A 72089-nucleotide genomic window follows, 5' to 3' on the forward strand; every position below is an offset into this window, starting at 1 on the left:
CACACAGCGCAAAGTAGTAGATATGAAGTGCGGTGAACAAACGCTCAAGAGCAACCCAGTCACACTGAAAAACATTGATTCACAGGGGTAGACGTAGTATTGTCGCAATATTGACCCTTCAGTGCGTGTCAGGCTTACGTTTTATTTGACCTATTTACTTAGAACCAGCTTGCCCTATCAACTAACAAGTCATCCCCAGTGCAAAAAAAAACAAACAACTAACATAGCTGCTGTTGCCCGTGGTAAAGTGAACATTTAAGCAAAAAAACTGCGTTTTTTGCATTTGATGACATTTCTAGTGAGAAGTATGGATATTATTTATTAGAATCTTTGTTCACAGAAGGTAGATAGCTTTTCCTTTATTAATATCATAAAACATTTCCCAGAAAGACGTGAGGAAGTGACGTTTCCTACCTACATCGCCGAGATTCTGGTACATATGAAAACATAATTTAAGCAAAACATCTGCAGTTGTATGACTTTTGATGACATCTCTAGCAAAAAGTATGCATAATGTATTTTAATTTTCGTTCAGGGAAGGTCATTCCTTTATTAATTTTGCAGAAGATTTCAGCATGTCTCAGAAAGACAGGAGCAGTCCGTCACTTTGCTAGACGGTTGTTAAGGACGCAGCCAGTTACGTCACCGACGTGGACGGACTTCCACGTTCTCAAAAATCAATGTTTAAGAAAAACATTGCTGTTCTATGCATTGTGCTGACATCTCTAGCAAAATGTGTGCATAATATATCTATAATCTTCGTTCAGGGAAGGTGTACAACCTTTCATTTCTTAATTTCGCCAAACATCTCGGTGCATTGAAGAAAGACTTGAGCAGTCATGTCACGTTGCTAGGTGCTTACTGAGGATGCAGCCAGTTACGTCACCGACATGCGTGGACTTCTTTATTCACTAAAATCAATATTTAGGAAAAACATTCCAGTTCTCAGCATTTTGCTGACATCTCTAGCAAAACATATGCATAATATATTTATGATCTTTGTTCAGGTAAGGTAGACAACCTTTCATTTATTAGTTTTGCCAAAGGGTTCAGTGTCACGTATTCTACCGCATATAGGCTGAGTAAAAGCAGACCACGTTCCAAGTACCCTCAACCCATTCGCCATATTCATAGAGGCAAAGGCAACATTTAAAGACAGGATCTGCTGTTATTTACATTTTGATGACATTTTAAGCAAAAGTAAGCATAATATGTACTGCATGCCTGGTGCTTGATTTTATGGCCTTAAAACTGCATGTGCGCCCATTTGATCCGTATGTTGTTTTATTTTCAGGTTTTTCTTCAATATTTGCTCGGCAACAAGTCAGGAAGAACGTACTGCTTCACACTTCAGGATTAAAAAAATACTTTTTCAAGAGTATTTCATAAAATATGCTGCGCAGGATGTTTGCTGGACTTGTTAAGGGGAAATAATTCATCTGTGTAGTGGCTCCATATATGCATAAGGAGGGACTAAATTCAGTGTTGTTTTTCTTTCAGCAGAGGTGAAATGTTGCTTGTGTGGGTCTTGAACTTTAGATAAATGATACATCAAACCTAGGAGAGATAAGTGGTAGACTAGTTTTTGAAGTTATATTCCATGAAACATAGGCAGCCTTCACTAGCTTCAAAACAACATTCATCTAAAACCAGACTCAGACATACAGTAAATCAAAATGTGACACAAAGACATCATAGTAATAAAGATACACTTTAAAGTCACTCTGGGGCATTATGTCAAAGAGACTTTTTCCACCAAGACTGTCTATTTTACTCACTGTACTCTTCCCTGAGCTTGCTTAATTGAAGAAGAGGTATTCTTTGTGGAAGGCTCAGCTGCAGCTAATCATTCACCCCTTCCATGACTCCCAGGTTCATGCATTAGGACAGATCCAGATAAAGGTACTGCTTTAAACAGTTAGAGTAGGGTACATTTTATTATTTCAATTGCTTTGATTGGTCGTATGTAACCTATCCTTAAAATCTTCTTTTCCATAGTATTCACAGTGCCTGTCAAAACTCATGTCTACTTTCTTTCAGACCTTTTTGTCTTTGCACAATCAAGCTGAGGATCAGTGTTCTACAGCCAAAGCATACAGACTGCAGACAGAGCTCTCTAGCACAGTTACATCACCACTTTAAATTACAGCGCTTTACAAAAATAATCCCACCCCAGGAATTTTTTCACATTTTGTCATGATGTCTGTGCAAATTCTCAGTTATCCGAGTCATTGCAACAGCAAGCAGGCTTAAATCAGAGGCAACCGAACTTTCACTCAGTTCTTTCCTTATCCAGGAGTCTTTGGATAGGCGTCGAAACGTTTTCAGAAACAACTGAGCGAATGTCCGGTTGCCTCCAATGTAAGCATGTTTGCGTCTGTCATGTTTCAACAACAATCTTAAATGTACTTATGTGGGATTTTATGTCATAGATAAAAACAAAACAGCACTCAACTGTGGATTGGAAAGAAAATTATTTTAAAATGTTATCAAATAAAAATTCTGAAAATTGTGATCTGCATTCATATTCATCCTCATTTATTGAACTACCAAATACAATACATTTTAATTAACTGCGCTCAAAAAGTACTTAACAAGTTAGAAAATATTGCATTGCACAGCTGCATACCTACCAAAACATGCCCATTCACCTATACTAACAGGCTGGACAAGGTGAGCATTAGTTTGAATAGCAGTTAAGAGGCCCACAGCAACTCTAGAAGAACTGAGAAGTTCTTCCTCACAATTCTGGTGAGGTAATCTTTTGAAAGGTAATTTTTTAGTTCTGCATTCTACAAATTTTTTATCCATGTCTTACAAGAGGAAAGTCATTGTTAAAAAAGTCAATCAGAAATCCAATTTTAGTCAGCCATGCAGGGGAAATAGCAAACATATGGAAGAAGGTGCTCTGCTCATATATGATACCAATGTTAAACTATTTGGCCCCAATGTAAAAGCAATATATGAAGAAAATCTAACCCTATGAACACACCATCCATGTGTTGAAAAATTGGGGTGGCAACATTTTGCTGTGTGGTTGTTATTCTTCAGCAGGGACTTGGAAGCTAGCTAGTCAGTATTGATGGGAAGTGAATGAAACGCTACAAAGAGAAACTGGAAGAAAACGGGTCATATACTGGAAACGACTTGAGAGTAGGGGAAAGCTTCAACTTCCTGCATCTGAAACTGAAAATTTGTGGCACAATCTGTAAATTCCTGTTTACACTTGTTAACTAGCCAAACTGACTGAGCTTGAAATTTTTGCAAGGAACAGTGAGCAGAAGATTTCTAGATGGGCAGCTTTTAACCTGGCCAGCCAGAATGATAATGTATAATACTCTACGGTCTGCACATTATCAATCTGGGACTGCTCCTATTGAATCTGCTTGGGGAAAAGGGCAGAACTCTCCAAGCTAATTGGGTGAAGCAACACACAGTGCCAGCTTACCAAAGATTGGTGTTAGCCAATCGTGGTATCAAAATAAAAAGTAAGCAGCACTGTCATGCGAAACCACAAGAAGGTAAGCTACTCAAGGCACTTCTAGCAGTTCTTTCAAAGATGAAATTGTGGATTCTTACAATACAGATGTGATAGCAGCAACTACGTGTGCGTCAGACCCGGCTGCAGAAACAAATTACTGGGGGGTGGGGTGGGGGGGGGGGGGCATTCCATTTTTTTTAGGGGGGAACACTTTTTCAAAATGTATATGCTTCAGGCTGAACTGTGGCTCTGTGACTACTCCTACAGTGCTGAGAAAGAATTTCTCAATAAAATCCCAAAATCTAAAAAAATTAACAAACAAAAAGCAATAGTGTAGTCAGTGTTGCAAAACTGGGCAGGTTTTCACCCAATTAGGGCTTCTTTTGAACATATTAAGTTGGAACAAAAATAAAAATAAACTTTTGGGAAGCTTTGCACAACATTTGTTGGGCTTTTAGAAAGAATGACTTACAAAATACATCAAAATAGTTGTGAAGGTCTGGCAGAAAACAAACGATTTTAATAAAATCCCATCTCCTTGAACTCATTTTACTGGTCAATTTATTTTTGAAATGAGTCAAATCTGTCGAATCTGACATCATCAATGAATAATATTTATAATGAATAATATTGATTGTTATAATAAAACAAGAAAAGAATAATGGTTAATTAAGTGTCACTATGAAACGCCCCAAGAGGGGTCAACTTAAAAATATTTCATGGCTGTGCGAAAGAGAAATGTTTGATTTAGCTCTGTAAGATAAATTAAGTTTATATTAAGGTAAATTTATTACTCATGGTGGGAAGCTATTGATAAAAGTTTTTTTTTTCTTTCCGGTTGATATACCATGAATGTTAAAGTGATCTTGTGTGTTATTTGGTTACCTGATTGTACATTTTGTGCAGATTTTTTTTTTTTTTTTGCTTCAGCTCAGTTGTGTGCTAAAGGCATGTTCTAATGTGTTTAATAGTTCTGTGCTTTTAACATGAGAGAGTTTGAGATTTGGGCTTTTATTCTTTTAAATTGGGCAGGTTTTATGCTGGGTTTGGCTGTAAACTAACATTGAGATGTGGTAACCTGTAGTGTTGTGTCTTGAAAGTCGGGCGTAAGCTACACACTGATAAACATGAGCACTGAAGCAGCTGAACAGTGAAGTAAAAATTCATACTAGCAGAGGTTCTGTAATCACAGCAGCTAGGAGAACAAGGATCAGAACAAAGCAGAGTTCCCTTCTGCCTGCAAGTAACCCAGGTTTCTTCAGTTTGGCAGTTTTACTGCTTGGTTCTGCTCCTTGTGCTCCTAGCTGTCTAGCTAACCCTCCTAGCGTGAATGTTTACTCCAGTGTTGAATTCAATGCTGATGGTTCAAACTTAAATTAATAGTGCTGCTTCCAGCTCGCCCTTGTTTGCTTTGTTGTCTCTTCTTGTAATTGTTTGGTAATAAAACCGAATATCAATCTCGCACTACAGACACCAAAAGTGACCACAGCCGCGCCGCCGCGTCTCTGAAGGCTATAAATATCTGACCCAGTGTCCCGCCCCTCTCCAGCTGTAATTGGCTAGCATGTTGCCTTCAGTCATTGATTTGATTGGTTGAATTGTATGATTGATACATCAAAGATAGTACCAATAGAACGATGGCAACTTCAAAGTAAAAAAAAAAAAAAAAAGACGGCTTCCAGTCCAGGGCGGGCACGGCTGGCTCAGCGGGCGGGCACGGCACCCCAATGCCTGCCCATTCCGCCAGGTCTGGCGTGCGTCCTCCTCTGCTGCCATGTTTACCCCACATACCAGGTATTTTGAGTCGGACATGAACTGATTTCCAAAGACACTAAAAGATCTTCCAGTGAGATAGGATTCAAAGCACCCTAAAGCCTTACCTGATAGACCGGCTACATCGTAAAGCCTACTATTCAAAACACTGTGACTGACAGTATCAAAGGCAGATGTAATATCCAGGAGAACCATTTCTGTTGATGCACCAGAGTCTGCAGACATTAAATGTCACTATAAACTGGTAAGTAAGGCAATTTCTGTAAATTGCCTTACTTACCAGTTACGCCAAAAATAAACTTCACTGTTATATTGAATTAATTTATCCGCTGTCCAGCAGAAAGTATATTTCTATTCTTATACATGAAATTTATAGGATATAAATCTATATTCTTATAGATGAAATAATTCTCTAATAATTCATCCCCATATGCCATCAGTGCCTTTCTTCTAAACTAAAAGTGTTTCTACCAAGCAGACAAAGCTTGGGATAAATTCAAAGAATAAACACCTTTTGAATGATAATCACTTCAGTTGACTTTTGTAGCACCCCATGATCTCTCTGATGGATAAAGTACCGAATCAGAAAGATGACAGATGTTATTTAAATGAACACATTGCTCCACAAAAATGTCCCTGCTGTCTCAAAGTCCACCACATGATTTGATGCTAAGAGAGTACAGAGCACAGTGTTTTCAATCAGTTGACACAAGGGGAGCCCTGCTGTCAGCTGACAAAATGAGGAAGGTGGTAGAAAGTCAAGTGTCAGAACTGAATTATTAACTAACATTGATTTAACTGACATCTTTGTTAGGTGAACACAGACAATGAATAAAAACGTTAAATTTCAAACTTTAAATGAAAGTAAAGAAATGTCACAACACAAAAATTAACAAAATAATTAAAGTGATAAAGTGACTTCAACACTGCAGAGCCACACAGAGAAATGTTTGTATGCAGCCCAGGTCAGTCAAAACATCAAATGTTCATTTTGGAAAATGAAAATTTTGACAAACAAGAATATATTGTGGAGGTAATTACATAAGTTGTGATAGCCCAAATCTCTATGAAAATAATGTAAAAAAATATGTGTGTAATGTTCCAAATTGAGGAGGAAAAGTGAGTGATAGGTACAGGAGACTATGTCTTAGGGTGTTTCCACACCTGAAGTCTTTACTGGCCCACTTCATTTGTGTAGATGTGAACCGGGAGGAGACCTAGGGGGAGACCCAGGACACGCTGGAGGGACTATGTCTCTCGGCTGGCCTGGGAACGCCTTGGAATTCCCCCGGAGGAGCTGGCCCAAGTGACTGGGGAGAGGGACATCTGGGCCTCCCTACTGAAGCTGATCCCACGCAGCTACGAGGCGTACATTGCAACCTTGATCCAAATGCTTTCTCATAGCCAGATATACGTTGTACTGTGAGATCCTTTTGAGCAGATTTTACAATTTAAAGCAGTTAATGGCAGTTTCACTACTACCAACAAGTAAATATTTACACTAAGTAGACATGAGTCTGATAGTGTCATAGTGTTTTGATTTTCTGATTTGAGTGTGACTGGGACAGAAAACAGAGGCAAGTGTATAGTTTAAATGATTTATAATGAGATACATTTCAATTCAATGATATTTAATTTTATTTATATAGCATTAATTCACAACACGTCATGTCAAGGAACTTTACAAAGTCAAATTCAATCAATACTTACAGGTAAACTATAATACGACAGAAACCATCATCATTGCCCCTGAGAACCAAATAATGGAAATTATGAAATTTCTGGGTGTATTGGTCTCCTCCTGTCAAAACAAGTCTCAGAAACTTTGGCATATTTTTTGATATTGCCATGTCGCTACAGTGTCATTCTCGCAGATTAATCAAAAACTGCTTCTTTCAGCTAAGAAATATTTCTAAAGTTTGACCTTTGGTGTCAAAGGCTGAATTGGAGATGATTATTCATGCTTTTATTTCATCTCATCTTGACTATTGTAACAGCCTTTTTATGAGTTTGAATAAGAAAGGTCTGGAGTTAGTGCAAAATATGGCTGTAAGACTTTTATTTAACACAAGAAAAAGCACATTACCCAAGTTTTAATCTCTTTACATTGGCTACCAGTACATTTTAAAGTTCATTTTAAAATTTTAGTATTTACTTTTGGAGCCCTGAGTGGCCAAGCTCCATCTTATATTACCAACCTTTAACAACCATATTCTCCTTCTCGTAGTGTGAGATCCTCCAGCCAAAGGCTGTTAATTGTTCCACAAACTAATCTCAGGACCAGAGGGGATCGGTGTTTTTAAAGCCATGGCCCCCAGAGTGTGCAATGCGTTGCCTTTATCTTTACGCTGTCTTGACTCTATTCATTCTTTTAAGAAGCAGTTGAAGACCCACTTGTTTTGACTGGCTTTTAACTAGTTTTTAACTAGTTTTATGCTATGATGTTGCATTTATGTTGTTTTTATCTTTTTGTATTTTTATTTTGTGTTGTTTTATGGCTGTTTTTTATTGTGAAGCACTTTGTGGTTTTTATCATGTGAAAGGTGCTATATAAACAAAGTTTACTTACTTAGTTACACCTTCCTTCTGTCTCCCGTTTTCTCTTAATACTCCCCCTAATCAAAGATGATGAGACACACCTGTGGAAATCACCTGCCAGTTGCACCCTGCAGGAAATATTTGAGAGACACAGCAACAAACACTACACTGGTCTGCATGCAGCTCTGTGTGCCTCACAGGTAGTTATGCCAAAATTATTTTGTTAAGGTGCATTTCAATTATTAACAGGGGGCACAATCGTTCACAAGTTTTTCCATGTTAAATAACCACATGGAGATTTCTCCAACTAAACTGTCTCAAAAAACATTTTAGAACAAAAAAAAATGAACTTGTGTTTTACTTGCATGTTGTACTGTTATGCTAGTATCATTACAAAGACAGTCCGGTTTTTCAAAATAAGCACCACCTCTGATTTATTCTGAAATGTTACTGATGTTAACCTAGTTGTACTGTTTTTCTTTAAACATGTATACATATTTAGAGCTCTAGATAAAGCATGAGTGATGAGTTGTTGTGCTAGTAGTAATTCGGGTCATTCAAAAAGAAAAAGGATGAAGCACAATACAGAGAAAAAGCAAATCAGATTTTCTAAGCATTGAAAGCTGTGGTAAAAAAAAATTGACTAAGCTAGAACTGATTTAGCAAATTCTTTCAAAAATGTTTTTGTACTCTGTAAATTACATTCTGCTGGCAGGTATAATTAAGACCAGATTCCATCTCTGTGAGAATAATAAATATGGTTCACACTTTGACATGTCCAGTCTGGGTCAATTACCTTGTTTCAACCTTTTCAATTACACGCTCATCAGGTTCTAAGCAAAGAATATATAAAGACTTTGATAATGTAAGCCAATTTTCCCCATTGCTACAGCCCTAATTGAGTCTCATCAAGCAGCTGATTGGATCCTGATAGGAATCCCTGTCAACTGATAGCTTGCAAATGTAATTTCTTTTTTAATCAAATTAAAGCAATCGGCAGTGTTAAAGAGATTTATTTCTACAAAGTCCTTTTATTGATCTTGCTGAACATGGGCCTTTATTCGTCACATTGTGGACCTTAAATCAAATTAATATGGTACAACAGCATCATGTGTAATTACTAAGGCTTGGATTTAATTCAATTGTCTATGGGTTTTCTTTCAATTTTTGAGTGCCTGTGTCCCTAAATATCCTTTTAAAGGAAATACTGTATGCTTGGGTTCTTATTAGGTCTAAATTAGATAAATAGTTGCTCAAATTAAGAACAAATGCAAAATGTAACTGTGTGATTATTTATTCAAGGACTATCTAATGAAACTATAGGCTGCTGCTTCCATTGGAATATAAATGGCAACCTAATGCTGATGATCTAATGCATTTGATTAAATCGCCATCATTAGTATATGCACTTCTGTAAAAACAAAAGTTTTTCAGTTCGTCGGTGTGGGGCACTGAGATGTGTGCTCACACAATGCCAAGAAGGAAACATGTCAGCAATGATCTCACAAGCATTTGTGGCTCCCCATTAATCTAAGGAGGGTCATGGGTCTAGTTTAAAAGTTATTTGAAGTGTCTCAAGCTACAGTTGAAAAGTAAATGTTCAGAAAAGGGATACCAATTTTCCTAAGACTGGACATTGGAACAACATTATCCTTAGGTCAGTGACGGACTGGACGGTCTGGCATTTGGGCAGATGCCACAAGGGCCGCGGGCCCTCGTGGGCCGTTTGGGCTGGCCAATCACGAGGCGGCATGATCGGCGGGTGTGCGCGGCCCCTTTCACCCTGTTCATTGTAGGCCTACATTATCTCTCGGCCCACTAATAAGCCAAATGCAGGGTTTCCCGCAGCGCTGTCTTGGCGAGGCGGCCGCCTCGCCAAACTCACGCTACCGCCTCGCCAACTTTCCCAAAAAAAAAAAAAGAACACACAAAAAAAAAGACAAACTCGATATTCTTGCATGTTTATTTGACGTTAACACGCGTTTTTTGTTGTTGCTGCTTTCGCGCTGCATATACTGAATGGCAGGGAAAAAAACACATGGATACGCCCCCCCTCCCCTCGGTCTGCGCAAAACTTGTCGTCGTCTCCCCCCAACTCCCCGCTCGTGCACGCGCGTGCGTGCGCGTCCCCATGTGGGCCGCTGGTTGGTGAAAATGCCAGGGTCGTTTTTTAATCCCAGTCCGTCACTAACTTTGGTCAGACAGTGCAATGCTAGGGGAAGCTTAAAAAGACTGCATGTAAAATTCACCAGACCTTATTTAGCATTGTACAACTTAGAGTTCATGACCATAATATTGGGGGATAAAACATACAATGATGCGTGGAAAGTGGGTTTTGATCCCACTACAAAAGCATTAATGCTCAAACATTTTCCCATTTTGTCACATTCCTGTTATGATTTCATGCAATAGACAAACATAAGGAGGTGCATAAATTTAATGTAGAAGCAAAATTCTACATTTCCATTCAGCCTCCCTGAGGTTATACTGTATAGACTTTGGTTTGAGTTTCTATCAGCTTTGAACTTCAACAGACGGAGGTCTTTACTCTTTAGCAAAATAGCTCAGTCTCAGTCTGGATGGAGAGCATTTTTTGATATCAGTTTTCTAGTCTGCCACAAATTCTTAGTTGGATTTATCTATGGATTTTCACTGGGTATAACACATAAGTATGTTTTTATCTAAACTTTTCCAGTGTAGCCCTGGCAGTATTTTTACGATTGTTGTTCTGCTGTAAAGCAGGGTGATGTGCAGTGTTTGAATAAACCTAATAATAATTATACTGGCCCTCGGCTTATTCTGAAAGAGCTGTGGATCTCTGCTGCCCCTTCACAGTTACTGTAGGCATCTTATCTGGCAGTGGTAGGCTAGAGGTTGGATAAGCAGGGTTGTACTCTGAGAAGGGTGCAAGTAACCGGTTTGAAGCCCACAGACTGGCTCTGTAGGTCCCGTAGGTCCCTGAGCAAGACCCTCAGCCCAGGATTTTTCCTCAGGTGCTGTAAAATGCTTCCCACTGCTACGTAAGGGATGGGTTAAATGCAGCAGACTATTTGGAATGTACAATTGCAATGACAAAGAAAGATTTCATCTTCTTATCTGCTTTTCTGATGAATGCACACCCTAGAAAGCCAATCGGTTTAGGTGTAAGTCATGGTCTTGGTAAGTTTGGTAAAATTCTGCAGTCATTTTTTTTTTTTTGACAAGCAACTGCCTTATTTGTCTATAAGTTTAATAATGGAAAAAAGGTCAGCAGTGCGGTAAAAAAAACAACAACAGGGCTTCATGAATTGCCTTCTTAAGAAGCCTAACACCGACATCATTACAGAAATGTGGAATGATGAGAATGGAATACCAGGCAGCTAACACCCAAAAAGACAAGCCATCCAATAAATTCTGTCCTAATAGTAACAAGTCATTTAACTTATCTGTCTTTAAAACTGAAAGTTGATTAGCAGGTTGACTTCCCATGCTTAACAATGCCCTGCAAAATAGGAAAAATAAAAACTTTTCTCCCAATGTATTTCTGTAGATAGATGTTTCAAATGCCCATGGCGTACAAACTGTACATCAGAAACTCATCACATGCGTACAATCAGGGAATTAAGCAGAACTCAGTACGAGTGCCAGTTCAAAAGATGTATGACATAGCTTACAGTGCTTCATATTAAGCTAAAAATTTATTTTGGCACAGTACATGCTTATTGCAGTTATTAAAATGTGCTCTTACACTGTCTTCTGTTCAGAAAGTTATAAATTATAGATCGCTATGGTTTGACACATAGTGCAGAAATATTAGAAAGCTTTGTTATACTGAAATTGTATTGAACGTTAAATATCAGCCAGGGGGCATAGTTAGTTCCTTCTCACTTCCCTTTTCAAAATACTAAAGCTAATGACATTGTAATAATTACTGTAACACGTAATATTTAGCCAATTATAATTGGTTGAAAACAAACAAGGGATGAAGAACTTTTTGAAAATATTACATCCTGACTGCTTTCATAAGTTTTAACAGGGTAAATAGTAAGAAGGTGCTACTAATAAAGCATTTCATAACTTATCTTAAATCACATGTAGAAAAACAGGAACCTTTTAAATATGCCAGAATGGAAATTGTTAAAGAACATAAGAAAGTAAAGACATCAACAATGAGGTTAGAAGAGAAATTAATGGTGTCCATAGATCTCAAAGGTAATTTTCAAGCTATTTAAAGTCTATTATTGTTCAGTGCATGAGACGATCATCAATCTTTCAACAGTGGACATCTCAGTCAATTAATGGTTAGATGATGCAATCCATTCAAAAAGCTATTACTTATGAGAGATCAGGTCATAGAGGCAACAGGTCTAGGAGGGAATTCCTGACATCCTTCGTCTCAGCGACCTTCTCAAGCAAATTTCAGCAAAGCTTGAAGCACTCCCAGCCCAGATGGGGATATAAAGTCCCTCAAGTGTGTGATATTAAAAAAAAAAATGCTGGTACATTACAAAATCGCCAATGCCAGATCAGCTGTCTACATTCCTAGTCAGTGTGACCTCTGATCCCTGACCAGATTACTGATCCCAAATAGATTGATTACTGATCCCAATAGTCGCCATGGGCGACTGTGGCTTGATGGGTTGAGTAGTCATCTGGCAATCAGAAGGTTGTGGGTTCGATTCCAGCTTCCCCATGCATGTTGGTGTACCCCTGGGCAAGGCACCTGCCCTAACACACCCCAAATTGCCTACTGAGCTGCATCTCAGTGTATGGGGAGTGTTGGCCTAGTGGTTAGAGAAGGATGCAAGTACCCGGTTCAATCCCCAGCACCTGCACTCTGGGTCCCTGAGCAAGACCCTTAACCCCAGAATGTTCCCGGGTGCCGCACATGGCAGCCCACTGCTCCCCAAGGGTGATGGGTTAAAAGCAGAGAACAAATTTTGTTGTAATGTATGTTTCAATGACAATAAATATGATATTACTATATTACTATTACTATAGTCTTAAACTTTATATGTATGGTCCCTGACCATATCTCTGCACAGGGAGAACACGGTGAAAATGCTGTCTAATTATCACCAAGGTCAAAGACATTGTGTCATAAAATCTATGTTATAAATAGAAATGTTGGGGTCACTGGATACTGTAAGAGTGGGGTACCATGTTAATCAAACAGATCTATGTCACAGTGGGGCAGAGAATAGCGCTGTTGCCATGCAGCAAGTAGGTCCTGGGTTCGAGTCCTACCCTTGCCATGTGTCTTTCTGCATGGAGTTTGCATGTTCTCCCTGTGCATGCGTGAGTTCTCTCCCGGTACTACAGCTTCCTCCCACGATAGACTGGCGACCTGTCCAGGGTGTACCCTGCCTCTCGCCCATTGACAGCTTTAGATAGGCACCAGCGCCCCTCATGACCCCACAAGCGATAGGTGTGTTAGACAATGGATGGATGAATAGATTGACTATCCATCAGGGAGACTGTGGCTTGATGGGTTGAGTAGTCGTCTGGCAATCAGAAGGTTGTGTGTTTGAGTGCAGCTTTCCCTTGCTATGTGTTGATGTGCCCCTGGGCAAGGCAGTTAACTCCGAGTTGCCTACCGAGCTGTGTATCGGTGTATGAATGTGCGCACGTTAGAGAGAGCCATTGGGTCAATGTGGCTCTAGTGTACAGTGCTTTGGGTGGTCAGCATGACTGGAAAAGCTCTATATAACTTCAGTCCATTTACCATTGAACAAAAAGAGTTATGTGAAGAACTAAAGCTATGTTTTTAGATGGAATATGGTATGATGTCACACACCATCTCTCTGTGCTGTTTTTCAGTCTCGTTTCCAAAGCTGGGCCGGCAGTGCGTGCATGTACGTCCATGTTAACAGCTGCCACTCGGGACCAATTATTACCACAAAAAAACAAGGACAAGGAAAAGACAAAATGAGGATTAACATTAGCCTCGGATTACCAAGGTGGAGAGCACTTCGAGAGCAAAAGCAGCTTCAGTTTGACTCAGAGCTAGATTTTCTCCTCCTGGATAGGTGAGTAACAGCATGAAGTCACATGTTTGTTTTCGTTAGTGTTACAGTCTTGTTAGAGTTGTGTTGCGGTGTTTATTCGATTCAATGTAATGCAACAGTTGTGGAACTTGGGTTAATTGTTGGACTTTGATAACCAATAGGCTGAGCGTTATCCACCGTGATCCTTGCGTACTTTCAGGGCATTCTTTTTTTGACAAACATGCTACATCTCTGCTTTACTTCTTTTTTTGTCTCGGTCCACTGTTTATATCTGGACGCACTGTATATACCTCATCTACCTTTTCCTCCTTTTGGCACTTTCTTTTGATTATTGAGCCGATGTGACATGTGAATTTCTCCACTGTGAGATCAATAAAGTCTATCTTATCTTATCTTACATTGAAACAGATAACTGGTGCTTAGATTTAGAGAGGTGTGGCTTGTCACACATCTTGTTTTGGTCCACAGAGTGCTCAAGAGCCCACCTAGTTTAGAAATTTTGCTTATTGCTCCCTTAAACAGACTTGTCTAAACATCATGATATACAGAGAACACCTGCTTTCTTACCTAAAAGAAGCAGTTCTACCCTGTTTTTGTTAAATATGTTCCACAACAATAAATGATCATGCAAATAGAATGAAAGAAGAAACATGTTTTTTAAAATATTCAGCAATGACTGTTTTAGCTGTAACACTATCCTGGGGGATAGATCATTTACCATTACCGTTTCTAACATAGAAAGGATTCCTGGATTAAAGTGTGCCTTCTGTGCTGCTTTTGTGTCTCTGGTCTGTCTTCTGAAACCCCTAGTTGGTTATGGCAGATGGAAATTCACACTGAGCCTGGTTCAGTTGGTTCTTTCTGTTAAAGGGGAGTTTTCCTCTCCACTGTCGTTACATGCGTGCTAGGTATGAGGGATTTCGTCAAAGCGAATGACAATGCAGACAGCAGTACACTTCGGCTACACACTCTTTCAGGAGGAGTGAATGCTGCTTTTCAAGACTCAACACAATGTGCTGGGATTCCATAGATAGGAAACATTTTTACCAATCTGTCTGTGTGATTTGATTGAATCTGACTTTGTAAAGTGCCTTTAGATGACATCTGTAGTGAATTGGCGCTAATTGAATCGAGCTATGGGCTTGCGCCAGAGTTTACTTTCAATTGGACATGCCCAGAGGCATCTTCACCGGAGACTCAAACACCCTAGCTCACTGAATGCAGAGAAGCACCAGGGAAAAAAGAGCTTTGCTTTTTGGATCAGCTCATTCTTCACCACTGCAGGCTGGAGCCTGTATAACAACAGACGTGACCCAAATCTATCCCTCTATCTCCAGCTCCATCCTACTATCACACATGACCTATACAAAAAGATACTTGAACTTCTTTGCAGAAACGGATCCCCATCCTGAAGGGAACAGTCTATCTTTTTTGTTGAGAACCATGGCCTCAGATTTGGAGAAGCTGACCCTCATCACAACTGCTTCACAATCAACTGAGTGTGAAGTGGTCCTTAGCATCCAATACATCCAAAAGCTCCCTATTTCTCACAAAGTAAAACAAATAAGCCAAAAAGCTAAAGGCTTACCAGAAAAAGTATATTTTTTTAGAAAGGATATGACTGTACCAGTTAGGTTTGCTAACAAGACCTTTGTCTTCAACCATTAACTTGTATATATGTGTGTATATGTGTGTATATATATGTGTGTGTATATATATATATATATATGTGTGTATATATATATATATATATATATATATATATATATATATATATATATATATATATATATATATATATATATATATATACACACACCAAAGTTTTAAAGAGTCAAATGGGATGTTAAAAGTTACTCATCAATAGGTGAATATGACCCCCAAAAAGGCAACAAATCTGCAATATAAATGCTGAAAACATGACAATCAAGGTGTTATGATGGCTCTCGGAAAGTTTAGACTTCAATCTGGTCGAAATGCTGTGGTGGAATCTAAAAGAACTGTGCACAAACACATAACCACAAACTACAATGAAAAGATCAACATGGCCATAAACAGGCTGATAAAATCAAACAAAAAACAACTCCTCAAAGTTCTTTCAACCAAATGTGGTTTTAAGCAACAGAATTATGCAATGTATTTTTTTATTATTATTTTACATTATTACAAGTGGTTATGTTGAAAAGATCAAAAAAGGCATAGCTTTAAACAGTTTTAAGAACCTGTCAAAAATGGGTGAAAATAACTAATCTACATTTTAACCAAACTGTTAGATTTGACTGAACTAAATGTTAGGCCCAAGCTGTGCAACAAATAAAAGATTCTATTAAGGGTGTCCAAAACCCAAAATAAGTCTTGGTATGGATTTAAAGTTGCGGTTTTTGGGCACTGTAAGCCTGTCAGCGGTTTCTGTTGTAATGAGGCCCTGTGCGGCTCAGAACGGCATATTCATTCTCTCAGTGGTCCTCTCTGCTCGGCCCTTTCATCTCATTTGCTAATCCTTCCTTTGCAGATTCCCAAGGTAAGGTAAAGTGATGGAACACTGTAGTGGTCGCAGTTCACCGGTTCGTGTTAGGGAACACTTCTGATATGGGCTATTGTAACTTTGTCTCACGAGGGAAAGCTGACTTCAGAGTTTTCTTGCCTACTGCATGTTAAAAAGAAGATGGCAATCCAATTACATTTTTTTCCCCTCCCAAGTACTTTTTGGAAGTTTTTCTTTTGACAGGAAGCAACTAATCTCGTTATATGTGCGGGACAGGGGGAACATATTGCCATACAGCTAAAGTTAACCCTGTATAAGTCATTCTAATAATTAACAAAGTTGCAGATGATGTGAATTGTTCAACATTAAAAATGAAAATTCATCAGAAGCTTAAACTACTGTTAAATAATAGTAGCGTACTAAAAGATTATACTCACAAAACACTTGAAAATATTCCACCCTAAACCTGCAAACATTGTTTGTTTTTTATAGACAAATATTTTATATTGTACACATTAAAGGCTAAAGTTCCACAGTACATCATTAAAATGTTTTGCTTAGAATTTTCATTCCCCACCCCCATTGGTTTAAACAACAATCTTTTGGGATTTTATATGGTGTAGTAAAAAAAAATATTCCACAGTGACACCACGAACATGAAAAATTACAAAAATAAATAAATAAACACTACAAGGCTGAACTGCTCCTGCTTCTTCACATTGGACATTCTGCTGCTGTGGCAGTGATGTTGTTTAAAATGAGGCCAATACACTGAGCTGGCTCATTTAGGTGAACAATGGGAGCAAGTTCCTATCTGAGATTTGCTCTTCTTTTTACTAGTCATTTTTAGTTTGTATTTAGTAGAATAATAGTCACAGTGTAATTTGATATTTCAATGAATACCATATTATAGTTTGTGTGAATTTTAAAGCTAATGAGGCTGATGTTTTTAATGTTACAAATAAATTGTTCATCTGGACACATCAGGCCATTTTTTTTTGGAAAATTAAAGGCTGCTGTAAACTGAAAAGCCTTTTGAAACAAACCTTACCAACTTCAAAGAGAAGAAAGTTCACAATTTTGCTCTCAGAGGGCATATTATACATTTTTGTTTGGGTTATTAAGTTGAGAACGTAAGGGAAATCAAAGAGTAGAAAATAGCCAGGGCAAAATTTTATTTTCAACAACTTTACATACAAACTGAACAGCTAAAAACGTACAATATAGTATTAAACAAGCAAAACAGTTTCAAAAATTGTGCTAAAAATAATAAGTAAAGTACTGGGACACTGATGACACAGGAGGTGAGAGGGACACAAGGAAAATATTTCAAGTTGATTTGTTGGTTTCAGTAAGCGTTGTGCTAGACAAGCAAAATTGGTTGGATTCCAACATGGACTTTTTTTCATCCAGTCAGAAGGACAATCTCTCTGGGCAATGCAGTTCAGACGAAGATTAACACAACAAAAGTACAGATTGTGTGTGCATATTTTCCTGAGAAAGAATGTGCTTAAATAATGAGCCAGGGATATTTATGGATTGTGGGATGCTAATGGTTTTCCAAACATCTGTTCGTGTTAGTTGTGGCTTCATAACGATGACCACACAGATGTCTCCACAACTGAAAATTGCTTTAATTTATATCATTTAGACAAAAAAAAAAACACAGCCTACCTTCGACCTTCTCCTGGTGTAAAGTTAGAAACACAATTATAAAGTCATATCCGTCTCATCAAAATAAAAGTATTTCAAGTTCCTTCAGAAATGCATAATTCTCTTTTCCTCTCTACGTTGTGGCTTGCTATATGTTGCAATTTTGGTGTGCATTGAAACCGAAAACTAGATAACTTGATAGCAAAGTTTTCAAATATAGTTTTAGAACATGACTAATAAACTAAACAATCCTCCAATTCAGAGTGTGTTGAATAAAACTTTCTAAAGTTCTGTATAATGATGTAATCAAAATTTTTAAAAAGATTAATAGGTGTAAAAGGAATAATAAGTAATAATGACTCCTAGTGGCTAAAATCAGAACAACACATACACGTTGCCTGTCACAGTGACCAGCCACTTACTTAACAGTCCAAAGTTGGTATGAACTCAACTGAATTTTTACTTCCACCGGATAGGTAAATGATGTTGTATTTTGTTGTATTTCTGGTCACTTCTCTTACTGGCTTCCATGTTTGCAGCATAGGTGCTGTCAATGTTAGATGTTTCTATCACTTTCTACAGTATGTATTTTTGCATTTAATAATTTTATATTTACTTTGTTCTTTTATGTCAGAGCCTCATGGGACCCACTAGAACATGGGGAAAAGTAAAAGTGAAGTACAAGAATATTCTACAAAATCGTAGCCTTTAATTGTTATACTTTATTTTAAAAAGCCACTTGTTATGGCAACAGATCCAATATCGGTGTCATTCCTTAGACACTGGAAGTAAAGGACGCGTGCAAACTGGGAATTTTAACAAAAAATGATTTATCTCTAAAAAGATGAAGTTTTTTCTTTTCCAAGTTATCCACAGTTTACATGGTCAAAAACTGTATTGCTCCGTGTCTAGACAATCCATCCATAGTTTTTTCTAATACAATATTCGTCTCGACAAGGAAGCAAGACTTTCAAAGTAAAACAAAACTTCACAGTAAAATGGCCTGAACAAATCTTCTTACTGAATATGATAAAAATAAAAAGCAATCCATTGTACAAATAATTTAAATATTTTCTATTTATGGCTCTAACACCACTTTTTCCTCTTTAAAAGCCACTGTTAAATGATGTGCTTGTCTGTTTATAACTGCCACCAAGAATAATCTCTCTACAATTACACTGTCGCACTGCTCTGAAGGATCCTGTCTATTGCGAAACACGTGATTAATCCGAAAAGCTCTGAAATTATTCTTACAACTTTCGCAAAAGGTTGCAGTCATAAAAATGAACAAGACATGGCTGTGACAGACTAATCCTGTTTACATGAAATAAGCCTGCTCTCGTGCAGGCTTAAGCTTGCACACATGTTGCTATGACAACAAGTGCAGGATGTCTTTTGAAGAACCAACCAATTCAGATCATGCCAAATTGTCAACAATCAAATCCAGCTAACTGAGTTAGCGACGTACAGCACTTTCTTCCTCTCCTCTTTAATGAGTAACTTTCACCTTAGATGTCTCACCTGTTTCCCTGATTTCAGCCAATTGAGCATATTTGCGAGAATGAATGAAGCAGAGACCACAAGCCATGTGCGCATATACAGCACAATGCAGATTTTTTTATCTTAAAATGAAGCGTAGAAGAAGATTTCTTCTAAATAAATACATTTTCCTGTTAATAATGTAAGATTCCGTTTTTCCAAAAAAAGTAAAAAACAAAGCAACTGGACTTGTTTTTCGTAGTTGAAGACGTTTCGCTTCCTCTCCAGGAAGCTTTCTAAATTCAAAAAGTCTGGAGTAATGTGGAGTAACAAGCTTTATACTACTGCCAAACAAAGGCCTTGTAATGGCTTAGATAACATGCAAATTCAACCGAAACAGGTCCACCCCTTAGTAATGGGCGGTCATTAAAGCCATTAAGCTTTTTTACAACTTGGAGTTGCCTATGTGCCTTGCCTAGACGCACATCGACATGTGACGGTAAAAACTGAAATCAAACGTACAGCCTTCTGATTGGAAGGCTATTCTACCCACTAAGTTATAAAAACTATTATTTCTGGTAAGGAATAAATTTGGACACCCCGACATTTTTACATTCTGAATGGCTAAATTTGCACAGTGGAGTACCAATTCAGTTGTAAATGATTATAGCATCATCACTCATCATGACGAATACCATACCATAACAATTTTATTTATAAAGCAATCTAAACACCCACAGGACCAACGTGCTTTACACAATCATACAACACAAATGAGTAATCATAAAACAATAACCAAAATGGTAAATGAAAGTAGTAATACAATTAAAGAAAGTAAAACATGATAAAAACAAAGTCAACATATCAGATTGTATCAAAAGCCAAGGAAAAGAAATGGGTCTTAAGAAGAGTTTTAAAATCAGAAAGGGAAGAGGCATGTCTAATGCCGAAGGAAATGTCATTTCACAGCTTGGGAGCTGCTACAGAAAAAGCTCAGTCCCATCTTTGCTTGCGCTTCGGCAACCTCAGTAACAACTGGTCAGCTGATCTAAGGGAACGGAAGGATGTGTAGGGAAGTAGCAGCTCAGACAGGTAAGGTGGGGCAAGGCCATTCAGAGCTGTGAAAGCAAATAAAAGGACTTCAAAATGAATTCTTAAATGTACTGACAGCCAAAATATGAATGTCACACTAATGCAGGCAGCTGGAACATGTCTCTCATTTTATTGCCATACATATATATTAAATTACACATGTACTACACATGCTGACATTACATTGTGCAGTGTACAGCATGAAGTCAAATGTTTGTTTTTGTTGGTGTTACAGTCCTGTTAACAAATTAAAAGTGGTGTTTGCATGCAGAAAGTACAAATTTAAATGACGTTTAAAAGAAATACTAACAACAAAGCATCTTTCCTGGCTTTTGCCATATTGGAATCTAACCTTTTGGTGGATTTTTTTGGGTTTATTTTGGAATAGATGGAATTTTATTTTGGAATCCCAACTTCTCAGCCTGCGTTAACTGGAAGGCTTTTTACTCCCATTGGCAGCTCCTATTTTCGATTTCCAAGGCAAATGGAATGCAAAATAAGAAAACAAGATCAGCCAGAGAGTGTTGGATTAGACTAAGGTTGAACAGAATATAGATTGTTGTTTCTCCTCTTCAGTTAATAAAAAACATATTTTAGCAACATGCTTAAAACATCAACACTTACATTAAATGGTGGAGACAAAGAGTACCACAACTCTTTCAATTAATTGACTGGGAATTCATGGGGAATTTTAGAAGTGAAATAGGTTTGACTATTGTAAGCAGTTTGATATTATTGTGAATTTTCTGAAATGCACAGATTTAAAACTGTTACTTCAAATACATCGATAAAGCCACAATTACATTTGTATAAATGTCCCTTACCAAGGAACAGAGACACTACATGCTTTTTGCAGCTATCAACAACTCTCCTGCACATTTCTGGCAAGATATTCTACCACCCTTCTTATCAAAACTGTTATAGCTCATTTAAATATGTTGGTTTCATGCCTTTAACATAGTCCATAAATGTTTTAATATAGGTTAAAGTTGGGGCTGCTCAAGGTGCTAAATGTTATCTCACATTATCTATTAAAACCCTGCCATACAGCCTACCTATTGTCTGTGTCTTTTTTTTAGCTGGCTGGCTGGTCCACCTGCTGCTCTGCTCCACTCAACTAATTAGTGGAGCAGCTTCACCTGCACTGACTAATAACCTGAAAGTCATTCCACCTGTATCTCTGCCTATTTATACCTGCCTCTCACAGCCAGTCAGTGCTAGATTGTCCTCAAGCCTTGCATGAGTTTTGTTCCAGCGTCAGTGGTGCATCACCTGTTTCTGACAAGGCGTCTAGTTTTTCTAGTATCCTGCTTGCCTTACCTTCGCTGGATACCTCATCAGTAGTAGTAGTAGTAGTAGTGCTTCACCTTTAGGCTTTATGCCTGTTCAGCCCATACTGGCTGTCATCACCACTGTGAGCAGCTTGTTTGAAGCTCTTCTTATCTGCTCATTGTGGACTCTTTCCTGTCATCACAACTATTTTGTTTATTTAGGGTTCATTTACAATAAACCTTTTAAGCACAACACATGTCTGGTCAAATCATCGGGTTACCTGTCTGGTGCATGACAAACCAGCTTTGATGCATTTTGCAATGGTTGAATCATTGTCATCTGAAAACACCTAATTGTGTCCAAGTTTCAACCATCTGACACAAGATTCCACTCTTTTATGAGAGACAGTTGATCAGGATGCTTAGTAGCCACAAATGTTCAAGTAACCATACCCTAGTAGACGATCACAGTCTCAACTTGTAACTGTAATTGTACTCCAAAACCAATCAATGAGGAAAACCGGGATACCCAGGGGTTTGATTAGTTAGTGTTGGGTTCCTGAGATCCTGCAGTTTTGTTTGTTTTTCTGTTTTTATACTGTTTGTTTGTCAGTCTGTTAGATTTGGTTTCTGTCAGTCATTTTCTCTTAATTATGATTTATGTAGTTCTGTTAGATCCCTACTTATATCCTGCCTGTTCTTGTTAGTGAGTTCTTTTGGTAATATAGGTTAATTCACCATGTTTTCCTGTTAGGTTTTACTCACCTTCTGTCTCTGCCATACTATTGCTCTCTCTCACTCAGCTTAATAACCTCTACACATTTCACCTGCAGTAATTGTTCCACCCATATTCCCCTCTGTGTACCCCTCTATTTATTCAGTCAGCTCAACCACTCTCATTGTTAGGTCCTCCATTATACAACCCTGGCCAGTTCTCTGTTCAGTCGCACTCCCAGTCCCTGTATCTTCTGCCTGTCTGTAAGTTTTATTGTTTTTTTTCCACTAAATCATGGCCTTCTCAACATGAGACTCCCAGATGCTTGCAATTTGGTCCATGTAAACAAAATCTGATATTGAGGTGTTCTAGAATACTCACACGCAGACCAAAAAAAGCATGTTTCAGCTGCATCATAAAAACCCTACAAGTTATATAATGTTCTTGCAAAGGATGAGTGTACAGTATTCAAACTTCTGAGGTGTACTGCAAGTCGTTTTGATAATGCATCAGTACTCAAATGTACAGAAGTCACAACCAATCAGAAGAAAAAAAGCTGTCAATAACTGGGACAACTAAAATATTACAGAATCTAACCAAGAATACAAATTCTATGTCTGTGGGAAGCACGCCAACTATAGACCCCATTTTACAGGCTAAAGGACAGATAGGATATGGTGCCAAAATCTTTCTTTTTTGTGCATTTCATCACTCGTCAGACTTGTTTTGTAGAAAAAAAATGGATTTATTCAATAACATGGAAGTGGTCATATTGTTAGGGCTCATCAGTTTAAGTTTAAGGGTGCGTCTGTCTCTGTGAGAAAGGCTTTTAGTGAAGAACAGACGGCACATCGGAGTCTGTCCCGGCCTTATGGCTCTCTGTGACACGTCATTAGTCTGCCTAATTAGATAATAATGACTCTACTTTCCATTACAGGCTGGTGTAGTACACATGGCACAGACATCTCCAGGCCACCTAATCCATGCCAAGACATCTCAGTTTGACTGACAAAGTAATTCAGTGACTACTTGTGCTCTCACATCACTTTCTTTTTATGTCATTGTAATTACTCACAAAATAGGACATCTTTTTTGTCTTATTTAATCTTTTTGTATTCTTAACTGCTGTAAGGATCAAGCTGAAATGCTGTTTTGACAGGACAAGAGCAATAGTGGTGATTTAGAACAATCCTGGACAGTACAAATATACATGTTACACTGTACAGCCTGTGTTGAAAGAAAAACATGACAATAGAATGCATAGTTTTCAAAACAGTTGAGACAATGCAGTGAGGTGTTTCCCCCTTACATATTTCTTTTGATTTTGCCTTTGTCAAATAAATGTTTGTATCCAATCTAAGATCCAAGTAAATCTAAGTAAATACAAAAAAAAACTGTTTTAAATGATGAATTATCAATCCATCCATAACCTATATGTGCTTTTATTTGCAGGGTCACAGGGGAGCTGTCACAAGGTGAAACGTATGTTACAACTTGGGCAGGTCATCAGTCCATCATAGGAACACACAGGACAAACCATTACATATCCACACACACCTAGGGACAATTTAGATAAACCTGTTAACATAACTGTCACATTTTTTATTGTGGGACAAAGTCAGCGTACCCAGAGAAGAAGTGAGAACATGCAAACTACATGCAAAAAAGACCCCATACCAGGATTCAAATCCTTATTGCTGCGAGGCCAAATTGCTACCAACTGTATTATTTGACTTATGTCCAGGAAAAGCTATCCAAAAACAAAAATTGGCACTATGGGAAAAATGTTTGTGCAATCCTGTACCTGATAGTTGGCGGTACCGACTTTGGCAATAACAACTGCCATCAAGATTTGCGATAACTTGCAGAGCCTAATACACTACTGTGGTCCACTCTTCTTTGCTGAATAGTTTTAATTTAACCTGAAAGGAGAGTTTTTAAGCATCAATAGACTATTTAATGTTATTCCATAGCATACGTATCAGATTTAAGTTTTACCTTTAAAGTAGCATTGCACCAGTGGATCAAGTTTTGAAGTTAAATATTATTTATTTTCTTTCTCATGTGTGCCCGTACGAATGCCCAATGTGTAGTTATCTTTTATTTACCACAGCTGGCTCTCTGGGCAAGCACATGCGTGTGACACTTTTTACAGGCTCTAGTTTAAACTGTTTGAACTTTTGTTCAATTGTTACTTTGTCTCTGCAGCCACTGAGGTCTTAGAGAACACCAACTGTTTTAGAAGATGGACCACAAAATACCAGCAACAAGCGCATCTCAGACCCCATCACGGACTCCACACAAGAGTAAAAAAAATCTATAATGCCACTAAAAGCGCAAAATTGGAGTCTGATCGGCAAAGTAACTAAATCAGAGTAAATAACTGGGGAGTTTTCAAGCAATGATGGGACCTCCGTTCTGCTCTGGGAATGAAAAGGGACCAGCAGTTGGGCCTCTTTTTGCTAAAAAAGTAAGATGCTATGACAGAGATCTTTTACTTCAGACAAAATTGCTGAAACATATTATGTGTAATGCTAAATCATTAACATGCAAAGGTACTGTAGATGGTAGCCATTGTATAGTTAGTTACATGGTGCCGTGTCAAATGAGTTATCCCCAATATAATTTGTATGTGCTGTGTCAGGAGCACATATTCAGCAGGAATATCGAATCCAGTGAACTCCACCTCATTTCCATCCAACTAGATGTAGAGCTGTTCTGACTAGCCATTGGGAGCACCCAGAGTTTTCCCTGTGGCCCGTTCAGCTTTCACAAAGGTTTGGGTCGCTCTTGATGATAATGCATGGCATTCATTCGCTGGCTCGCTCTTCTTTTTTCTGTTATTGGTGACTTGAGCCATGATTCCCTTTCTACTTCAGTCTCATAGACTGTGCAACTGCCTACAGAAGAAGACTGACTCCCTCACCTAAATGGAGAATGAATCGTGCTTTAACGATGAAGTCACCAATAACACAGAAAAAAGATGAGAAATTGCTTTTTTGAAAATTAATAAATTAGTGGAGCAGGGGCCTGAAAAGTCACTGGGAACAGCAGTGTTTCTGTGGCAGAGATCATCAGCCTCCTCGGAGAATGAAAGGAGGGGGTGTTTCTGTTCTTTCCCTCTCGCAACTGCAATCTGCGGGAATTTCAGCCCCTTCCTATGTTGACCAACTAAAAGGGTAGCCACGTATGTTTTTCCCCTAAATAAAATTACTATTGACTCAATGTGAAACATTTATTTTCAAAATAAAATATTATTTCCATATAATATTATTTAACAAAATTATATTTTTAACTTTCTTAACTCAGAAGACATTTCGTCTGTAAAAAAAAAACCTGTGAAGTCCTAACGGTTAGCTTTTCTTTCTCTTCTCCCATGCACATGCACAACACTGGTGTAATTTCAACATGCCGCCAGATACGTCCACAAAAAATCCTGGAACTTCTGCAATGCACCTCTACCTATAGCACTCCAAACAATTAATGTTATTCCATTCTTTATTCAGTTAAAAGTGTCCTTCAGGAATTTCAGTTGAAGACCAGAATTCATGGTTCCCTTGTCTAAATTGTCCAGGTCCTGAAGAAGGAAATCAATCCCCAACCATCATTCTAGACCCAACATTGTTGACTGTTCACATGAAGTTCTTTTTCTGAACCGCATTAGTTAAACTCCTGATCTTCACCTTCTAAACAATTTCTCAAAAGCCGTAGGGAGCATCTATATGTCTTTGGCAAATGTGAGACAGCCTTTATGTTCTTGGAACTCTCCCATGAATGCCATTTTTGCCCAGTTTCTTTCTTGTTTGAAGATAAACTCCTTAACTGAGGGAACTGAGGCCTGCAATACTTTAGATGTCATTCTGGGTTCTTGTGTGATCTCACTGATAAATTGCTAACATGCCCATGGAATATTGTATGTAGGTCAGAAACTCCTGGAAAGGTTTGCCACTGTTCTGTTTTCTCCATTTGTGGATAATGGGTCTCACTGAATTTTGTTAAGAGTCTGAGAAATATAAACTATTTTCTAGTCTTTTTGGTTAGTTTCTTTGGATTCATGTATGACATGTTGCCTTTTTTTATTTTTTGTCTACTTCACTTTGTCACACAGGTTGGATTTCCTGATTGTACAGGCCTGGCAGTAAACATGGCTGGGTGGAAAAGAACTCACCTTATCAATAACTCTTGTTAATTACAGTTAATTCATGAGATAATGAATGGGAGAAATATATGTTTTGCACCTAGTATCTGGTTGATCTGTATAGCTTTTCATGAAATCTTCATTTGAAAACTGCTTTTTGTGTTTACTCAGGTGCTTTCTCTGAAATCAAAAGAAATGCTTGATGATCTGAAACATCTAGGTGTGGCAAAAACTGTTTTGACAGCAATTTAGTATTTCAGTGAAAATAACACATTTCAGAATATGCTTTATCAAACACAGTCATAAAAAGAGAATGAAGTTCAAGCTTAGTTTAACTTGCTGTATCCTTAATCACACACACAAAAAAAAACTTCAGGGGCTTCTCGTTTCCTGAGCACATCTTGCCCATGTGAAGTGTAATCATCATTTTATGAACTGATTAACAATGGAAGGAAAAAGAGATTAACACCCTTATAATGAACAAAAACATACAGATTAACAAGGGATAAAAGGAAGGCCAGAAAACACAAGTAACACCACTGGGAAAAATAATCCTATCATCAGATAAACTGGTCATGAAGAAAGTTACCACCTGGGAGAGCGGTAGCAACATTTCTCCCCCCTCGTTAAAAACAGTGCCTTTAGCAAAGTATTCATAACACTTGAACATTGTCACATTTTTTCACAATACAACCATAAACTTTAGTGTAAATTATTGTGATTGTTATATGATTGGTGATATCAAGCTAGTAGTAATAGTCATGAAGTGGAAGGACTATGAAATATTGTTTTAAAGCTTTTATAGAAATGAAAATCTCAAACGTATGTAGTAGATTTGTATTCAGCAACGGTCATTAAAGGGAAAATATGCAACTAATTTTGCTTTTAACTAGCAAACAGTCTCCAAGAAAAGAAAAACAAGTAATAACTGAGAGAAAATAAGTCTATATTGGCACAGTGAGCCTCATATTTAACAGTGAGCATTGACACTTCCTTCTTTTTCTACTTCTACTGTCTATGTTTGGCTTCTGGATAGATGAGTCTGATAATCGCCCTCTCTCTACAGCGCTGAGTCCGACATGTGGTTTTTGAATGTACAGTCTGAGCAGTGAGATTGCATCAGAATCGAGTCGTACAGTGTAACAACAGATATGGAGAGCTGTGAACTTTTAAACCCTGCGGTTTTGTTGTACAGTTTGAGCTGTATCTGAGTATAATGATTGAAAATATCGCACAGGGTATGCCCACCATTATAGAAATATAGGGACCTACATTTAAACCAAGAGCAACTCAAAGCACAAACAATAGTAAAAATCATGTCTTTTGATGCTTAGACCTAGGCTGAGATGTTGTGGGACAAAGCATAAATATCTGGTGATGGTAGAAGTGAATAATGTAATCTGTAGATATGATTTTGTTGCTGGACAACATGGGTGAAGGGTTTTCATTGATACAACTGAATACTAAGGAATGTTTGTGCTTTGAATTGAATGACCTAAAAATGGTTGGTTGAAAGGGATCAAATTGGCCGACAGTAAAAGGAAGATATGATGCATGTAATGAGGGACAGTCTTCCTGGTTGAGATTGTTGTACAAACTGTACAAACTAATTATTACACGGGAAAAAGAAGGAACAATATACAAGACATATCTAAGACATGTCATGACTGGGATGTGTAATTTGGCAGGACACGGGAATACTTATGCCAGCCAATTCAGGGACAGCTGAAATCAGAATCACAGGAGAGACAGACAAGCAAAAAATTAAAATAGATTAAACTGGCATTTTGTCAGAATACAGTGGAAATTAACTGAACTTGTATGTTTTCAAGAAAACTCATTAATCCTTAGAGAGCAGTGAGTAATCTGAGGATGAAGATCAGGAGGAAGGGAGAGGCTGCAATCATGAAGAGAAGGATAGGGCAGATTGTTTGGATACATTCATCAAACCGAATCAGCCAAATCCCAAAGTCATTGAGACAAACAGAACTTTGCATTTTCAGTGGTATAAACATCATCCATGGCTTTAGAACAATGACCAAGTAAAAGACATTCTTTGCTTGTCTTGTGTTAAAACATGCAAATTCAAAAAACTACTCTGTCTAAAAAAGCAGAGCAAGCATCAGTCAAAGCCATCAACATGCAGTTACTGTTTATGCACAACAAGGGAAACAAGTCAATGCTCTGCTTTCCAGTGCTGTTGCAAAACAGCAAGAAGAGGCACAGTACTGCTTGCAAAATGTAGCGGGCTCAGTGATGTACCTAGCCAGCAAAGGACTAGCATTTAGAGGACATGATTTGAAAGATGCCAACTTGATACAGTTATTAAAATTTAAATCTAAGAGTGATGCTCCTCTCTCTCAATGGCTTTCACAGTATCAGGACTACACTTCTCCAAAGGTTGTGGGAGAAATGGCTAAATATATCCAGTCTTTATGTGCTTTGCAGTTTTCTATAATCATTGATGGGACAGAACACATCTCAGGTACAGAGCCGGAATCAGTCTGTTTTCGGTTTGTAGACCATGACCTACTACCTTAGAAAGTTTTTGTCGGCTTGTATCAGGTTCCTGGAACTACAGGTGCAGAAATTCTGAAAGCAGCCCTTGATGTACTGCAACAACTCAATATACCATATCATTCCATACCATTTTTATTTATAAAACGCTTAAAAATAGCCAATGGATGACCATTACATGGTCAGACCTACGATGGAGCTGCAAACATGTCTGGAAAATATTCAGGAGTTCAAGCAGAGCTGAAGAAAATGTAACCATTGGGACTGTTTGTTCACTGTGAAACCCACTGCCTCAACCTCTTCACTGAAGCTGCTTGCCAGGCCAGTCCGGTCATATGTGGTGCTTCGTAATGGGTCCATGAGTTAGGCACTCCAAGCAAGCAGTCAGGAAAATTTAAGTCATTATTTGCTGCTACTGCATCAAGTGCAACAAGATCAAATGTCTCTTAGACTGTTATGTGCTACCTGATTGACAGTCCGTGATAAAGCTATTACTGCTGTTCTAAGTCAGTATGATTCTGTTCTGTCAAGCTTGGAGCATATGGCATCAAGTAATGTTTAATGCGCGACCTGGGCATAAAATCTATATTCTACTACTGCTTAGTTTTGTTACTTTTTTGTCTTGCCAGATGCAGTTTTGTTTTAATAAAGTGAATTGAACAATTATGATTTCATCTTGATATATCCTTTTTTTTTACAGCAAATCTGGCCGGGCACATACAGGAAACTTTAAGCTTCTTTATATTGCATTTCTGAAATAGCAAGATAGGACACTTGAAAAAAGAAAAATAGAAAGTGACCACTTCAGTCTCGGAGTGCGACATTGGTATTAGCTAACATACTTAAATGGCTGGGGTGAATAGCAGGGACAAAAAAATCCTGACTGAGACATTCTATGTACTTTGGAAAACTTACTAGCTGTAAATGTCTTCCCCCTCAACCCCATTTCCTGTCAGCCTGCTGTCAAATAAAGGTCACTAGTGTAAAAAAAAACTATCAAATTAATTTGAATATTGCTGTAAAAGAAATATTGATATGAAAGAATTACTTTTCATTGGATATATTCATCTCTAAGCTCAAATCACAATTATATTTACCTCTCAGCTTATGTGAGGAAATGATGACGAATCAAATGCTTTTATAGCTCTGTATAGGGAAGAGCTTGAGGGGAAGAAATGCATGGTTATTTAGTAGCCTACCTGCTTTTAGGTAATAAAAAGGAAGCTACCAGAAGGATTAAATGCTTTTTTCCCCTCCAGGAGAAGCAAGACCACTGTGAAGAAAGGACATATATGTGACAGCTGCTGGTAATGGTTCACCCTGGAGACTGGTCCACTGGAGCAGGTTATAAATATGCTCTTATGTCACTGGAGATGTAATGCACTGCTCTTAGATTGAGAATATTAAAAGGTGTCAGCCACCTATGGGAAACTGTGTTTTTTACAAGCAGGTGAAATCTGAAATACTAGATTTACTAGAGCTGAGGAAGGACTGGTTATTAGTGTTAGTGAAAATGTGTCTAATTAAGCCTAAGGTTCTCTCAGTCCAGGATGAAAATCCTAAGGTTCCAGATCTACTTCCACTGTCTGTGTGTTTACACCTAAAGTGTAACTACTCTTGTTCTCCAAATGTTTGTGTTTATGAATTCAAAAGTTCTGTGTGTTTCCGATTAACTTAGATTGAATTGAATTTCCTTTTAAATTAATGTCATGGTGCAGCTTTGCCTGCTGCACCGTGGACATTTCAGGGCACTCTCAGCCTCCCATACTGCTCCAGATCCCATGCTCCACTAATCATCTACACCTGTCAGCCACTAATGAAGCCAGGACTCTTTCCACCTGTCATCACTACTTTTTAAACCTCCCTCAGTTAGCTCTTCCCTGTCAGATCGTACTGTTTACCTCTGCTAACGTCTGTTACTGCTGCCCACCTCATCCAGTTCTCGTCCAACCCGAAGTCCCTTCATCTCTGCCTGCCTGCAGTGGTTTTGGTTCTGATCTCACTCCAGTATTGCAAGTATTCACCTAGTCGTGCTGCTTAATACTGCTGGGCTAGTTCTGGTTCCAAGTCTCCACTGTGCCGTGCTGTTGTCAAGTTCTGGTTCTCGAGTCTCAATTCTGCCGTGTTGCTGGTCCTGCTGCCTCCATGCTCTGGCTCCGTCCAGCTTGCCAGCCCCAGCCACTAACAGCCTCCTGCTTCTGTCTGGTCTGAACTCTGGTCTTCATCTTCTACTATTCATCATCTTCAATAAACTCACAAAACAGAACTCTGTGCGTGGTTGTGTTCGGGTTCATCACAAAATCAAGGGAAAAATACTGTTATCCTGAGTTCAGAGACTGCATGCTAGGTAAAAGGAACTAAGAGCTTAGCATGATAAAAGGAAATGGGAATTTGGAGAGCAGTAATGTATGACCTTAGAAAGTCAGTGTGGTTAAAACTGAAGTCATGACTTTAAGGTAGACTTTCAGAATTGTTGATCTACATATCTATTTAATTTTCAAAGTGCCATTTGTTGGGGACATACAGATGCAACCCTCCGAATCACAAAAAAACCCACCTTGTTCTACAATCAAAAAACAGTAAGCGAAACATCTTCTGTCATGTTGTTATATATAGATAATTCTTCATTAGATTCTTTAGGTGAAAAAGAAAAGCCATGTAATTCCCTTTGAACCTCCAGTGCAGCATTAGTTTGCTTTTATAAACATTAATTATGGAAAGGTTTCTGTAAAAAATAACACAGAAGTTTCTTAGCTATTGTTTTAATGCTGACAAACAATTTTGTCCTAATGATACATATAAAAAGTACACTATTTAGATATAGGGTCCATTCACACCAGCTTTGTTTAGCCTGCTTTAATTAGAATGATTTGTTTGCTCAGAAAGTTTGGTTCATTTGGGGAGGGGTGAAAATGCAATTTAACTATGATGAGGGCCAAAAAGCAAATTCAGGTCCACCTTAAAACCTAGCTCTCGACTCGGTTGAACTGAGCTCTGGTGCTGTTGAAATAAATATGGGAATGCCAAGCAAACCGGAGGCCATTCCAACAGCAGGAAGCAGACTATAGTGCAGGGCAATCTGGGTAAATACAACTATTGAAATAATCATATACTGTAAATACCTTGGTCAACATCAGTTCAATGAAGCTGTATGCACCACTGTTCTTGCACCGCCGCCTCATAGGCAGCCCTCTCACCCTATTGTGTAAAATATTACAATCTCTGTGGTCCTCTGCCTCTTCCTCCACTTATACTGAGCCCACTGTTTGGCACACTAATAGTTTGGTACACTTGCCAAAAGACAGCATTGCTATCACACAGCTGTAATCTGTTGCCATTCCATTTGCTTTACATTTTAGAGGAAAAGGATGTTGTACTTTGTTGCTGAACCAACCTCTTTTCTGTTTCTTGGTGAAGCGTCACCACAGCGCCACCACAGGCAAGTGGTTGAACAGCTTGGTCATTACGTTTGGTTCGTTTGACAAAGTGCAGTGTGATAGCAAATCGCACTAGCTGAAAATTTGCAACTTGGTCCCCATTCAAAGGGAATCTACAGGATGTCAGGACCCAGTCAGCAGAGCCATGCATTTTCTGCCAGTTCTGCCCCCCTCTGCTTTCTCTGCAGGTGTCCACAGTTGACTGGTGGGCGGGGCGCACACACCTGAGGCTGGTTCAGTAGCACCTGATCGTGCTATAAGAACAGCGTACGGACAGCAGGAGGATGCCAGAGTATTAACCATTGTGGTAAGCCTAAAGGCCACAGTCTTCTGACTGAGAAAGGAATCTTGAAAGTAACATCTTACCCCTGTGTCTCCCAGGCTTCCCCTCGTGAATCCAAATCGCCTCCTTGGTGGACCGCTCCCGTGCCTTCAATTGATCTGAAGCTCCAAGCTGTGGATCTCCAAGCCCACCTGGTTCCTCCTGCTGCCCCGAATCCCTGGCGCTGTTCGGACCAACCTCTATCCCCCGTCCCGCCGGTCTTTTGGGCACCTGCTTCCAGCCTCGACGTGCTCACTGAGTCCGCTCCGTCCCCCCTCCGATCTGGCGCCACGTCCAGTGGTAGGCTTACTATCTCAGTTAGTTCCCCGCTGTTTTGACCATCACCTCCTAATCAATCTCCTTTCCCTTCCAGTGACCAGACGGGTCTCACCCCTGTCGCTCCCTCGTCATTCCCTTAGGAACCGTCGCCCCCTAAGTCCTTCTAATAAACTGTCGAAACTGATCCTAGTTGTCGAGTGTTTCTGCATGTGGGTCAACTATATCATGCCAAACATGACACAGGACTATTGGGTGTGAAAACTACCATAAATTATCAACATCATCAAACTATCTTCACTGGCAGATCTTCCCTATCTTGGTTGATTTGGTGAGACTTATTTCTTTAAGGAAAAACATATATTACAAATGGTGCTTCTGGCATAAGCCTTAACAGTTTTTACATTTCCAGAATTTTAGTGAGTTTTCTGGCCTGTCAGAGGAAATTAATCAACAAATTTTGGGTTGTACAAGCATATTTGCATGTAATTTGACTGAGCAAACTAGCAATATGTATGACATTTTCTCATGCAACAAATTAACTTTTTAAAAGCATTTATAACTGTGTTTGAGGTGTAAGAAATTATTGATTTTTGCAATGCCCCCCCCCCCAGAGGCCACCTACTGAGGAGCTGAGGAGCTTGATCACTCCCTCAGCTACAGCTGGGTGAAGCGCAGCTAGAACGAACATAACAAGCATTTCACAACTAAGCCATATTTTGATAAATCCTGCAGATATTTCAGCTTTGCACAGCCACATTCATGCTTATAATACCGAAACTTTACCAACTTTAGTGCCTTCTTCATTCGGAGCAAGGAGCTGCAACCATGTGAGAGGGTCATGTGACAGGGGTGCTATTTGCTTGCCAACGAACTTCCCTCTAATGCAAATTTAGTGTACTGCATGTGACTACCTCTGAAAGCAAAATTGAGACTGCCGCAATGTTTAGATATGGTAAAACGTCTCTGTGCAGTAATTTTTGCATCAACAATTTTTCATTATCGACTTTATCGATGATGTCGACTAATCATTGCTGCCCTAGAGAACAAAATGTGCAAAAGATTCAAGGCAAACTCGCTGTGCAGTTCCCATTCTTTAAATGATGCTGGAACATAGCTTCCCCAGATGTAATGACTGTTCATATCCCATCAGTTGGATCTGTAAATATTTATTAACATGCCCTAATTACCATTTCAAAGCAAGTTATAATGGTTACAGTACCCTGGGAACAACTGAAGCCCTGTGTCTAAATCAAAGCAATTTAAGGGTCCGAGTTCTCACGATGACTGTCAATTCAGCCAAATAACTAAATCTAGGATAAATGTTGCTCTATCTGCCAGGTAGTGTAAGAAGTCCACCTGGCAAACAGAAAAAGGAAAGGACTCAACATGGAATCAAATAATCAATCATAACAACAGATAAGAGGGGCAGTGATTACTACACCAATGATTCAAACAATACAAAGTGCTAAATCATAGCAAATAACCCATACTGATGGGAAGTCATCCCACACAAGGCCAAAATATTCCTGTCAGTATTTCACAATTTAAATGCAAATTAGGTAACATGATTCTCACAGGCAAAAATCCCCTTTCCAAGACGATTAGTTTAATTGAACAGCTTAGATAGCAGGAGGACTGTTTGTGGTACCAAATAGGTTCTGGGAACTGTGGAAAACAGCAGCAGGTTCACAATGAGCACGTATTGTAGGTATACTTTAATCCAGATGTTACTGTTACATTTTTGGGGTAATTATTTTCTTAAGATACAGTAAGTATTCAGCTGAATGTTAAGATTATATAAGCAATATACAACTTAATTTGTAACAATAATAGAATGTGAAAATACTATTTGTCCCAATGTATAATTGGGACAAATAGTTATATAATATAGATGTATAATTTGTTAAATTATACATCTGTTCATGTCTCCATTTTTATACACACTTAATTATGTTGAGGGTTTGTGGGTTACTGCAGTCTATTCAAGCTTAAGTTAATTGTAACAAATGGCATGGACTTTCTTCAACTTAAAACTGCTGCAGTTCAAAGATACGTGTTTCTTTATCTCTCAAGAATACATAACCCAGTTGGTTTTTTGTGCTCTTCGTAGTATCTTCTATAAGCTTGAAATTGAAAAGGGGAGGCAGCTAAGAATTCACCCAAAACTACAGAAGCTCAAAACCCCAAAAAATAATTGCCAGCAAAGCCAGCATGAAAAATGGGCAAACTTTGAGGCCCCATCCACTCAAAGATGAACACGTTAAAATTTCATAATTCATGATTAAGAACAAAATCTGCATTTACATGAGAGAAGGCAGCACCACTGAAAACACTGCAGTAGGCATGATGGGCCTATTGGTGGCGCTGTGACACTGCCAAGAAACGTTCAAAAAACAACAGGCATGCACAAGCTACTCGTGAAGTAAACATAGCAACATGCCGGGTGATCAGCCACCAACTCATGTTCCATGTGATCTTCATGTGGGTTGGCAGGGGACACACCTTGTAGAATGGACTTGTTCTAAAGGAAGAATCGAAATATGCTACTTTCAGCCCCAACAAAGCCAATATTTGCCTTAGCATGAACGCAACACCAAACGGCATTATATTTTAGAGGTGAGCGGATCGATCCTAGGATCGATACTATCAATGCCAACGCTGGTATTGATATTGAACAATACTCGTTTAACAAGATCGATACTTTTTAGTCACTTTGCTCCTCCCCTCCCTCCGCTCTCGTCATTGTCTTGCATCGTCATGTGGCTCAGTGGCGCCAGCCAATCAGCATGCAGACTCAGCCCGGCCCCGCCCACTCAGCCCACTCTCTCGCCACCTGACACACAAACAACCGTGCTGCTGCTCCTCAGACTCTGAGAGAGAGAGAGGAAAAGAAGCGCTGTTTGGCCCTTAGCAATGGGGAGTCGTGGGGAGGACCTGTTTCGGTTTAATTTGCATGTTATCTAAGCCATAACAAGGCCTTTTTGGGCAATAATATAAAGCTTGGAACTCCACGCTACTCCAGACATTTGAGTTGAGAAAGCTTTCTGGATGGGAACTGAAACGTCTTCAAACTTTGGAAAAAAGTCCCGTTGTTTTGTTTTTTAACTTTCTTTTGGAATGATTATGACCTGGATGACTGAGAATTTTCACCAGCATAAGTTAGTAAACAAAATTCTGTCTGGTATAATTGTTGTGCCATTATGCATGTTTTTAGGTTATTTAATATTTATTAAATAACCCTCAGTCTGTTTGCAATGGTCCAGTGAGCCCAGACAGCTGATATTAGGACAATAGTTGAAAGGATGATTAGAGCACTGCCATTCTTTTAACAGCAAACTCTGCACTCTAGCTGTGTTTCCATCCAATTCGCATGCGAATTTTGAGCCAACATTTAAAATATTGCAAAAAAGAAAATGCGCATCAGATGTTTCCTTTTACTGATTTGTAGCAAATTAACCAGGAGACGCACAGCGTAACGTCGTCACACGTTGATGTTGGCATTTAGATGTAAAAATTTCTGATAACATTCTTGTTTTAAATTTATATTAACTTACAGGTTTTAATGTTTGAAACAGGTAAAAAGCCAACAGGGGGTAAATACTTTTGCAAGGCATGGTATCTGTAGAAGTTGTGAGTAGAAGTGTTGGATTCTGAAAAAGGCCAGCTCTGCACCTGTTTTGTAATTCTTCTTGACTCTCACCAAACAGGTCTCTGTTTTTTGAGCTTCTTGTTGGAGTTCAGCCAGGAGAAATATAAATGTAAGACTGTAAACTGAATGCTACAAGAAGTTGGAGACTGTAGCAGTCTCCTCCCCAAAGCTGCCTCACAGCAGGGTGCCTACTGAAACTCTATAAAGCCTAGCTCCCAGGGCTCATCTATCTCTTTCTGTGGACCACGGGACTCCAGCGAGGCAATAAGGGAGATGACAGTAGCTGCTTCCTTGACTTGCTAGCTATTTAAGTTAAGATGGGATGAAGCGATTTAAAACGGTTTATTTCTAATGTATTTTCACTGCGTTATTAAGGTTAGACTGTTTTAAGGTTTTAACTAACTTTATTTTCATAAGGGTTTTATAGACTGATGGAACATTAATGTTTGTGTTTTCTGGTCCGCTCATTACACCCAATATAGCTTATTTAAAAGTCCTTTTAAATAAGCTCCAGAATGTCTGCTAGCAATTAGCCGCCACTAACTAAACAGTTTGACATCACTTATAATAATCACAACAATAACAATCATCTTTATTGTCATTGAAACATACATTCCAACGAAATATGTTCTCTGCATTTAACCCATCCCCTTGGGAGCAGTGGGCTGCCAATGTGCAGTGCCATGGGAGCAGTCTGGGGTTAAGGGTCTTACCCCAGACTCAGCGTCTTAGACTGGAGTGTCATAAACAGATTTGTTCTCATGTAATCAGGGGAGAATGTAAGCTAGTAAGCACAGATTATTTGAGTGAACAATTGATGTCTTCTCTGAATTACCATAGTGGATACAAGTGACTGGTAGTTGTGGTAAAGTTATGCACAGTAGGTATGAATTCTCTGTAACATTTCTTGACAGTACATACCATTAAAGGAGTTAACAGAAGCTTCCAAGTCATCTGTTTCTTATGAAAACCTTTCATCGAGCAAGCATTTTTAGTAAGCCACAGACCACAGCTCTGACAGCTCTGACCGTGATGCATATATTCTCCTTGTAAATGGGCTTTTGAGGGCTATTAATGGCTGTTAGTGGTTCCTAACAACCTGTTCATGTTAGCTGGAGCTTCATAATAATGACCACAAGGATATTTCTCAAACTGGAGAAGTGAAGCTCTCTAAATAATGTGCTATATAGCAAAGAATAAAAAATCTGAACAAACAACTAAAGTAATGCACCAATACAGTTGTTCAAAACAAAAAGGCTTGCAGTTTGATTTATTTGGTAATTGAATATTAACAAGTCCTAACTAATTTCAAATAGTTCCTGAGCACGTTTAGTGGATGATGGTCAGTTATTTTTCTGCAAAACTCTCCTTACAATACCTCAAATTCTTTGTTTTGCTCAGCTAAACAGGCAATAAATGATTAGGTAATACTTTATTATGCAACACAGGGCTACCTGATATAAGATTTATTGCACACTGATCGATCCCAGCAGAAAGCTGTGCCATGGGTTGTCTATAACATCACTTAAAACACTAAAAAAGATCCCACAGTAACACTGCTTAGAAATTCTTGACACTGACTGAAGTCAGTGGTCGCTAGGTCACTGCTCCCATCAAAATTGTTGGAAAAAAGAACACAATAAGTACAATAAAAATAAATTATGGAATAAAAGTAACTATCACATTTGTTCTCTAAACAAAAGTCTGATTTTTGATTGTTAAATGAATGACTTCATGCTGATGTTTGATTGGTTACTTAAAGATTCTCCCCTGGGTGCAGCCCTGAGGCCGGCTGGCCATATGTGTGTTCTAGAGAATCACAGACTGGCCTGTGCTCCACGATTGCCGGCGTCCGGAATGCAGCCACAACCAATTGTTTCCCCTGTTTATCAACTATTTCACACACCCGACAGATTGGAGGAAACAATGCATCTTTAACTTTGATGCCAACTGGCATCAACCAGTGAGGTGAAAGAGAAAAAGTAGCATTAATGGACCCGCTGCAGAAACGATGACTGAGTGTCTTTTCGTAGTTGTTGAAGCACAAAATATGGATAACATTGATTAAAAAAAAACAAGCAAAAACCAAAACAGGAAAGCGTGGGGCTGTGAAGGCAATGAAAAAAATGCAACATTTGGAGAGTGAAGCAGGTAAATGTCACAAAGTAACTGAAATGTTAAGCAGCATAGTCAGCTAATAAGAATGTTAACATTAATATTAGCGTAATCCAAGTAGTTAGGGAAGCAGAGTGTTGAGGCCTATAGGGACTCCAGGGAGCCAGACAGTAGTACAGCCTCAGTATGGTAGGGACACCTGGTGATGATGAGGAAGAGAAAGGAGCTGGATGCTCCACAAACAGATGGAGGACAACATGAGAGAGGGAGGCAGAGTTACTGCCTGGCTGATGTTAGCAAATGTTATTTGTATGTGTTGCTTCATTTTAATAATAACGTGCAGTTTGTGTTGCTTAGTACAATGCAAAACTAAATAAAAAAAAGTGAAATAATGATAATAGTAGTTTAAAAAGCTTCTTTTTTAGTTATAAGGTTACACTAAATAAGCATAATGCATTGTCAAAATGTCAGTTTATTTATAATACAAACTTTAAAGTCTGTAAATCCAGTTACATTTGTAATAGTGTGTTTTATATAATTATTTGTGCAGTAAATTAATTACTGCACACTTTAAGATTATTAAGCAACAAAGTTATTTTAAGATTTGCATGATAAACATTATATAATATGCTGTTATAATCAATTGGATACATTCAACCAGTTTAAAAATCCTTTCCAACATTTGTTTATTCAGGTTGAGCTTGGACTGAGGGCAGAGGATGATGCCTTCCAGCTCAACATTATATTGTTTTAAGTGCCCCAAGTCAAGCAGCCATAGCCTAGAGAAGAGGTCTGCAACCTTTTCAATCCAAAGAGCCATTTCTGCCCAGAGTCCAGCTGAATAAAGCTTGTTTAGAGCCACAAATGTTACATGACCTTTTGAAAAACTGCAATTTATAATTTTAGAAAGCTACCACACGGGAATTTACAATAATTTTTAAATGACCACCATTACGTTTCTATTTTCAGGCTTTAAATGAAAGACAAAACATTTGCACGTGGAGAATCTATAAATTTTATTTTATGGGATATAGCTGTTTTTGAAAAAAATATGTAACAACAAAGAGCAAAATGTCATTCCTCATGAAAAATATACAGTAGATAAAAAATATTCTTGATTCTTTACATTTTATTCGATAGTTAAAATTCAATCCAATGATTACATAAAACACTCAAAACCTTCATAAACCCACATTTTTATAACTATATTTAAAAATATTAGGTAGTTCCTTAGGATACATGGTAGCTCCGTAAAAACTTCGAAGGCAAGAAGTTTTTACGCCAAACTTTTTATATTTTATATGTGACACCGAGCTTGATACACTGAGCTGCTACAAGCAGGCGTTCGCAAGGACGCACTGCATCACAGTCCCTCTCTGTTCTCACTGACAGGTGTGCAGTGGGAGCCCTCTGGAAAAGAAACGGCTCCAGGTGCTCAGCTAGCTAATCACACATTTTACCATCCGTTCCGCCTCTTCGTCCCACTGGCAGAAAGTGTGGGAATTGTAGGAATTTGCCACAAGAAATATAGGCAATAGTTTGCTCAAGTATGAAGGGTAAAACATTCGCGGAAAGTCCACCAAGCTCACAGTATGCCTGAGTATGTGGGAGCCTTTAAGCAGCCTGCACCCAGAGTACGCACTAGCAACAATAAACCTAGTAAGTTAACTCAATATAAAAATTAAGTTTATTTTGGCCTTATGTTAGAAACAGGGCAGTGTAGTCCAACTAATCTGTCCTCCCAACAGAGAGCTGTGTACATGAAAGACCTACATAGAACGATAAACTGTTGTCTGATTTGTCCGTTTCTTAGCAAAGAAACAAAGCTGACCACCCCTGAGCAGGTCCTTTGGTACTCGCTCTTGACATTCACACGGCCTCATCAATGCACAACAGATCGTATTATACCGGCAAAACCAAAGAAAAATTAAATTTGTTGTCATGGCCCTTTAAAAATCCAACAGCATGCAAATTATCGTGGACAAATCTATGTTTAGGTTGTTAATTGTCATAATTTTTCATCACCAGCTCCCACTGATTGAAGTATTATTGCAATTACTTCAATTATGAGGTGATATCTTAAGGTTCAGAGATTATGCAACACATTTTTTTTAAATTATGCATAAACATTTAAAATTCAGCAACGCTTTTTCAAAGTTGTTGAACATGATGATTCTAGTCAGCAATAGCATTTAATTTCCTGGCAAGACAATATTAATATAAGAAACCTGCAGAAGGAAGAATGAAGGAACCAGCACAAAGTGTCTCCAGAGTTCCCTGCCTGCGTTCCCTGCCTGCCTCTTGATGAGATATTAGAATTCATACTTTGTTTCAAAAGGGAGGAGAGCATGGTGACGCCTGCAGAGCATGAAGCTCTGCTCTTGCCTCACCGGTCTTCCTTCCTCCCCTCCCATTTTTGAAAACTTTTCTCTCCTGGATCCTCGGGAGATGTAATTACTGTGCAGTCAACTTGTAAGACCCATAGTCTCAGGCAATGAATCTCCCTTATCAACCATTCTTAGTTGTTATTTTTAACTACTCACATCAGAAGATTACTGTTAGGCAGGTTTTCTTTTGCAAAAAGTGTTAACTGCAATCCTACAATTAAAAGAAAAACGACAACATATTATGAGAAGTTTGATTAAAATTTGGTTATTTTATTCAGGTGAGGACCATGACATCTCACTTTATGATTGAAGATAATGTGTAAGGATGGTAGTATTGATCAGTGAGTGATCAAATACGATGAATGTCGATGCTTTCTGTGTCTGTTTTTTATTTTCCCGGGTTATGAGCACAATTTCTTTAATGATATTGCCATCCACAAAGACATGGCTTACACGATGCTTTGCGGATTTATTCGGCCCATTGCTTTCATATTGAGTTTTAAAAACCTGCTAGTCATATGACTTCCTTGAAACTGACTGTTCTGGCCTTTGTAGAGCAAATAAATCTGGTTTTACACATCTATTTTCTTTTTTTTTTTTATGTTCAGGAGGTTTTCAAGACTGGTGTGGTGAAAATGCAAATGGCTTGAGTTGTTCCAAACTTCTTGCAGACTTTCTGCCCACTAATAAAATGTCCATATATTCGAAACGGTAATACAGCATGGATCTTTGCTGTGGTCTGCTGACCTATGTTGCTGTCTCCTCCATCATCAGCTACTGTGATTATGTTCAGATATATCCAGCAATCATAATGACACAAACAAACCATTGTAACATTTTTGACATACTATAACCACATCAATGTTGGCAATGTTTTATATTTTACTTTCTGTCTTGTCTTCAGAGAGATGCATCCCTGCATTCCTCCATTTTCTAGATTTCTTGCTGAGAGCACACCTCCAGCAGAAAATATCCCACTGTGAAGTACCTGTGTGAGCTATTGAATAACTTTGGACAAAATTGCCCACACATTTCACTGAACATCACAGTAGTTTACATGGGAAAATGCTCTGACAGTTAAACTGCCATGTTCTCCTTACTATTTTTCTAGACAATTGCACAGTCTATTTCTTTATATAGCATGTCATAAAGATTACTGTTTAAATCATATCGTATATTTTTTAAAACCTTTAAACATTTTAGCTGTGTGTAGGCTTGTAGCTCTTGCCAGTTACAATATATTAATGAACTGAAGTATATAACAAAGCGTGAAAAAAAAAGTGAGCACAAGACTGAAGATTTTAAGTGAGGAAACTTAACTCAAACATTAACACAAAAATCACCCAGAAAAAAAGAATTGTTACAGTGGTGACTATTTATCTGATGAGGAGGTCTAAAAGAGGAGAAATGTTGAGGGCAGCGGTTTAGAAACTTCACAAACTGGCACACTATAGAAGAATTTCAATGTTATTTGTGGAGTGTCTAGCCTGCTTTGATTCTCCACAATTGTGAATGACAGCTTGAGACAAAAACTAAAACCTAAAACATTTTGGCAATATTCAGGAAGCTATTTCAATTCTGTGGACTTTCAGCTGCCCTCCTATTTCTCTAAACACCTGTGTAGCCACAATAATTTAAATTCAATAATAAACTAGAGATGATTTAACTGGAGTACTGTAATGTAGTCATCAAAACTTTAATCTGAAATTATGCGCTTGCTAAAAGTTGTCATTTGGTTCTGAAAAATCACTTCAAGCTAATGTTACAAATATAGTGATTGGAAAAGGAAATAAAATCTATGGCTGCATCTAAAATGTTCTTATTATAGCTCTTAGATCTTGGTCCTAGCTCCTGTTCCTTGAACTTTCATGAGGTCAACAGTAAGAACTCCAATGTGGCTAAGAAAGGAGCATTGGACTGCTTTAGCGATTTCGGACAGCCTGTAAATCATACATCACTATGCGACGGAAACGCACAAGGCTCCCTATGCTAAAGGAACTATGATAGGAAGCATACAGGCTCTTTTTCCTACCTACCTCTTACTGACTGCCATGATAAGCGCTGTCTTAATAGTGCAAACGTTGACGCACTTCTGCTTTGGCTAGAGTCCTTATTAATTTTTGGACACAGCTTATATCTGCATCTGCAGTCAAGCGTCTCTCCTTCTTTGGCACAAACACAAATAACAAGCATGTGGCTATAGCTAACTATTGGAAAAAGAAAGCCTTTTCTTACTTGATAAACTTTGTGCTTACATAGATTGCCTACAATTACCTCAGTGAGGTAATTGTAGACATAAATTACTTTTTAGTTCTCGTCCCTCAGTGTGGTTGTTTGTTGGAAGAATCGAGCCGAACATTCAATCTCTGAGTTTTCTTTGAGATTATCTATGTGTTTTCTGAGATTAGCTCTGGAGGGCATCTGTTTCCTCAAACATCAGCCCTTGAATTCCAAAGGATTTCTGATCTGAGCATATCTCTTCTTCATCCTCCATACTTTCAAGCCAACTCAAACTTCTCCATATTTACCTGGAAGAACCCCAATTCCAGGTCATCACCTGCAGCTCCTTCTAACAATGATTTCCTTTGCTCATCCACTCGCTAACAAACCCTGGCACAATTGCCTTTTGCCAATCAATCAATTCTCCGTTCTGCACAGAAATCTTCTCAAAATTTCAGATCCACACATATACTTAGAACTTTTCCTCCATAATTCCTGCCGCCTTGCTAACATCTCTCACTCTCCATTCCTTGGATGAACTGACCTTGCTGGGCACAGACCTTCATTTATTCATTAAGGGAATATCAAAAGATTATTACAATCTCTGAGTGGTTTCTGCATGTGGATAAAAAAAAATCTAACCTTGAACGTGACACTGTTAACGGTCACAGAAGATTAGCTGCAAGAAAACAGCCTACACCTTTGTGATGAAAGGATCATCTGTAGCTTCAGCTATGGATGTGACACCTATAGCAACAAGCTACTTGCACAAGTAGCTACATCAGCCACCTCTGCTGAGACCTTTTGATCCCTCCATGCTCAAACAGTTCTCTGGTTTACATTATGTAGTAAATGATGACATTTGTTGTGCTGCAGTACACAGAGATCTTGGTGAAGTTGTGCTGGATAGGATAGGATCACTAATGGAAGATATTCTATCCAGACTAGCTGCACATGACAGTGGTCCTTTGGCATTAGGACAACAGTGAAGAGTTTAATGTGTTTATTCAACTACAGGGTATTCTGAGGTGTAGGGCTGTAAGAAAAAACAAACAAAAAAACAAGGGTTGGTGGGTGTCCAATACTAGCTGCACGAGCTGGTGATCAAAATGTGTGTGTGTGTGTGTGTGTGTGTGTGTGTGTGTGTGTGTGTGTGTGTGTTGGGGGGGGGGGGGTTTAGAGGTCAGGGATCCATTTAAGAAAATAAGTCTCTCCACTGTCACTTGCCTGCTGCTGGATTTATATATCTGGTCGGTCCAGTTTAGATTCCTTCATCCACTTTTTTCCTCCAGCAAAAGGCCCATGAAATCATAATTTTGTGAATGAATTATAGAATTGTCTTTTGGTACACCATTGTCTTCTGCCTCATCACTGTTGCTGTCTGACACTCCTTTTGCATTTGTTAGTTTGAGTGACATTCACGCCCACGCAGTTTAATCTAACAGTGGTGTGACTTTGAATGACAGGTATCACAAATTAATCTGACTGGATTATACCCTGGGGTAATTATCCGATGTGGCGGATAATTACTTTTTTATTTTATTATCTATTGTCTTTTTTCCTGCAATTTTGATAGGGGCAGCACTAGTACCTCCTATTAACAAGGGGCCACTAATATTAAGTATGTCCAATTTTTAAATGATCAAACACCAACACAGTCTAATTCAACATTTCTTTAAAAGCCTTCTTTACCCTTTGTATTTCTGCTTTATGCTGGTTTTATTCAATAATCTGCAAAATCTCCAGTCACTTCTGCATTGATGAGCGTAAAATATAAAACCAAGTTGTTATCAGAAAACTTTACTGGAGCTTGAATATTAAAAAGTAAAACACAGATGGTTCTGTTGTTAAACTATTCTACTGCAGCATCTTTGAATCCTTGAAGTCAAAGCATGAGCAGCAGTACCCCAGAGGTCAGTTTTAAATTAAATTGGAAAAGTGTTCTTGTTCACTTTGGGCAGTAAGACCTAGGCACATTTAGTTTTTGGGACCATTTAAAAAAAATGTCAATCTCATCTCCTAAAGTAAATATATTGTGTTGGGGTCCAGCCATAGATGGAGAACAGCGTAGTTGACTGGAGATTAGGTCAGATTTTATTATTTGACAAAACCAATTTACAAAAGTGAAATTATTTCAAAGAAGGTTCATGAAGTACTTGACACGACTTAATGAAATTTGACAAAAAAGAATATTCATTTGTTTGTTTTGGAGTATTTTCGGTTAAAATAATCTGGTATATAATTTTATTTGAATGTACCATTGAGTGAAAACAGCATTAGAAATATGTGTAGAAGCAGAGATAGTGAAGAAATGTCTTGATAGTAAACACGGTTCAACACACCTCATTCAATGTGCATGATTTGTCTTTGTGTTAGTGAAATGTTATATATTCTGTGGTTCCTGTATTGAAAACCTCCAAAAATGATGAAAAGCAAATTCATTCTCATGTCCGTTGCTGCTGGAAGCAATTAAGGAAATCTAGAGTTTTAATAATTTTTTACTCTTTCTTTGAATGCCAGAGAATACTTTAGAATTATCCAGGGTGTTGTTTTATGTAAATAAATGCAAGTTGTGCTTCTTGAAAGTGGTTTTAATGTAATTTATTAATAAAGGGTAAAAGAAAAAACCCAGCCAAACAAAGATGCACCCTGACTTACCATCATTTTATGTTACATTGACATGAGGACAATGTTTTTTTTTTTTTTTTTAGTATTGCTCCAGAAATAAGGAACATGGAATTCAGATAAAAGACAATTGTATAATTTGAGACGTCATCAAAATATATTGAGCCTTTCTGTAGGATGGAATATGGGTAGGTGAAAGCAGAACAGAGGATTTTTAATGACATGAACGAGAGATACACACACACACACACACACACACACACACACACACACACACTTTCAGGGAGCCTTTCATACGTTCCCTGATCTTGGAGCTTACATAATATAATTAAGCATTTTAAGCTGGCTTTATTTACGCAAGCACTAAGGAAAAGAGGTGTTCTGGAAGGGAAAATCCCATCAGAAACTCCCGCCCAATGGCTCCCCACCCACCACACTCCTCCGTCTCCTTCAGCATATGTGGATTGATAACAAGCTAAAAAGTATTGCTTGCCGTGCCAGTGATTGCCGGGAGGAATTGGTTTGTTCCACAGCTCTTGTTGGCCTGCCAGCCTCACATCCTAACTGGCAGCTACAGAGGAGCTGTTGGGAGGTTGCCTCTCAGATATCATTGAGAGGGAAAACAGGACAGCAGTTAAAATGGAGGCAATAGATATACTGCAGGATCCATTCCATTTGATTATTGCTCCATGTGAATTATTTAACCAAAATTGCTGGTGTAGGCGGAGTATCTGAAATAAGTGATGGGAGATGAGGAAAAATATAACTGTGCAAATCAAAGCCTGAGTGCTGAATTTTAAACATGAAATGCATTATTCATGATTAATCACTTCTGGCAGACAGAAACACAAATTGCTAGTGATGGGAATTGACAAACTCACAACAAAAGCAGTACAGTTTAGATGTAAATACTTCTATTATGCCACCGTAGCACATGAACTAAAGGTGAAGGAATCTGACTTGACTTTTTCATTTACAGAAACTTAGTGACGTCTTTTATGTGTTCAAGATTACACAAGTTCTGTGTCGTCTCCAGACAAGAAATTACAAACTACTGATAAGACTCTGATTAACTTAAGCATATTTATTCTAGTTTCCACTTGAAAACACAGTATTTCATGGAAAAAAAAAAACATTACCAGCTGCAGAATATACAATTAAAACCTTTTCACTGACAAGATATTTGCACATTAATAATGTCTATTATCAAATGCTGAAGAAAACATAATGACTGGTGGTGTAACAATACTTCCAGCTCATGAAATGAGACAATATGTGATATTGGGTTCATAAGAATAGATGGGATATAATCAGATTTTGGTAATATTTTTGGAAAATGAGTAATCCCCTTTTTCGTTTCTACAAAGTAAACGTTTCCCAACAGACAAACTGCTTTAAAGAATCTGTGATCAGTGGAGAACTATCCATTCCAGGTTTGACTAGTCCAGAAATTTTGGCATTTTTGCTTGTCTAATTCTAAGGTGGTAATCTGACCAGCCAGACTGATAAAGTGTAGCACTCTAGTTCTGCACATTATCAATCTGGGACTTCTCCATTTTAATCTGTTTGGAGAAAGGAAGGAATTTCAGCAGAGCTCTCTGAGCTGATTGGGTCAAGCGACACCTAGTGCCCAATTACGTGTTCAACTATTTCAGAAAAAAAGAAATCAGTTGTCACAAAAAGTGGTTAAAAGCTAAAAAAAAGATTAGTTTGGTAATCTAATTATACTGTTGTAATCTAAGCATATCTCAATCAACTTGTCATAAGACATCAGGAACCTGTGTCAACTGGCGACTCATCTGTCTTTTTCCAATTTGAGTGCAAATATTTCAGTTTAGAACTGGTGATTTCATTGGCAAAGATCGTTACGAGAGAGCATTTGAAATTAGTAGGCACTCAATGGGCTTTTACAAGTTTTGATAATCCTGAGACAGACTCTTAATGTAAATGTTATGCATACATTAGATGGACGTAGACATGAAGTTCATGCAGCACATTTATTGGGAAAAGTGGCACTAACACTCAAAACCCCCAGCTGGCAAAAATCTCTGTGGTACACCAGGTGTCCCACACATCCCACAACACCCTACAACAGTGATAGGGAACCTGTTCTAAAACTTGACAGTTGTCAATTATACTTCCCCGTGTTGCACTGTAGATGTTTAAAAATTGCCTATCTGGACCTTGTGTGTCATGGTTTGAGTGTCTATTGTCAGTAATCTGAGTAACGTTTGGCAGTAGTGGAGGAGTGAATGAGCCCTTAGGGTAAAAGAAATCTATTTGCAGAGGTGTTGAGGAAAGGAGTGTAAATGTGTGAAAGTCCATGTCACATATCAGGAAACGTGAAATGTTCTGTCTTGTAACAGTGTTACTAGAGAATGAAAACTGTCATGATGTGTGTTTATTGTTGGAAAAGCCTCTGTCATTACTGTAAAAAGAGGGAAAGCAACAGTTTCATAGTATGTGTCTGTTTTAGTAGAGCTTGGTATTGGCATGCCGAGAAAAACAGAGTTTTTAAACTTTATTGTCATATGCAAAGACTGATCGATTGGTCTGCGTATAGCTCCCACTAAGAACTAGCTTGATATCCATAAAAAGGTGCTTATCTTTAAATGTCAGGGTAACAGTGGACTCAAGAAATGTTTAACCTATTCATCAGAGAATATTATGACAACAATATGCAACCTGGCTGACAAGGACATGAGGATGAGCTAGGCAATTTTTCAACAAAACAGAAGCATGATTTTGCTACAGTGGGTAAGTTTGGGACTGCAATGCAGACATCCATCATTTTAAAAATTGTTCCTATTTTGTTATTAAGTTTAAGTTATAAGACAGTACCCCAAGCCTTGAACATCTTGTGTAGCACTGTTCAAGCCATCATCCAAAATAAGGGAAGAATGGCACAGCTGCAGACCAACTAATGACTAATTGTCATCTATCTGAAGTGAAAGGTTAGACAGGAGAGCTTTAATCAAGGATTAAATTGAAGGGTCCATAGTAATTCTGGAGGAGTTACAGTGTTTAATAGCTCAGGTAAGAAAATATGTCAACAGGATATCAAATAACGTTGCACTCCATTAAATTGATCCTACTTCAAAGCTTGCCAAGAAGAGAACCATTGTTAAAAGAAAACTAAGAATTGCTGTTTGCTGTAAAAGTGGTTCAATGATTTATTCACTCAGGATGAAGTAAATACAATAAAATACATCAAAATTTGAAGTTGTAACAGGAAAAAAATGGAAAAAAACTTGGGGCACAAACACCTTCTTATAGGGGCTGTATTCTATAGCCCCCAAAAGCTTTCAGAAATCTGCTCTTGCATGTGTATGTTGCACTATGGAACAACATTTACATAAAGATATGAAAAGTGCATTAATCAATCAAGACACTGAAATGGTTTCTCTGATTTATGGCGGGTAGCTTTTAGGTAAAACATGGAGAATTGTTACGTCAACAAACAAATCAATCTCTCAGTGCAATTTATTTAGAAAGGGCATCTTCTAATACTCTTAAATGGAAGGGGACATCCACATAATTGAAACAACCAGGACATTGCTCATTCATGGAAAAGTCCTTTTCTCCAGCAGTCTAAAAATATACCACAGGTCATTTCCAAGGTTTATTCTGACAAAGGTTTCATCCATACCACCAGCGCCTGCGTCACTGCTGCTCCGAGGTGGGAAGCTGCCATGCTTGAACATGCTGCACAGTATGCAGGAGGTTCATTTCCCATGTAAGTAAAACAAGTGAGGGTCAACTCTAACAACAAACAGATTGCCCTTTTCAAAATAAAAGGGGTCACATGTTGCAGCTGAGGTTGATTTTATTTATCAGTCGCTAAAAATGTGACAGACAAGTGTTGAATAGCAATTAGCAGAATAACAGCCAGTCAGTGCTGTCAGCAGAGATGTGACAAATATGAGTATTTGATATAGTCAAATGGACAGGTATGCTGGATGTAAAGGTTTGTTTCAGCTTCACACCAAATGTGCCCTTGAGTCTTTAAAATGTGCATTTTATGTAAGGGCTCTGATATTGGAGGATTTAATTTTTGTGCAAATGGAAATTAGTGGGTTTGCATTGGAAACCTTATAGAGATAACTGTATTTGCATATCCTTCTCTGTGTGAATCCTCATGAAAATTTCTACTCACTGATTATCTTCATGTGCAAGAAACTGAACATTTTAAAGGAGTCATTTTTGGGGCAATAGGGCCCTGGAAAAGAACCAGTAAGGATTGCTCACACTTGTTCTCTTTAGAATTGACAAATGATTTGCTGAACAATAGAACTGTTGAACAAATGAACAGAAGTGTTATAAAACTGAACCTAAAGGGCCTTTCAGACAGGAAGCGATTTGCGCTGCGCTGGCCGCGGGGTTCAGCGCAGCGCATTTGCGGTTTCTATGGCAACGCGTGCATTCGTCACGGCGCGCCGCGCTCGCCGCGCTCAAAGTTCAACTATGTTGAACTTTGAGCGCGGCGCGCGAAGCGGTGCGCTGCGCTGTGCTTGCGCTTTGCTCGACGCAGCGATAAACCGCCCTGGCGCGGCGCAAGCCATTGAAAAGAATGGGTTTCACAGCGCAGCAGTGCGGTCGTCGCGTCCTGTCTGAAAGGCCCTTGAGTCTTTAAAATGTGCATTTTATGTAAGGGCTCTGATATTGGAGGATTTAATTTTTGTGCAAATGGAAATTAGTGGGTTTGCATTGGAAACCTTATAGAGATAACTGTATTTGCATATCCTTCTCTGTGTGAATCCTCATGAAAATTTCTACTCACTGATTATCTTCATGTGCAAGAAACTGAACATTTTAAAGGAGTCATTTTTGGGGCAATAGGGCCCTGGAAAAGAACCAGTAAGGATTGCTCACACTTGTTCTCTTTAGAATTGACAAATGATTTGCTGAACAATAGAACTCACTGCCATTCCAGAAAAAGTAAACAAATATCATGTTAATTTGGTATTTGACTATTTATTTTTCAGAATGAATGAAAGGAGAATGTTTAACAGAGGTTTTTATGACATGCATTTCTGCCAACAGCTAGTGTAGACTCACACTTCATACACTTCCGTCCTCTTCTAGGCTCTCATACAACATAGAAAGTGCAATTTCTAATTCATTAAGACATTTCTATTTGATTTAACCCAAAGAATGGCTGATTTATTGACAGTGGGTTAAAAAAGAGCTTGGAAAAGAAACAAAATATTGTTAATATTTGAAACTGCATCTACTCCTGAAATCACAACTTTTCACCACATGGGTACATTTCTCACATAGAGGCCCAGTAATAGTGACAAACAAATAACTTTCAGATTTTCGATCATCATTAAAAAAATCCAAAGTGTTAAAGTGGTTTTTAATCTCCTTACACGATTGAGCAGTCCTTCAACTGTCCTGGTGTGTTCCAGGTTAATTTGTGCCGTTGCTGATGTGTATCTCCATTTCATATCATTTTATACCAATAAACCAGTGGTCTATAACTCAAATCCTCAAGGGCCAGTATTTTGCAACTTTTTATTTTGTCCCTTGCCCTTCATAACTGAATTCAATGGCTAAATTGTCTCGCTAGCATGCAGCCAAGCTCTACAGAGCCCTGTTAATGAGCTATTATTTGAGTAAGGTGTTTAGAATCAGAGTCGGATCTAAAAGGTGCATTAATACTGAGCCTTTGTTTTCAATAAATGACTTCAAGTTCCATTTAGTTTTCCAGTAATATTCTTCAAAGTATATATAGGTTAAAAAATCCTTGGAATCTATCTACTCTTAGTGTCACCTTTGTTAAATTGTATTTTGAAACAAAAAAAACATTTAGCAAATGTTTTTCCTCTCTGCACATTAAGGACAACTTAAAGGAGATATGAGATATTTACTATAAAATCAACCTAAATTATTCTCATTTGTCACCCAGGATGGAAGTAACATTCCCTATAAACAATCAGTCCTCCCCATCAACAATGTCTTAGTTAGGTTTTCTCCTTTCAAACCTAGAGCTATGTTCTGGAACTTCTTTGGTTCATTGTGTAGCCCATATTTACTTCCTGGTTCCTCAGCCAACTGTATTAGATTTCCCGTTTTTTCCAAAACAGAGCGCAGCATTTGGTATTTTATTTTGGCAAAAGAGCAGCAGCCAGCAAACATGGAAGCTGGTAAGAGACCAGAAATAGAACAGAATCCAACATTATATACCTAACCTGTGTAAGTAAAAATTCACAACAGCAACACACCGTTTAAAAACGGCATATTAGGTTATTGTGATTGGCAAGCTGTTACACCGATTTGAGCCACAAGGTGTCATTATTACTTATAGCTCCTTTAGTAATTGTGTCTTATGTCTTGTGAGAAATGGCAGCATTTATTTAGCTTAAACAGCACATCGCTTTTGGCCCTTCATGATTAAGGCTAATTCCCTGCAGAGTCCCCATAAAGCTTTTACAAACTTTCTACAGTGCATTTGTTGTAAAAGTGCTTACTTTGGGAAAGACGATGGCATTGTTTAAAAACCCCAATGAGATTTTAAGCTCAATGTTTGAATACCAAGAACCTCTACTACCAACCGATCGCTCCTTTTTTTACATGATCTAATTTATTGACAATACTTACTTTCACAGGAGTGTATATGACTGTTGTTCCTTTCACCTTGTTTTACACTGAATAATTCCAATTATTTCTAAGATGCAGAGCTTTTTAGTGACACAAGTAGTCTCACTAGACCTTTGGTCTGGATTTGACAGCTACACTTGTGTTTAAGTGTTAAATACAAGTAGCTGGCATGGTCTACATGCCAACACTTGGTGCTCCATGAGGACAATAACTGTCAAGCCAGCTAAACTGACCTGAACGGTGATCATAAAAGCAGGGAGGTTACAAGAGGTCCCAGCATTGAATAAATATTTGATGTAGATTTAAATAAATGGCTTAACAAGTTGAATTATTGAGGGGACAAGTCTCAAGTGAACTGAATCCAGAGCTAAACGGGCGTCTATGATTAATTATTTAGCTTACTACATTTACCTTTCAAAGAAAGACGAAGCTAACTGTTTCAATGACCTCCTGGCCCTTTCATGGACTGAATCCCTGAAAAGAATCAGGCTAGAAACTCTGAAACACTCAAACACAAGATCAGGTAAAAGGCTATATGAGGAATTAAATAGTTGACTGTAATTATTATTTACTAGATCATAAACAACATATCTTACTCACAACACACTTGAGTTCTTGTCAATATTAAAATGCCTCACAATGCTAAATTAATCTATTGGAAGTTGATATGCTATTACATGTATCCAGTGGGCTAATTTGGGATAACAGCCAATCCTTTTTCTTCCTCCTGGCATCTATGCATTCATCCTGTGCATGGTCATACCTGCAGCCATCTCTGTTATGTCGTGGATGCCACCTTGTGAACAGACATTTTATCAACTTTGTTAAGTCTCCGCCGCCACTGACACATTAACGAGAAAACACAGGCCAAATTCAATATTTACAACTTTCTTATCTCAGAAGACACTGCAACTCTAAACAAAAGACCTGTGTAGTTGCAGCGGCAGATGCTTTTTTTTCTTCTTCTTGCATGCTCGTGCACTACACTGGTGTTATTTCAAGTTGTCACCAGAGGGGACAACCTTCTGCAAAAGCTCTGAAACTTGCTCTATGCTCCTGTAAGCGTTCCTACAAAAATACAATGTAAAATAAGCTATAAACCAACCACTGAACATTTTTATCCTAAAAACACATTTAAAAATTGCAATCTAAGCAACAAATAAAGAGATGAGCGCTCAAACAGATTCATCCGACTAGTAAACTGACTTCAATACTAAGCAGGAAATCCAAAGATGTCCGTCTAGGGTTGTATTGTGTTATTCCTAAAATATCTGTGATTCACTGAATCTGTGAAAGATTCCTGGATTGTTACAGACGAGAAACATAAATCGCATGAGTCTTTTTGATTCTGTGAACTCCTCAGTTAGTGACCATAAGGCAAGACCTGGCAAAAAAAAGAAAAAGAAAAAAAGTGGCTAGCTACTGTTAAAGATGGTTTGAAGATTTTATACTCAGTTGAAAATTTTAAACTTTAAAGTACATGTCAAAAAAGACTGACACTTTTCAAGTAAATGTACAATTTCTGTTCAATAGGTAACAAACATATTTTGTTTGGTACCCATTGAACACTTGACATTTGGAAATAGCCCTAATGTCCTATCCATTAATCCATTCTCAATATTACTGTGGGTTCAAAGGACTTGTGGGACCCTCCTTCCACCAACATAGTAGGAAAATGTTAGTATAGAAAGTAAATTAATGGTTGGATGATTCATTCTATGGAGATCATTTTGTCATGATTTTGGTTGAACCGGAAAAGAGACAAGAGCTCTGGAGGCGCATGATAAAGGTTAATTTAACTGAATATGAAGATTACAGGCAGGGCAGACTAGGCATACAGGTTGACAGGGAAGTAGGAGACCACGAGCATGACACAATTGAAGACAGAGGACCTAACAATGTGTCTGACAGAGAGAGCTGAACGTAAAGGGGTAGCAGCAGAGGGAAACAATGGGTGGATAAATAGGCACAGGTGTACTGAGTGAAACAATTAGACGCAGGAAAGGAGGGACAATGAACTGGCAGTAGCAGTGGGAGAACAGATGCGGTACAATGTGCTCAAAAATCTGTTAAAATGTGTAAGTACGACTTTAGTAAGGCAGACTGTGCATACAGCTACGTGCCACGCTATAAACTTCTCGGAGGCAAGAAGTCTTTAAATCAAACTGATTTATATTTGACACCGAGCTTGATACATTGAGCTACTACAAGCAGGCGGTCGCATGAACGCGTGGCATCACAGTTCCTCTCTGTTCTCACTGACATGTGTGCGGTGAGAGCCTGCTGGAAAAGAAACGGCACTAGGTGCTCAGCTAGCTAATCACACATTTTACCATACGTTACGCCGCTTCGTCCCACTGGCAGAAAGTGTGGGAATTGTAGGAATTTGGCACAAGAAATTTAGGCAACAGTACCCTTGACTATGAAGGGTAAATCGTCCATGGACAGACAGTGTGGAGTCAACCAAGTTCACAGTATGTGCACAGTATGCCCGAATATGAGGGAGCCTTTAGGCAGCCTGTGGCCGGAGTATGCACTAGCAACAATAAACCTAGTAAGTTAATTCAATAAAAAAGTTACGTTTATTTTGGACTTATGTTGGAACAGGACAACTACTTAAACTGCTCTGTCCTCCAGACAGAGACAAAAAAGCTCTCTCTCTCTCTCTCTCTCTCTCTCTCTCTCTCTCTTTCTCTCTCTCACACACACACACGAGAGAGCTGTGTACATGGAGGGGCGGAGTGATATTACACACTTGGGAAGAATGTTTAGTGTGCCATATAATCCAGTGTGCCTTATATGTGGACAAAGACGCATTTAGATAAGTAAATTCACTGTGTGCCTTGTAATCGGTTGTGCCTTATAGTCCGAAAAATATGGTAAATCTATAATTAAAAGAATACACAAATAATATAAATACCAGAATACAAATTGAACTAAAGAAAGGCAAGCATGAAATAAGGATTTAACAGTACTACTAGAATAATAATTAACATAGCTAACCAGATAGAAGCTGGATCTAACAACTACTGGAATCTAAACTAAACATAAATGCTGAACAGAAACTACGATGTGGGATTTAATCCCCAGACCTGCTAGTCATCAAATGTCCTTGTGCAAAACACTAACCTTTCATGACACCAACATGCTTGCACCTTTTCTACAACATAGACAGGAATATAAATGTGGAGAATTTTAAAACATCTACCTTTTTTGTAACACGTGCTAAACTTTTTTTTCTTTTTTCCAATTCTTTACTCATACCTATTTTACATTTTAAACAATGTGTATTACTAGACATGGAGGGGAAAGTATACACAGTGACTTGTCTTTGATTTGGAGGTTATGTGGGAATCTGTTTCCAATTCTTTAAGGCCTTTGGTGTTTTAGCTTGACATTTGTTCCATTTGTCTGATTGTGTTTTTTTTCTCACATTAAGAAGAAAATTCCCAAATGCCAATCTGGCTCTCCAATTAGAATTCACAAGCACACATTCCATTATAGGTCCATCTAGATGATGTCAACATAATCAATAATACCATTATGGTTCAATTAACTTCTATCATGGTGACTTTATTGGATTAACACTGCAGTAATATGCTCCAATAAAATCAAGCAATCCTCTTCGTCAGTCAAAGGATGTGCTTGTCTTCTTCGATGCTTTCCCAGCTGCTCTTTACTGTTTTTTTAAAACTATAACAACATCTCACTGGTCAGTATTTCATGTGGAGCAGACAACTGTGGGAGTGAGTAGTCAGTTTGGAGAGTGAGAATGGAAGTCTCATAAAAGTGTCCAAATAAAGGGCAACTTTACACCATGTAAACAATATAAAAAGTGGAACATGTTGAAGACATACTGAGAAAATGTTGTGGATTATTACACTGCATATATAATAAGGGGTGGCACAAAAATTGTGCAGCAATGCAGTGATGGTTTTGTGAAATTATCTCTACTGCTGTTTAGATTCTAGTTAGCATTATGTGGTTGCAAATATGTCTAAGAAATGTATATGGTTCATAAAGATCTCAAAATGTTATGCTTACAGTTGCATTCAGACAACTATAATATGCAATCTAATGAGGCTCCTTCAGAAGTTTAAACCTTTGAGAAGGTATTAAAAAAAAATTTCACTAGGCTCACATTTCTGTATTATATACATATATTTTTATTAGTCAAATACAATGTTCTAATCTTGAATATGTTCATTAGCTGTAAAATAATAATAATAAAAATAATAATAATAATAATAATTATAATAATATTTAACAGAACTAAAGCTAAAAGAAAAATCTGTCTCTGTATAATTAGTCTTCAAATTTTATTTTACTGTACTGAACTAAATTAACCTTTAGTTATTTTCCAATTCATTTATTATGACTGCATTTGCAGATACACTTCATTTTTTCTGGTGACTTGCATTAGAAGTGAAGACATGATTTAGCCAAGGTTCACTATTATGGATTAAAAAGGGAGAAATGAGATAGCATTCATCGTTAATTTGGGACCTCTCAATTTATTATCTTAGCTATGCATCAACTTTCTACTTGATACGTAAATAATATCTAAGTTCAGGACTTTTCACATGTACTAGTCATTCATATATATTATTATTAGAATAAATTGTGTATTTTTAAAACAAATTAAACTCCATTCTACATCTGCCTTGCCTACCTTCTGTCAGTTCATGCTGAACAACTGACCTGTTTTGTTTATCGAAATACAATTTAACTTAATCTCTGATGATTAAAAAAAAAACACGTTGCTGTCAGTTTGCAGCCTGTAGAGCTGTATTTTCTAAACACTAAATTAAAATGTGGTTTGTTTCCATGCATCAGTACAACATATATAAATGTGTGTCAGTTTATGCTTTCTGCATTATTTGATAATTTGCAGATTTCCTCGTGGAGCACAAAACTTAAAACTGAAATTCAAGATATGGTCAGAGGTCTGGAACAAAAGGTAATGAGTAATTAAATAACTTTACAACTTACAAGCAAAACAAATGGTACTCTATACCCTTACTGTTTGTCTGTGATCATTAAGTAAGGGATGATGCCCGACAAAGTGTCCATTATCAGAAATGAATGGATGACGCACAGGCGTGCACTGTCCTCCGCCTCGTGTCGGACGTTTGCTTCTATGAAGTCCATTCATTTCTGATAACGGACACCCCGAAGGGCATTATCCCGCTTATACCATGGTCACTTACAAAAGAAAGAATAATTAAATCAATCATTAATACTCCAATGTTTGGAGTGTATATTTTCGCAAGAACTGGCTGAGAAAACTGTTTAATATCTCTTGTTGTGATGCATTGCCAAGATAACCAGCTCTGACCACAGATCCTAGAAAGTATAATTTCAACTGTCAACTGTCTTGCTGTTTGAGCCAGCTCAATAATTTAGAACAATCGGGCAAGTTCTTTGGCGCTTGGACGAGCTGTGAATGTCTTATGAGGTTGAATGTTCATTTTAGGATTAGGATTAATGAAGTCTTCTCGCCGGGGCCCGGACATTGATGGTGGATGCCAGAGGAGAGAAGGAGCGAGGTGGAAGCTGTGGGCATGAAGGACGAGATGGGGTGGAGTTGGGTCAAAGCTCAGCTGAAGCTTTGATGAAGAGCAGGAGAATCCATGAATGAAGAGCCTTATAAGCAAAGTCTTGTGGTATGATAGGATGAGGACTTGACGCAGATTGGCTGGGGCACGGCCACATAACAAAGTGATTAGTTGAAGCAGGTGAAGGGTGAGTCTTCCAGTTTGAATTTACTTCTAAACTTCATTACATACTGGAAAGTTTTGGGCCCAATACCAACCCCTGTGAGACACCACAAAGAATAATAAAACATGTAGATTTGAACTCCATCAACTTCACAAACATAAATAACTCCTAACTACCCACGTGATACCATACTGATCCAATTTGCTACTTTTTCTTCTTTCAATATATTTACGTAGCAAACATTTCTGTGCTATCCATTGCATGTTCCTAAGGAGACTTTAGCATTTTATGTAGATGAAGTATGTCTTACATTTCACAATTTATGCACCAAATATCAAATTCCCTCAAAACACATTTTCAAATATCTGCAGATTAGAAGTTTTATGTCATCTAGGTCTAAAGATATTGTGTATTTTTCCAAATTGTCAATAGCTGTCAAACAAAGAGAAAAAAGGCATACAGTACAAATACTATTTACTTATGTCTCATTCTAAAGATTTTGCAGTCCACAAATTAAATGCATGGAAGAATGACATACAAGAAGAAATAGAGGAATTTGAATGGAATGAGGCAGGTTTAAAAGCTCAAAAGCATACCGTAAATTAAAATTATTACAAGTGGCTGACAAGGATCTACATAACTCCTGAAAGAAGACTCCATCATGTCAAGATGTGAAGTTACATTCCCGATTTGTATACAAAAATGTCAAAACCATAAAGGAATATATACATATATATATATATATATATATATATATCACTTAAAAAATCACATTAAAAAAACTGCACTAGGGCACTGATCATGGCAGCACAGAAGCAGGCCTTGAGCACTAGAGCAATAGACGTCCAGATCTACCACCAGGCAAGATCCCAGGTGCATGCTAGGCAAAGAGGCCCCAGAAACCATCCAGTATATCACAGCAGGTTGTAAGATAGCAGAGAAGGAATACATGGAACAACATAACCAAGTTGCTGGTATAGTGTACTGAAACATTTGTTCAGAATACCAACTGGAGACCCCCAGGTCAAAATGGGAGTCACTTCCTACGGTGGTGGAGAATGTCAGAGCTAAGATCCTGTGGGACTTACAGATACAAACAGACAAAATAGTGATGGCCAACCAACCGGACATTGTGATTACAGATAAGCAGCGGAGGACAGCCTTGTGATTGATGTGGCCACCCTGAATGATGGAAACGTTTGAAAAAAAGAACATGAGAAACTGAGGAAAGACCAAGAGTTTAGGGAAGAACTAGAAAGAGCCTGGAAGGTGAAGACAACAATAGTGCCCGTGGTCATCAGAGCACTCTGGGCAGTAACCCCAACTCTGGAGAAGTGGCTCCAACAGATAACTGGAGAAACAACTGACATCTCAGTCCAGAAGAGCACAATTTTAGGAACCAACCACCCACTCAGTAGTATGCGGGGTGAGTGAGAGAGTATATATATATATATATATATATATATATATATATATATATAATTTTATTGACATTTTCTCGTAATTTAAAAAATATAAAAATGCTGTATTTATAGGTTTCCTTATAGAAAGTGCAGGTTCTGTCGATGTGTATGTGTTTGTGGATGGGACAAATGTTTGTATTCTGTTTGTAATGTTTGTCGTAAAATTTTAAAGTTAATGAGAATATCTGGAAAACAAAGAAGGCTTGAGCTGACATTTTTAAGGAATGTATGTCAATGGAACACATTGTACTTTGATCATTACTTCAGTACTTCTGTTCCTCAAGATGCCTTGGAAACAACCAACTACTTTCTCTCAAACCTTCAAACCAGAACAGGTTGTTCTCCTTGTTTACCCACCATGGTTCCCATTGGTGTAAAAAAAGGGCTGTCATTTAATTTTTAATTTCATCCTTTGAAACACATCGCTTAAAGTTAGTTTCCTAATTAACCCCGTTGCCTATGCACATTGAGGAAAGAAGCAGCCTCACACAACACAAGCTGTGTGTTTTTACTGAGACTTAGTTCTGCCAAAAGCCTTACCACTGTCACTCACCAGAAGCAAAGTAGCTACACATCCTCCAGGGAAGAAAATTAGAAATAATAGAAAAGAAAAGCATTATCATTGCTTTTGTTCAGAATATAAAATGTGTAAAACAAAACATGCTTCAGTGAATGATCTCTTTGTCTGTGTGAGTAAGAATATCTCCTTATTTGGTCCTCCTGTGTGTTGGCCTTTTTTGGTTTCTCTGCATCATCATTCACATCTGACAGCAGGAGTAAAGCAAGTCTGCATCTCTGCTGTGTGACTGGAACTTAAAAGCCAAAAAAAAAAACATGGACAGTGCACAAAACACACTGCCATCCATTATCTTATTATCTTCTGTTCAGGAACTGAAGTGAGTAAGAGGAGTTTACAGTGATCATGCTGCCAGATTCTATTAATTTTGTGCTTCAGCAGGTAAGATAACAACAGTATGTGGTCAAATAACACCTAAATCTGTCAGGTAATTGTGTCAGAAATACTTCCAAGAAATAAAAAATACATTTTATACTTTCAGTCAAAATGCTGGGGTGCAAAGTAAACTGTAATCAATAATTGGCTTAAAATAAAACATAAGATGCAGGGTTGGATGTAATACCTATTGTAGTCAGTATCTCATGGTATGTTTTTTTTGCGTTTTTAATATTTTCAGTTAGAACACTAAAGGCTACAAGAAGCTGTATCCTGGCTTACCATCAGTCTTAATTGCTATTAATAATAATTATTAATGGCGGACAGTGATTGATAACTTCATTATAATAATGGCTCATAAACCCTCTGGTGTGTCAGTCGGAAACCAGCTGCTTCACATTACTCCCATTTTGTTGTATTCCTCCACTACAAACTTGTGTCAAAACATGAAAACAAGAAGGGGAAAAATGCCTTTCCAAGTAAGCAAGCTATTGTGTTAGCTTAACATATTGCCTTAATAAGCACAGTTAATTTTAAACTAAATTATAAGCCAGCCAATCATTGCAGTTATTTCACTGTTGGTGTCAGGGTTTGTTGTAGTAGTGCAGGGGTGTCCAGCTCCAGTCCTCGAGAGCCGGTGTCCTGCAACCTTTAGATGTGTCCCTGGTCTGACACGCCTGAGTCAAATAATCAGTTAATTAGCAGGACTCTGAAGAACCTGACTGCATACTGAGGAGCTAATTGTGCTATTTGATTCAGGTGTGTGGGGCCAGGGAAACCTCTAAAAGTTTCAGGACACCGGCCCTCGAGGACCGGAGCTTGACACCCCTGATCTAGGTGGTCTCTGTAGGGCACAGTTGAGCCAGCTGTGCTGGAACCTTCTACTCACTTGATCTGCATCATCATCATCAGCTGGAATATAAGTGGAGCTGGCTGCCGGTCATTTGACGCCTGATTGTTTTCCCCAGTAGTGCCTCAAGCGGAGAATCATTCTGATGATTCCTGCCTTGCTCCTGGTGATTTTACCAGACTTGTGTAGTTCTTTCTTGTTTTAAGGTACCTCCTGGACCTGTTCCTGCTCTCCACAAAAAAACTATCTGGTTTGATGTAATCGTTGCAGCCCTACTCCATTTTACCAGAGTTTAATATTATACCATGGTTCTCAAACTGTGATACAAGTACTACTGGTAGTTTGTCATGCAATTGGTGGGTTGCCGGTTCGATACCCTGCTCTGAACATCAAGACATTTCACATGAATTGCCTGCTGAAGGTGGTCAGAGGGCTCGGTGGCACCGACGTATGGCAGCCTCTGTCAGTCTACCCCAGGGCAGCTGTAGCTATTAACATAGTCCACCACCGTCAGGGTGTGACCAGCTGTCATAATCACCAAGATTAACAAAGACTAAAAATTCCTGCCAAATAGTTTTAGCTTAAGCGTTATTCAGATAGCTGCTTAGAGCGACTTAGACAAATCTTAGTGAGGAGGTGCTAGATGTGACACTGTCTTCTAAGAGCTGTGATTGGTTGATACAAGAAACAAGCAACACAAAAAAACACAAATGCACTCCTATGTAATCAATGTAGAAATTAACTGATTAGACTGGATTACGAAATGTCTGTCATGATGATGAATTTTAGCAAGATTGTCAAACAGCATCCAAATGTTTGGTATTACTGTTTTTATTTGTATTTTTTATTATGGATATATTTACTCGCGACACTGGCCATCTGACTACTTGATCTATTTGATATAAATGTGCACTCACCTGTTAGCATTTCACTGTGATTTTCTGCTGGTACAAAGCGGTGGTATAAAAAGGAGAAGAAAACCGAACTGGATAAAGGAGCAGCACCTCTGTCCGCACAGTTCTGGGAAGAAAATAGAGAAGTGTTGAAAGGTAAATTGGTCCCAGGACCACAGTGCAAAGAGGCTTACCTTGAAACGCATTGCCTCACAAATCAATGCGTCTTTTCTTAAAATCTTTATTATTAGGACGATTACAGTCTGTAAATAATATTGAAATTTCTCTGTGCTATTTCTCTTTTACAATTTCCAATTTTTATTCATGATTATTCAATATTTACGGTAAGATTCCAAGTCCTGTTGTAGGATTGTTTTAACGTCTTTCAAGATGGCTTATGAAAACTTGGTACCATATTTACTGAGGTAGTATAAAAAGTCTGAGAATTCCCGGTTTAGATAAATGTATTGCTTTCATGTGGCTCATCTCAAAGGTAGCTTTATGAAGTGTGAAACTTCAGTTGAAATGTTTAGTTGAAGTGAAAAGCAGTGATTCAAGAAATAATTCCTAAACCCAGTATAATTTTACTATTTTACTTACCAGAGTATAAAAATGTTTTTTATCTACTCTAATAACCATCAACTACAGACAAAACAACAAAAATAATGTGGCCTACATCACAAACACAGGTAAATGTATAGTTTAGCACAGCAATAATTAATTAAACTTCTAATTTAATAAACCTCATTATTTTTGAATAATATCTTTAAGCACATTTTATTTTATTCTAATTATTGGTGAATTTATTAACAGCAGAAAAGAAGACAGACAAACAAATTCCAGTTTATGCATTAAGAACATCTGAATAATTTAACATGCAGCTCCCAGTTCTATATGAATGTGGAAATAAATATTGAGTTACATTAAAAACATTCACTTAAGCTGCAACAAGACAGGACATGTGTACTCAACATATGAAAGTAGTATATGTTTAGGTATTTTTCCGTTTCTGGTATATTGCTCTCTTTCATCATAACACAGCTCCCGTTTCTTACGTTACTGAAGGGAAGTGAGAATGTTTGAAAGAAAATAATGAAAAGAAAAGGGAATCTCTGGGAGGTGCTGAGGAATACTGACTGACACCTTCACAGATATGGATCAAATCCAAAGAGATGAGGCTTCCAGCTGAGTGACAACTGACACCTTGGCAGAAGCCAGGTGCTGCAGAAAACTGACACATCACAGCTGCATTTTAGCTTTTCACACTGTTTTTCTTTGTGTTTATTTAACAGTATGGAAAATAGCTCTTTGTGTTTGAACGTCTGTGCTGGCAGGGTACCTGTTCCAGTCTGGTCATAAATAAAAGATGCAGGTGTGGACTTTATCTGCATTTCTGGTCCTAAATCATCATTACTTGCATCATTTTCAAAACACAGAGGGGATGGAAAAAATCATCAACAAACTCAGCTTCATGTCGCCACATGCTATTGGTTCTTTATTACACTTCAAATTCCTAATTTAACACTTAAGAAATAGCAGTGATTGCATCTGTATTTGCACAAAATTTGTAGTAGAGAACCATCACCCTCTACAAAACTGCCTTTCAGTAAATCTCACTTTATGATTTACATCATGAATTTATGAGCTGAGTTTAAGCAGCTTTTACTTGTCATAGAGAAGCGTAAGTGGTGTCACAAGACAGTACTCCAGGAAAACGACAGCATCAATCACATGTTCAACAACCATAAACCTAAAAAAGAACCATTATTATCTGAAAGGATGGTTGTTGAAATAAGTGATGGATATAGTAAAGCAGCTATCTTAAATCCAGTGTGACTCAAAGAAGGAAGAAAAGCAACCACAACAAAAAAGAACAAGCAGTGTGGAAATAGTTAGGCATGACAACTCAAGTTTCTTGTTTGACACAAGCTATTTTTTTTAAGTGGGTAGAGGTATCTATCTCACAAAACGAGAATGTGTATGGTATTTGGTTCAAGGTACAAAAACAGTATTTTACCAATATATTATGGAAAACTATGGTCTGTTTTGTCTTGATGTGTCAAAATAATCCAGGTAGAAAAATCTAAAAAAGTTGAGTAGGTCCTCTGGATGGGTTCTTCTTTGTTGAAATGTTTCATATTTCGTCCAAGAGACTTCTTCAGTCTAAGGAGTGTAGCTTCCCTTTATTACAAAGACATAGATTGGTGATTTTATCAAAGTCAGAATGTATTATCTTCTCAGGAGAAGGAGAACAGCATATTCTGGAGTAGGTGTGGTCGGATCTATCTACCTCACCTCTGCTCTCCCAAGACAATAATACTCACCCCCTTGAATACACGTTTTGTCTATGTGACACCACAGTTTCTTAAGAGAAGGTTCTCAAAAACTCGAGGTTGATTGCAACGAGCACTGACTTAAGTCTTGGGAAAAGAATGTTTCCATTAAAACTAGACAAAACTAGATCTTTAAACTAGTGGGAGGATCATGTCCTTAACTGGAATATTCAACAAGATGTCTGCCCTTGTTCTTGGTTCAGTGTTGTCTGCTTTTGTTTATCAGAATCAGAAATACTTTAATAATCCCAGAGGGAAACTATTTTTTGTTACACGCTCCAGATATATATATATATATATATATATATATATATATATATATATATATATATATATATATATATATATATATATATATATATATATATATTAGTGCTGTCAAACGATTAAAAATTTTAATCACGATTAATCGCATAATGTCGATAGTTAACTCGAGATTAATCGCAATTAATCGCATATTTTATCCTTTTATTTCTGAAAGTGTAATAGCCTGTTTGGGCATTTTAATGTGCAATTTTGCAATAAATTACACTAATAAAATACATGCTTGTACAAAACATATTTTTATGTTATTTTTCAAGCACTTTTCAGAATTGGAATGAAAACATCCTGGTGCCAAATGTTAAACTCTGGACTATAATGGCTAAATGACTAATCATGACGCCCTGATGTTTACACCATGTGTAAACAAATGTGTAAATAAATACCTGTTTTCATGCCGATATATTTTTTTTTGCCTCTTAAACAAAGCTAGACATGGTATTATGCATAAACATATAAATTAATAAAAATTGTACATTTCAATAAAGTCATAAGTTTTGTTCATTTCTTCACTCTCTCTCCCACACATCTAATTCTGAGCTTTCACACCAACAACAATACAGGTCATTCCAGTCTTACACTTTGCTTGCAACTGGGCAGGAGCTTAATACCCTTGAAAAAGACTGTTTAGTAACTCCAGGTCCTTCGTTTGGCAACGTGATTCAGCCTTAGTTTGTCAAATACAGAGAAAACAAATTAATAAGCATTAAAGTACGGTTTATGGGTTGGGGTTTCTGCAATGTTATCAACGTGTAAAAGCTCATCTTCAGAACCAATGTCTGATAAAATAGTGATCTGCACCATGTAATCTACTTTCAGCAGTTATCACCGGTTATTGCACCGTAAACTGCAGAAAATACGTGCAGAGTTGCTCTGTCTGCCTTTACTACCGTCGGCTCCTATGGCGGAGGGATAGTTCAGCTGGATACAAAGTGTGGGCAGTGCAGGCAGGTCTCATAATAACCGCTGTTTCGTCACTTATTTTTAGAGCCCAAATAAGCGATTTCACTTTCAGAAACCTGCCCAAAAAAACCCGCAACCCGTGACTCATGAAATTTAGAAGCGCTTTTAGAAAAAAGCCCAAAGTCGCATGTGTCCGAGGGTAAAAGAAACTTTGCGCTCACGCGCAGCGCGGGTGTGTTTTGCTACAGTTCTCTAGCGCTCTTGAAACTACGGAAAGCGCCGAGTGTAAAAGAAACACAGTCCGGAGAGCGCGGCGGGGGGAAAACATTAGGGAACAGTGTGTGTGTTTTAACGCGCGGCGACAAAAAAATTGTCGGCGTTAAAATGGGTTTGCGTTAACGCCGTTAATAACACGTTTAACTGACAGCACTAATATATACCTGCGACAGACTGGTGACTTGTCCAGGCTGTACCCCGCCTCTCGCCCAGTGAACGCTGGAGATAGGCACCAGCAACCCCTGCAACCCCATGAGGGATTAAGCGGGTTATAAAATGGATGGATGGATTGATATATATATATATATATATATATTATATTATATTTATATACATCATATATAAATGTCATAAATGTCAATTCTATAATTCTGCGTCAGAATTACAGAGAGGGGGGTTGGAAGGCGTTGTAGAGATTGATGACCACAGGCTGGGATGATTTCCTGTGGCGATCTGTGGTGCATCTGGGTAAGTGGCGTCTTCTGCTGAAGGAGCTCCCCTGTCGTGGAGAGGGTTAGCCTGGAAGCCTGGACAGCATCCCCCTCTCTGCCACGGTTGTCAGTGTCAGTGTTTATTGTTAAAGTACACTCCCAGGTACTTGTACTCCTCCACAGTGTCAACAGGGACCCCTTGGATAGAAACAGGGGTCACAGGTGTTTTTGTCCTCCTCAGATCCACTATTAGCTCCGTAGTCTTTGACACGTTGAGCTGCAGATGGTTCAGCTCACTCCAAATGACAAGGTTGCCCAACACAGTCCTATATTCACTCTCATCACCCTTTTCAATACAGCCAACTATTGCTGAATCATCAGAAAACTTCTGAAGGTGGCAGGACTCAGTGCAATAGTTGAAGTCTGAGGTGAAGAGGGTGAAGAGGAAGCAAGAGAGGACAGTCCCCTGAGGGGCCCCAGTGTTGCTGACCACCCTGTCAGACGCACAGTTCTGCAGGCGTACATACTCTGGTCTGCCCGTCAGGTAATCAACATTCCAGGACACGATGGCTGTCTCCACTTGCATCGCAGTCATCTTCTCACCCAATAGAGCTGGACCGATGGTGTTGAAAGCACTGGAGAAATCAAAGAACATGATTCTCACAGTGCTTGCCGGCTTGTCCAGATGACTGTAGAGTCTGTTCAGCAGTAAGATGATGCTGTCCTCAACTCCCAGGCGGGGCTGGTAGGCGAACTGTAGTGGATCAGTGAAGGGCCTGACCATGGGCCTAAGCTGCTCCAGGACTAGCCTCTCAAAGGTCTTTATGATATGGGATGTCAGTGCCACCAGTCTGAAGTCCTGAGGGCCGCTAGGACGCGGCGTGTTTGGCACAGGAACGAGGCAGGACGTCTTCCACGGCACGGGGACTATTTATACAATATTAGGGCTGTCAGTTTTAACGCATCATGCGACTTCGGGCTTCTTTTTTCTAAAGTCGCTTGTAAATTTCATAAGTTGTGGGTTGCAGTTTGTTTGGGCTTGTTTCTGAAAGTGAATTCGCCTAATTGGGCTCTAAAATAAGTGGCGCTGCTGCACTACAGACACTTTGAGTATAACCAGCTGAAATATCCCTCCGCCTCATTACGCGCTGGAGTGCATCCAGACATAGGACCCGACGGTAGTAAAGGCAGAGGGAGAAACTCTGCCCGTATTTTCTGCAGTTTATGGTTGCAATAACCGGTGATAACTGCTGAAAGTGGATTACGCGGTGCAGATCACCATTTCGAGCAGAGATTGGTTGTGAAGATGAGTTTTTACACGCTGATAACATTGCAGAAACCCAACCCATAAACCATACTTTAATGCTTATTAATTGTCTTAAAAGTTGTCTCTGTATTTGACAAACTAAGGCTGAATCACATTGCCAAACAAAGTACCCTGGAGTTACAGCTGTGCTAAACAGTCTCTTTCAAGGGTATTAAGCTCCTGCCCAGTTGCAAGCAAAGTGTAAGACTCTGGAATGACCTGGAAATTTTAAACCCTTTTCCAGGCTTTAAACTGTATGAATGTGAATATAAACTGCATGCAAAAATATACAAAGAAATTACTGTTGTTGGTGTGAAAGCTCAGAATTAGATGTGTGTGAGAGAGTGAAAAATAAACAATAAAACTTGTGACTTTATTAAAATGTAAAATTAGTATTACTTTATATGTAAATGCTTAATACTATATCTATCTTTGTTTAAGAGGCAAAAAAATATTTCAGCGTTAAATATTTATTTATTTACACATTTGTTTACACATTGTGTAAACATCAGGGCGTTATCATTAGCGATTGAGCCATTATTGGCCACATTTTTTATGGCTCCAGGATGTTAAAAGTGCTTCAAAATAAAAACAAGAAATATTCAAGCATGATTTTTACTTATGTCATTTATTGCAAAATTGCATATGAAAATGCCCAAATAGTCTTTTACACTTTCAGAAATAAAAAGATAAAATATGCGATTAATTTGTGATTAATCTCAAGTTAACTATTGAAATTATGCGATTAATCACAATTAAAATTTTTTATCGTTTGACAGCACTATACAATATAAAAGAGAGAGCACTTATTAACAGAAAATGTCTTTCATGGAGATAGCTTTATGTATAGTTATACACTGTTTGTATATCTGGTGAAGCACATAGAAAGGAATGACGCCTCTTTTAAGTATTTGTTTTATTTTGTTGTCAAGAGTAGCTATACCTAATAAGAAGGTATTTCAGTCACAGCTGGAGTTTATTTAACTGGAAAACCCTATCCTGTGTGTTACAACACCTCTACTGCTATCTCCCCATTCTCTCACAGCGTGTGACAAATCTCTTCAAAAGTATACTTGGAATGCCACTGTCAAAGTCAGCCCTCCAGCTCTGGACAATCCACGGTTCAATGCAGAGACCACAGAAATCCAATCCAAATCCAATTTGGCCTGTGATTGATTACTGCGTTCACCAGTTAATTAGATGGGCAGCTAGGCTAATAACTGATGTAGATACATGGGGGGTCATTTCCTTCAGTTGCCATGTAAACATAGAATTGACCTTTCTTGCTGGGTATTGCTACAAGGCTGTCAGTGGGTGTAAAAGAAGAGATTACACTAATTTCACTAATAAGACAATAATCTGCTAATTCATCTTCCAAGGCTGGAATCCCTTTGTAACTAAATGCCATGTTTCCCCTTTTGTGAAACAGAATTGTTCTTCTAGTTTTTAAAGTTACCTTTTCAGACAAACCCTCTTGACTTTGAGGGCTTAATCAAACAGAGGACAAAAGGCACCATTTAGCCATGTCTTGAAACTTTGCTCTTATCAGACTAAAGGCCTCCTGGGTGATAACTCAAGGTGAACTGCATAAATAGAGGGAGTTAATTCTGTCCAATAAGACTATTTGGTATGAGGTGACATATCGACAGAACAGTTAAACCGTTATCTTGACCGATATTGTCACGATAAGTATGTCAGGGGGAAAATGGACCAAGTTCGCTTATAAAAAACACTTTTTTTCATACATCAATGTAACTATCTTCTCTCTGATTGGATAGTTTTATTTTGATTCATTAATCAATGTCCAGGATTAACTCTTACAATAATGGAAGAGGGCATAGTGACACTGATGTTTGACTCTTTAGGTAGTTGTTACATCATACACATTTTACGATACAATAGCTTGTACTTGTATAGCACTTTAACTAGTCTGACGACCCCAAAGCACTTTACACTAAAGTTATTCATTCACCCATTCATTCACACATTCACACCCTGACAGTGGTGAGCTATATTTGTAGCCAGAGCTGCCCTGACAGTGCGAAGGCTGCAATACATCGGCGCCACCGAACCCTCGGAACACCAGCAGCAGGTAATTCGGGTGAAGTGTCTTGCCCAAGGACACCACGACTGAGACGGTGAGGGAAGGGGGTCAAACCAGCAACCCGCCACTTGCAGGACAAACTTCCTAACTCCTGTGCCAGATTGCATGTTAAATGATTTGTTAACCCAAATAGAAATTCAGACAATCACATGGAAGTCATTAAATGCATCACGGTATCTAGACATGGTGAGGAAGAAAGAGAAGTTACGTGATTTTGAACATGGCATGGCTTGTTACCAGAAAGACAGGACCTAGTTTATCAAGAAAATGCTGATCTTGCAGCACAATCTTTTAGGTTTGCAGAGAAATAAAATATTAGGTGAATAGCAATTGTATAGACCAAAATGTTTAACGATTAGAGAGGAGAATAGGCATACTAGTTTTAAATTAATTACAAAATAGCTAAAACCATCAACTACAAACATGAACTAATACCAAGGAATGTGAAATCCCATCTCTTAATACAAAAAAGGGAAATTAAACCGCAATGCTTATGTGCTATAGCAGCAGAAGACCATTCCCGTCAGCTAACAGCAGGAAACTGAGACTACAGTACACAAAGGCTCATAATAATTAGACTTTAACAGATTTGAAAAAAAAGCTATCTGCTTCAATAAATCTTGCTTTCTGCTGTCACATTTAGCTGATAGAGTCAGAATTTCATCCAAACATGAAAGCATAGATCCATTGTTCTCTACATTGAGAGCCTTGTTGTACAATAGTGCAGATATGTTTTTATTTTATTTCATTCTTGGGATAGTTTTGCCCTCTTAGTACCATCTCAAAATCATAGAATCTTCACAGCCTCCCTGAGTATTGTTCCTCACCATGTCCTTTATAACTACAGTCTATCCCTTTTCTGATGGCTTCTTCCTCCAAGATAATGCATCATGGCGCAAACTCATATCAATTTCAACTAGGTTCTGGAACATGGCAATGAGTTGACTAGGGCTGGGTAAAGGGGCTGAGGATACTTTGCGCAAGAAGCCCAAGAAATCCAGCACCTTGGAGTCTCTCCTTGGGACAGTCTATTCACCAACAGTAAAGGATCAGGGACTAAAAACTCCAGCAATAATGGCTGAAGATGAAGTCCGAAGATACAAAGCTCAAAATCCTGCTGGGCTGAATGAGAATCCTTTGATATGGTGGAAGTCAAATGAAAGCTCGCCTTGCAAAACATTATTTTTGTGTACTAAGGACCAGTATTACATCGGTGAGGGTATTTTCAACAGCTGGTGACATCGTCACTGCAATAAGGAGCTGCCTAAACACAGATCATGTCAATTAACTAATTTTCCTTCACAAGAATCTCACAATTAGTGAGAAGTGAAAAGAAAGACAATAATTTGACTTTGCAGTTTAATATACTTTGTGTTTAGTTGGCAGTATTTTCTTGGCCCTTAAAAGAGAAAATGCCTTTATGCAAATTGCAGTGATGGAATGTTGTAGTTAAAGTTGAGTTTCACTTTTAATGCTTTTTAAAAATTTGCAAAAGAGACTTGAGACAGTTTTGTTTACATCCCAAGTTTAAACTGTCCGGTTTACAAGTCTGCACTTTGTTTGCACTTTGTGTTTAATGTAAAGGGAAACAAATAAAATACATATGTATTTTGTAACACAGTTGAGCCACTTTCATTATTGTAAGAGCAGATTGAAACAAATTGAATTGAATCGGACTTAATCAAAATTAATTATTTCAGAGCTGTATGAATCAAAATCGAATCTATTCAGGATTCAGGCCAAAATACCCAGCCCCAGAGTTCACTGTCT

At 38.3% G+C, this 72089-nt stretch overlaps 1 long non-coding RNA gene across 1 annotated transcript; it reads left to right on the forward strand.

The window, feature by feature from the left end:
• The first annotated feature begins 13606 nt into the window (after window positions 1-13606).
• Window positions 13607-30508, forward strand: LOC110368768. The gene is made up of 4 exons (XR_002428386.2): window positions 13607-13800; window positions 23412-23487; window positions 23927-23956; window positions 30389-30508. It is a non-coding gene; the product is annotated as an uncharacterized LOC110368768 (long non-coding RNA).
• The last annotated feature ends 41581 nt before the right edge of the window (window positions 30509-72089 follow it).

Source organism: Fundulus heteroclitus, chromosome 1 (assembly GCF_011125445.2).
Source record: "Fundulus heteroclitus isolate FHET01 chromosome 1, MU-UCD_Fhet_4.1, whole genome shotgun sequence".
NCBI lineage: Eukaryota > Metazoa > Chordata > Actinopteri > Cyprinodontiformes > Fundulidae > Fundulus > Fundulus heteroclitus.